Source organism: Melitaea cinxia, chromosome 30 (assembly GCF_905220565.1).
Source record: "Melitaea cinxia chromosome 30, ilMelCinx1.1, whole genome shotgun sequence".
Classification (NCBI taxonomy): Eukaryota; Metazoa; Arthropoda; class Insecta; order Lepidoptera; family Nymphalidae; genus Melitaea; species Melitaea cinxia.
In genome coordinates this window covers 7,576,276-7,628,554 of record NC_059423.1, presented here as the reverse complement: position 1 = coordinate 7,628,554, position 52,279 = coordinate 7,576,276, and the positions used below count along the sequence as shown (strand labels likewise).

General features: G+C 34.7%; 2 protein-coding genes and 1 long non-coding RNA gene across 3 annotated transcripts; 1 reads left to right on the top strand and 2 right to left on the bottom strand.

Moving 5' to 3' along the window:
- Positions 1–611: 611 nt before the first annotated feature.
- On the top strand, positions 612–19,682 carry LOC123668302. Its single transcript, XR_006745560.1, has 3 exons — positions 612–622; positions 18,340–18,344; positions 19,589–19,682. It is a non-coding gene; the product is annotated as an uncharacterized LOC123668302 (long non-coding RNA).
- LOC123668301 (ribosomal RNA processing protein 1 homolog) lies at positions 10,122–25,177 on the bottom strand. The gene is made up of 11 exons (XM_045602061.1): positions 24,861–25,177; positions 24,536–24,615; positions 18,322–18,471; positions 17,417–17,519; positions 16,661–16,752; positions 16,109–16,285; positions 15,749–15,849; positions 15,024–15,167; positions 13,985–14,148; positions 13,345–13,436; positions 10,122–11,346 (listed from the first exon to the last, which is right to left on the bottom strand). The coding sequence occupies exons 1-11, from the start codon at positions 25,060–25,062 to the stop codon at positions 10,525–10,527; spliced, it is 2,127 nt and encodes a 708-aa protein (XP_045458017.1). The 5' UTR covers positions 25,063–25,177; the 3' UTR covers positions 10,122–10,524.
- Positions 25,178–35,695: 10,518 nt separating this feature from the next.
- LOC123668149 (WASH complex subunit 2-like) lies at positions 35,696–51,355 on the bottom strand. The gene is made up of 11 exons (XM_045601941.1): positions 51,264–51,355; positions 50,219–50,306; positions 48,204–48,331; positions 46,741–46,829; positions 45,669–45,787; positions 44,898–45,011; positions 43,484–43,559; positions 40,678–40,883; positions 40,084–40,182; positions 36,795–39,732; positions 35,696–36,090 (listed from the first exon to the last, which is right to left on the bottom strand). Exons 1-11 carry the CDS (start codon positions 51,353–51,355, stop codon positions 35,996–35,998), a joined length of 4,044 nt encoding a protein of 1,347 aa, XP_045457897.1. The 3' UTR covers positions 35,696–35,995.
- Positions 51,356–52,279: the final 924 nt, after the last annotated feature.

The following is a 52,279-nucleotide window of genomic DNA, read 5'->3' as shown; positions in this document are numbered from 1 at the left end:
TAAGTTGTTTTGAAATGAAAACAACTCAAATTAAGTTGAAACTTAAGAGTGTATGCTACCTCAAATTGCTTATTTTCCACTCGGCAGGATGTCTATATCTTCCAAACTACTGAATATTTAAGTTTTAAATTTATGTATGGTAAAGTTCAGGACATAAACTATCTTTCATATGTTTCGAAAACACGATTCCATAAAATTTTCTCGATACAAAAAAATCGCAAAGTTACCTCTATTTTTGTATTAAAACCTTAATATCTCAGTAAATATAGAAGTTATGGATTTGAGATTAAGCATGGTAATTGAAATAAGTATGAAGAACATTTTATATGTTGCGTTTTTTAAAAAATAACTATTGGTAATGTTTGTGGGGAGAAAATACATATAATTCGCGCGATGAACAACCAAGCGCTCTCAATTCTCATGTGTTTTTAGTACGGGTGAAATCTGAATTCGAGCTGAGGTAGTGTAGCCCCTTAAGAATCATAATTTAAAAAAAATCCGATTTCGTGTGCAAAATTAGATAAAAAGTATTTTTTTGTTTTCCATTTCTTTTCTAAAAGCTTCTGTAATGAGTTCTTCCTCCCTGTCTCGTTTATAGACATTGTTTATAATTTTTTGATGTGTATAGATTGACTAGCTTATTATCCAGACTTTGTATATTACGTTCTATGCAAAGACATGCTTGTATTTATTTTAAAGCTTGTATTTTGGTGACTTTTCTTAATCATATTGTCTTTCAATTAATTTTAGGAAGCTGACACGAACGATATTGTCTAAAGTTTGTATTCAATTCATTTATGAACATATTTTAGTAATAATCATATTTTCCTTCCAGTTTATTTTATAAAGCTAACATTTGCACATTTTTTTTTAATATAAAATTCAGGTAATTACAAAAAATTAGCCATAAAGGTCGTGTCACACTGGTGGAGTATCGCACAAAGCGTAATATAAGGTAAATATATGTAGTAAAAGTAACGTTAAATACATTAATGTAATAAGCAATTGTATTAGCCCCATCGTTATATGTATGTATTAATATATGTTCGTCTCTGCGTAGGGTTGTTTAGCTTAAAAATTAACTGGTAAAATAAAGTAATGCCATTAATATTTAGAAGAAATGTCTATAATACTTTTATAGTATAAAAAACGTTATTTGTCAAAAAACTTTAGGTCTTTATAAATGTGTGACAAACACCTCTATGAATAATAACTTAATTGTATGATATAAACCTTACATACAAATTTATGTGTGATATATGTATCAATTAGAGCATACTTAATCGATTAGGCTTTATTATATATAGTACTATTAGCGTTTTAGTATCATCAAAAACATTTTATATCAAACTACTTATCGGTTTGAAATTCAGTATATTTTAAATCTTCAATTTAATTAATAAATGTCAAACAAAAGTATTTAAATTATATAAAAATATATCAATAATTTAGTGAAATTTCAAGTTGAAATCTGATTAATTTAAAATTGTTATGCCATCAATCACTACACAGAGATATCGACCAGTACAAATATACCCATTGTTGCCTTACGCATTATCAATATCGAAGCAATATTTTAAATTATTAAATAAACGCCTCACGCTCAACGCCCCGATACAGTACGATTAACTCCTGTATCCGGGATCCGGAAATGCAATACACAAGCACAACAAATATGTACAGCTAACAAATAAGTTGCCTGTATTGTTCGCATTTAATGTACGATAATAATCAAACAAGGAATTACAAGATAGAGCCATATTACCGAAATTACAATATTCTGCCATATTCCGAATTTTATATAGAATGATGATAGGATTAAAATTCCAATGGCATTTATAAAGGTATCAAAAATAAACATTTTGAGTGAAACTACAATTTTCTGCCATATTCCTTATTCGCTATAGAAAGCGGTCAAAAACAAATGTACATATATTTTCGTCCTTTTACAGATTATAATTTTTAGTTGGAACAAACCATTTTCGCTATTGTTTCAAAATGTACTCAAATTGCAATTTTCTGCCATTTTTCTTATTTTCTATATAGAAAGTGTCAGCTGTCGGAAATAAATTAAAAATCTGATTTTGTTTTTTGTTCGAATGAAGTTCTGAAATTTCAATCATTTTCTATTTAACAATTTTTGCTATTATTTCATAGCGTGTCCGCTATAAGGAACGTTAAAAAACTTCATAAATAAATTACTAACGTTAGTAATATCACAAAATAATGTCCGTCACATAGTAGTCCTAGGTTCGCTTTTGAAAAGTTCTAAAAAAAAAAAAAAAAATTATATTATATTAAGTTCGAACAATACTGTAGTTGTAAGCGACGCACACAAAATAACGGTCGTTATGGTGACTTATATATTTATATATATAATATAATTATATAATTAAATGATTATTATATCGCATTGGCACTGACAGACCGACAAAATGTAAGAACGGAAATTAACTAGAGAATTGTTTTTTGTAATAGTCATCTGTGGTTTACAATGTCTTCCTGTAAAATAATAATTCATTATAAATATTTTTTTAGCCGAAATAATTGAGAATACAAACTTTTAATTACGTAATTATGTAATTTTTACCTACTGAAAAATGTAAGTTTTTTTGAGTTAAGCTATGTTTATTAAAGATATGTTTCTTGTGACCGATTCCACCCATTGCTGATAAAACTATCTGATGGATAACTGCATTCAACAGATAAGTTTATGATATATTTTTCTATTATCGCCATCAAATTTTCTCATCTGTCTCATTTTTCTATTCGTTCACCTGTGAATCTTTTGTTATTTATTAGTTGAGATGGAACAGGTCCTAAGGGAATGTTTTTCTTTTGATAATGCCAATCAGTAACCTATAATCGATAAAACATTAATCGGTAAAACGGGCACTTAGTTATTCAAAACATGACATCTAACGGCCGTTTTCAATTATCACCAACATTAATCGGTAAAACGGGCACTTAGTTATTCAAAATACGACATCTAACGGCCGTTTCCAATTATATCCGGTTTTGCCCACTAGCGATAGTTTTCTGACACAATTTGTACGGAGCTTACATCAAAATTCTATCTCTAGTAGGCAAATATCGATCGTATATTGAAGCTGGCCGTTAGTCTTCTATGTCAAATATTGATACGTAAGTAATTTGATGTTATTTAATGTATATTTAGTGCTATTTTTCAAAATACCTTCAAGTTAGTTGTGCCAATTTTATTGATATCCATGAAATAAATGTGTACCTTAAAATAATATTGTTGGTTACATTTTACAAATGTGTTTAACATATATATACCTATTACCCAAAAAGGATAAATAATAGGGATTTTTATGTATGTTACTAACGTCAGACACACAATCTGTTTTAATGCTATGTGTATATAATATTTAAGTTTTATTGTGATTGTTTTTTTTAATATTAATGAAGTATCTGATTTTATTTTATATATTTTAATATTCAGTTTTAATTATTTTACTAAGTGACATTGTAAAATAATTTTTATAAAATATGTACCAAAAAAAAAAAACTGGCGGTAGCTTTTAAAAACTAACAGTGTTTTCGAAGATTCAATATTACAAACTTAATTGAATGAAATGATAGATCACCGCTTTCAAGTCTTCGATGAACTAAATGCCATTTTAATAAACCACAGATGCCATGTTAAAATATGTAAATATTCTATATGACAAGAAAAGAAGCGAGAGGAATTAAATCGAATCACATATATACATGTAATAGATATTATTTCTAAGCTGTATACAATACTTGAGTCAAACAGAACAGGAGTTCAGACGTTTAGATGTTTTGTGTATAGCTTGTGAATGGTGTGAATATATGGTTTTATTTAATGCCATTCACTTATACAGTCTCCAATTGCCAGTGACTGGCACGGGGATAAATTGTATTTATTTTTCAATAAAATATCATACACATAGGCTGTATGAGATATGTATGTATTAAATGGTTATAAAAAATATATATTGATGTTGAAATTTAATATAGGACAATTGTTTAAATTTAATAGATACGGAATTCGAGTGTCTGATAAGTTATCAGAAACTTTTATGCGAGGAACGCATTTAGTAATAACTGGCTCTCCGTTCTTGACAAATGTTTGTATGGGTCATACAAATTCATGTTTTGGTTTCGGCGTTGGTGTTTGAGTTATGTGTCCTAATCTCATAGAGAATTTCGTTTTACTGTGGTCTATTAAGTTTTATTAATACGATTAAAAAAATAGTTTTCAATATGACTTGTCTACGCCATCTTGTTTTATTGATGAAGTCAGTTTTTTGTACTTTTTTAGTTATTTTTTATTTGTATGTATATGATAACTGTATATTATCAATTTTTTTAATAGAAAATGAAATGTAACTGGAATGTTAGAAACTGCGTTCCTCTTGTATGTATGTATGTGTATGTACAGGTGTTAATTGTTTAAATCTAAAATATTGATGGGAAAGAGTAAGCAATAGATGTATTGCTGTTTCACGTGTTAATCTAGTGATGTCGTCGTCTCTACCGATTTAAAATGTTTTTTAAGCGTACAGTCGACCACTCTACTAAAGTTAAGTAGATGTCGAGTTTATATGATATTTGTATGATAATGTAGTTTGCTTAGACAGTTGATCGTGTTCGTCTGTACGTTGAGTTGTAAATAAAAGCTTGGCTAGGTTATGTTGGAAAAAAAAAATATTACAATATGTAGTTCGAACGGCTTTAAAAGATGCGACAGGCCGATATAAAACTATATGTGAAAATTACCTTAAATAGGTTTAATTGATGAATATAGATGATTAAACAACGCTTTAGAAAACTTCAATGTTGACGGAAACGTATCATAGGCTAAACGATTTGTTTCTCATTTCAATGCAATTCGATTGTAAGTATTTTTTTTTTGTTTTGGTTTTCTAAAGTTTTTTTTAAGCCATGTCGTGTAGTCTATGGCGTTTCTGTGGTATAGTTAAGTTGAGACCATGTAAATGATATAATACTTGTATATATAGTGACAAGCGCCTGTAGAGCCATTATATACACAGTTATAAATGTATTTGTTTTATTTTACTATCCCCCCCTTATGTAGTCTTCTTTATGTAACTAGCTTTTCCCGGCGGTCTTACCCGCGTTAATGTGAGGAAAAAATGTACTAAAATATCACAAAGTCTATAGGCTTACCATAAATGTGCTATCCAACACAAAAATAATTTTTCCATTCGAATCTGTAATTCCTGAGATTAGCGCGTTCAAATAAACAAATTCTCCAGCAGGTGTAATATTTTTATATTCAAATTATTTAGTGTAGGTTTACCAAAAATGAACAGAGAAAGAATGTTCTCAAACGAAAAAACTACTTCAATTTATATCGACAAGTAATACGTCGGTAGACGAAATAATTAAGTAAAGCGATAAAAGATTAAATTTAAATCGGAACTCATGTTAAAGACCAGCTTTCGATTAATAAAAGAATCGTCAAAATCGATACACCTAGTACGAGTTAATCAATGTCATATAACTAGCGGACCCGGCAAACATTGTCCTGCCCAAAAACAGCTACCAAATTTGGTTGCTTACATACAGATAGCAGCGCCACCTACCGGGTCCATTTGAGATAAAAACTACCCTATCTCCCAAGTTGGACCAAATTACAAAATTTGATAAAAATTGGTTCAGTAGTTTCGGAGTTCGTCGTTAACATACATAGTGATACGCAATTTTTATATATATAGACTAGCGACCCGCCCCGGCTTCGCACGAGTACAATGCTGATCTATACATATAATAAAATAGTAGGAAAGTCAAAACTGTACATTGAATATTTTTTTAAAAGAATACTTGGGGTGTGATCTGCAATCGATACCGAAGCCAAAAATATAGTTTTTAGAATTTTTGTCTGTTTGTCTGTATGTATGTCCGGGATAAACTCAAAAAGTACCGCATGGATTTACTTCAGTTTTGGCACAAATATTATTAAGAAGTCAGGTCAACATATAGGCTACATACTATCATGCTATCACCTACCGGGAACGAGCAGTTAACCTTTATTTCCTCAACGCATTATGTAACAACGTGTAATCTATCTAACGACGCATATTTGAATGTTGTTGTTATTATGTTAATAACCATGCTATATAAGCTAGCTTCACACTATAAAAATCACGCAATGTAAGTAACTAAGCCGATAACATAATTAAATGAATATAAGTAGACAAGACAATTTTAAAGCAGCGCCATCTATGAGATTTTTCTGTAGATATGAAATGTAAAGAAGAAACGGGTAAATGAATGTTATTTTAAAAGGTATAATCGTAGGTATTTTTGGTGCTGTATAGCATTCACGCAGACGACGTCGCGGGCAGCAGCTAGTACTAAATATAAAATAAATATAATATATGCGCAAAAACTTCTAAAACTATCAGTGTTCCTCTACTATATTATGCATGTATTATACATCCAAACCTCTGGAATCTTTCTATTTACTAAAGAAAACTGCATCAAAATCCGTTGCCTAGTTTAAAAGATCTAAGCATACAGACAGCGGGAAGCGACTTTGTTTTATACTACGTAGTGAAGGTAAAATATGTCCTAATGGTCTATTCTACCTCCTGTAGTCCTGCTGTTAAAGTTTTATCGTAACTTATTTGCAGAATAACCTTTACCCGCAACTGATGAAACAGGGACCATAATATTTATTAACTATTGTAATTTTACACGAAAATTATTTACGAAAATCTATTTACAACAACTAAGTACTAAAAAGTAAGGTACTTGGTAATTTAAAAGTAACGAAAGAACCAAAAAAAAAGAAGAAATCAAACTGAAAGGCTTCCTACACCACTAAGTATGAAAATAATTAATTAAAACTAACAATAGCATAAGAATACGAACCAATAGCAAGATTTAATGTCGATTCATTCCTTCCATTGAGTTGAATTGATTCAGTCGCAACCAATTTACTAACCACTATGGCGGATCGCGCACTACAGCGCCCTGTTTATATAGCACAGTGTTTCCCATAGTAGGCGATAACGCCCCCTTGTGGGCGCTGCAGTATTAAAAATGGTGAGAGCGCTAGAAAAAAAATGGTGGCGTTGTGTAGAGGCTTGGGCGATTTGTCATTTTATCTATAAATAAAAGGTGAGCCAATAAACCAAACTAGCCAATGGGACAACTAACGTTTTAAAGAGTACATACTATAGTTTTTAAATCTTTAGTATGTTATTATTAGTTGAATAATGAAGTTTTCCTACTTGGAAACATTAAAAATAAGCTTAAAATTATTTAAAAAAATAGGCTTCAAAATTGCAGGACTCTCGACTACAACTTGTGAACATCAACTAATATTCATTAAAAGATTGCTCAAAGGAGGCACTATAAAATAATTTCTTCTCTTAGTAGGCAGTAGACAAAATAAGTTTTGGAACCCCTGATCTAGCATGAGCAGGCGATCGAGCGATGCGGAGCAGAGGGGATGGACACGTAGGCATCTTAAGGAAAGAACGCTGACTCGCCGAGCTTTAAATGTTTCGCTGCTAATTACTTCTAACGACGATATCTCAAAAACTATTCATCTGATTGATATAGTGTAAAGGGCAATTTTAATCTGCATTAAATGCCTAAGCTAACTACTTAACATATTCATTTGGATAAGGATTAATACTGAACTATGGAAAATAGCTTTGAAAATAACGTAATAGTGATTTTAAAAATTTGAACATAAAAGTGGTTATTGTAAGTCAACGGTAAGAGATAGAGATATACTTTCACAGACTTTTTTGGAGAATTTTTATAGATTTTGAATTTTCTAGTACATTACTCAATTATATCTTTGCTAGTTTATGCGGGCGATTGCGTGGAAAGCTCCCAGTTGGTGAGATTTTTTTGCGACCTCTTCAACATTTATCGCCGTATTTCTGCAAATTTACATAAAAGCATAATGAATTATATACTTAAATCTTCCTCAAAAATCATTCTTTCTATTCTTGAAAACCGTATAAAAATCCGTTTGGTAGTTTTCGAATTTATCGCGTTCAGACAGACAGGGGGACAGAAAGACGCGGCCGGGGGACTTCTTCTTATCTATGCATATAATAAAATGGTAGGAAAGTCAAAACTGTACATTGAATTTTTTATTAAGAATACTTGAGGTGTGATCTACAATCGATACCGAAGCCAAAAATATAGTTTTTAGAATTATTGTCTGTATGAATGTCCGGGATAAACTCATAAAGTACTGCATGGATTTACTTCAAATTTGGCACGAATATTATTAAGAAGTCGGGTCAACATATAGGCTACATATTATCACGCTATCACCTACGGGGAACGAGCAGTGAACCTTTATTTCTTCAACGCATTCTGTAACAACGTGTAATCTAACGACGCATATTTGAATGTTGTTGTTATTATGTTAATAACCATGTCCATAAGCTAGCTTCACACTATAAATAAAGATATTCTGTAGTATATTTAGTATCAGCATTGCACCCGTGCAAAGCCGGGTCGGGTCGCTAGTAATATGTATAAGGATAATAAAACTACAGTCGAATTAAAAACCTCATTTTTTTTGTAGCTCTGGTCACCTTACTCACCACAGGAATACAGCACTGCTAAAAAGCTATTTAGCTGTGATCTTCTGTAAAGTCGAGGTCTTCCCCACTCGGGCTGCTCTAGATTTTGAGCAAGATCCTTCTGTGCCCTACATAAGTTAAGTTAGAAGACAAAAAATCAAAAACATGATATCTTTTACAACATTTCATTTATTGAAATCACAATGTAACAAACTGCGCTAAACGAAGCACCATTGTATCAACAAAAAGAACCAATTTTTTACAGAAATACGTAGAACAAGTCAAATTTATTATTATATCATTATGCAACAAATATAACAATTGATTGAAAACAATGTTTGTCAGCTCTGACCCGCTACTGGAGTTCACTCCCTTAAGATCACCGTAATATTTGTAATACAACATTCTCGCAACAGATGTCGCGCGGTTAAACGTAACTCAAAGAACAGACCACATAATGTCATTCCTACACGTTCTTGAAAGGGGAAACTGCCAATAATTTTAACATGTACACTAAACTCTATAAACACAATAATTCTTCACGGATATTATGTACAATCGAGGAGTGGAATTTATGGATAGGTTAGGGTTATTTTTTTTTTTTTTTGTATAACGAAACTGTCGTTAAACGTACTTTTTAAGTTAGATAGATTAGGGTTATTTTTTTTTTTTTTTTGTTAAACGAAACTGTCGTTAAACGTTGTACTTCTTAAGTTAGATAGGTTAGGGTTAAATTACACTCCTCGATTGTACATGATTACCTTCTTCACTAATTATTCAGGTTTAACATTTATATCTTACAACGGTCAAGAACTCGAAACCTTTGAAATGACAATAATACTATATAACTTTTAAATTAATTATTAATAATTAATAAAGCAATATAATTTTAAGAACTTAAATGATAAGACTGCTTTCATTGAAAAAATTAACTGTGCGTATATAAAATCTATGGGAAGGTGTGATGATGTTTATCTTGTAAATAAGTTACTGATAGGTTGTATCAGGTGGAAAGAAAACAAGTTCTAGGGCCTTCTACCGCGAACTTATCTAATGGAATTGTAATGTAATTTACAAAATTAAATTAAATTATTTAGAAAATTTCGTGTAATTAATAGTATAATATACATATATAATAGTACTAGCTGACCTGGCGAACTTCGTATCACCTTATTTTTTCCTGAAATATAATAATAACATAATATATCAAAATAAAATATAGCCTATCTTTTAAGTTGGATCGAACTGCACATGGTGTGCAAATTTTATTATAATCGGTTAAGTGGTTTAGGAGTCCATTGAGGACAAACATTGTGACACGAGATTTATATATATTAAGATATATAATCAATACAACATTGTATTACATATTTTAGATAACGTTTAAAACAAAAATTTTAATATTTTATTATGGAATACTAATATTTTAAATGTTCCATAGTCAATTAATGTAATTTGAATATTAAGAAAGGCTTTCCAGTTCCTACGTCTTGACTATTAGCAAAAAATTAGCCATTAGCGATAATCGCGCGATCTACAAGTCAATTGTTACTGTATTGTGTAAGATATTTAATAAATATAACAAAACATATAAGAAACACTTAAATTTCCTTAACATAAGTCTGCCGAGGCAGCAATGGTGATCACTTAAAAATTGTTAATTGACGATAATTGCATAAATATTTCTCGCGACAATTCCCAAGCAATATTTATGTTACCTAGTAGTACTAGCCATTGAATCTTCATTTATATGATGCCCATTAAGATAATTTGAAAACGTAGAGGGAAACATACTTGAAAGTAAAAATGTTCTGGATTATTGTTCAAGTCATTTACCTAATTTAAGAAATTGTTACTGCATTTCGATGCAATACACTAAAAATCCGTCACTAAGTATTAATCACTGATAAAAAATTCAATTTTTTTAAATTTATTTATTTAACCCAAGAAATTATTGTTTATTTTTCATTTTCAACTTCTTTTTGAAGAATGGATTGATTGGAGATGGGGTTGATGGCTTGAGATTTGGTTTAGTCGGTTGTTTGCTGCTATCAAACGGTATGTTCGGACTCTGTCTGACACTTTTGTAATACTCTACGGTGCCTTGCATACAATTATTTTTTAGTACAAATTTTACTTTTTTCGGAGTTTCCATAATTACTTTTTTCTTTGGACTCTGGTCCTTTTTTGCATTAGGGCTAACTTGTTTTTGATAGTTCTTAATTTTACTTACAACTAATGTAGGTTTCTGTTGAACCTTGTCTTTGCTTTTCGGTTCATTTTTATTTTCTTTTTTTTTATTTGCTTGTTTTACCTCTTTGACGGGTTTATTGTTTTGCGTCTGCGCGTCTTTTTCATTCTTCCTTAACACTTTATCTGTGTTATTTTTCTTGTTACTTTCATTATTAACCGCCAGAACTTTCGTCGTATTTTCATTTTGTTTCTTCAGTTTATCTTTTTTCAATTTCATTTTGTCATTTCCTTCAGAATTTTTATTAGCGATGGAATCTGGTTTTGTTTCAACATTTGGTTTTGGCTTATCGTTCTTTCGTTTATCTTTTTTGATATTTATTTGTTTTTCGTTACTTTTAATTTTAGTATTCTCAGCGATTAGTTCAGTTTTGTTTAATTTAGGTTTTTTACTTGGGACTGTAACATCTTCTTTCTGCTTCCTTTTTCTGTCTTTCTTCTTGGAAGTTTTATTTTCTTTATTCGATTCGTTCTTCTTGGCTTTGTCATCTGTTTCCGTTGTTTCTACTTGCCAACCTCCATTCTATAACAAAAATTATCATATTATCATTAATTGCATTCTGACTTTATTTTTACTTACACCATTTTATAATGATAATTTTAATGTTACATTACGAGCCATTTCACAATTTTACGCTCTGCAAGTTTAGGTAAATTTGGTCGCATCGCGCGAGTCGTACGAGCCGCGCGATCTTTGTGCTAGTAAGTATAGTGTGACAACCAAAAGACCATCTTGATCATTTTCTAATGCATGATAAAAATTAATAACTATGGTATAAAATGTTTTTTACATAATTTATTTGTTAAAAATTTCAAGTATGTTATATAACAACAGTCAATAAATTTAAAATAAAAATAAAAAATCAATTTTATGGAACATTTTTTTAAATGATTGTTTTTTAAGTTTACGAATGAATCGCATATTAATTCCATTTTATTATGTTCCAGAAAATTTGAGTGTGAACGTGAGTTGAATAGTTTTTAACCGACTTCCAAAAAAGGAGGAGGCTCTCAATTCGACTGTATTTTATTTTTATATGTATGTGTTTGAGTACGTGCGCGCCTGATGATCGCGTGGGGCGCGGGCGACGCGAGGCGGCGGGGAAGCGCCGGCGATTAATATTTTTTTTATTCGCGACGCCAAGCCGTCCAAGTTTTATATATTTTTTATAATTTAAACAACAATATATACGATACGAAGAAATACAGTCCATTTCATTAACCAGCATCGGGTACCAGTTTTCCATTACAGCACAGGGCACTGGCCCAAACAGTATGTGACATCAGAACTTTTGACCGGGTGGACCGATTTCGACAAAGTTTTTTTTTATCGAAAGGTGGTGTGTGTCATTTAGTCACACTTGAATTTATTTGAGTTCTAACTACTTTTCGAGTTATATCTAATAATGCGTTTTTACTTGACTATTTTTTCGTCGACCTACGTTGGATTACTTGTCGATGTAATTGAAGTCGGTGTTTTTCGTTTGCGAGCAAATACAATTATTTAACTCAATGACACCGACAAACATATTAATTAACAAATAACAAGACAAACAGATTGAAATTCCTATTTGTATTGATAATGTGAGAAAAGAAAATTAAATTATAAATTTCTTTACAGAAATTATCATTATATTATTTTACAGTCATTTTCGTAATATGTTTATTTTATTTATATTTTATTATGAAAGTATCAAATGCGTTTTATCCGCTATAACAACAGGCGCTTGGCGCGTGTGAGCGAAAGAGACGGCTGCGCAGAATTTGGCGTGGACCTTACCTCTAAAAGCGCTGATTTACTGGGCTTGATGCGTGGTAATATATACTATCTTTTTATTATTTAATATAAAATGTATTAAAAATGATTACATCTTTTAATTATTATTTTTTTGTATTCCTTAATGATGTAAGTTTAGTTTGATGAAGATAGTTCGTTAAAATTTCTTAGTTTTCTAAGAAAAATATCGCTTTTAAAATTGTACCTATTTGGAAAATATTCGTAACTTTAATTTTTTTTTTATCGACTAATAGAGATACAAATGGAATAAAAATCTGTGATAGTCCTCAACAAAATTATATTTCACATATTACGATATTTTTTTAAATGGTTTCAACGTAGAGGTTATTGAAAAGTAGGACTTCAAAGTATACATTGCGACCGTTTACCCAGGGAGGAGGCTGATGAAAAGGTTAATAATTTTATACACATAATATAAATCAAAATTCTGATCTGACTATCGACTACAACAAAGGTTGCTCTATTATATTTCAAGAATATAAATTACATTATTGCATCCAACACTGAGATTAACGACGTCAAAATATTACAATTTCGCCGATTGTTACCGATTTTTGTGAAATGGCTCATTCTGCATTTAACTTTTAAGACATAAGAGAAATCTGTACATCGCTCAAATAAAGATAGTTATACAAAAAAGCCATCAGACCATACTAAACTCGAAACAGACCCAAATTTTATAAAATACATTTTATACAACCAATGGAATATAAGTTAACTTACAGTGGCCTCAGTTTGCGCTGCTATCTCATCGACTAGACTGAGTCCAGCGCGACTCCGGGCTAAGAGTCGCTTGCGATGTTTACGACTTAGACCTGAAGAAAAAAAAATTATTTATATATTAATTACAAAGATGGCAAACAAGCATATGGCTCAGCTGATGGTAAGCGGTACCGTAGCTTAAAGACTCCTTACAATACCAGAAGCATCGGAATTGGGTTGCCGAACCTACCCTCAATTCCACTCAGGAGCTCCTAAACCACCATGAGGATCACAACACTGCTTGAAACCAGTATTATTTAGCGGTGATCTTCTGTAAGGTCGAGGTACTACCCCAGTCGGGTTGCTCCAGATTTTAAGCAATATTTTTACTCATCTGAAAGTCCTTCACATCAAATAGATTGATATTTATTTTTACTTTTTGTTTCTGACCTACTCTTATAAATCTATTTGTGTGTAATTTTCTGTCAGGTTGTGGTCCGTCCCCGATCGGGCTGCTGCAATTTTTTTCTGCTATGGCCTACCTCTAAAGTGTAATATGTGACGTCTCAGCCTATAACATCCCACTGCTGGGCATAGGCCTCTCTCTCCATGTAACAGAAGGATTGGAGCCTAATCCACCACATTAGATTATTTTCCTCACCTCTCAAAGCGAGTTCATCAGATTTGTTTATCAGAGTTTTCTCCAACTTGTGTAGTCGTGAAGCGGCCCGCATTGGTTCAAATCGATCTAGGTTCGGTTCCAAACCTTGCACGTCGGTCTCCGGAACCTTCAGGGGGTAGTTATTTTTGGCTAGCTCTTCGAATCTGTGAAATATAATTTTATTTATATCATCATTACAGCCTATACAGTCCACTGCTGGACATAGGCCTCCACAAGTTTACGCCAAAAATAACGTGAACTTATGTGTGACCGCAGTACGGGCTCTGTCGCACCGAAGACGCTGCTGCCCGTCTTCGGCCTGTGTATTTCAAAGCCAGCAGTTAGATGGTTATCCCGCCACCGGTCGGCTTTTTAAGTTCCAAGGTGGTAGCGGAACTGTGTTATCCCTTAGTCGCCTCTTACGACACCCACGGGAAGAGAGGGGCTGGCTATATTCTTTAGTACCGTAACCACACAGTTTATTTATATATTGGAATAATATTTATATATATAACGCACTTAAAAACACACAAAATATTAATATAAAGGCAGTTGGCAAGAGTAAACTGTAAAACAGATCTCAACTGTTTACCCATAGTCTACAGTTTACCCATGGGAGTGATTGATGGTGTTATTGCAAGGTACAGTAAAAAACTTAAGAATTTTCTTTTATTTTTTACCAATCTAGATTGAATCTTGTTTATTTGCCATTGTGTAATGCTGCAAGTTGTTCTAATTTTTAGACATTTGTATTGGCCATATAGATGTTTGTCGTGGTCTGGGCGTGTGTGCTTGTGTACTGTGTGTGTTTCCGGACTCCTGACACAGGAGTAAATCCTACTGGGGGGCCGTTAAGTATGAAACGTTTATTTATTATTATTTATAGATGTAGATGCTACCACTAGCGCCATCTCTTAACATACTTTTAAACAAGTTAAACAAAGTCATTCGTTCATGAACTTTAGGCTATTAAGCCCAAGAATAATAATTCATGATCTTGATTGATAAACGTTCTTTTAATTTAAAAGTAGTAACACACCTCTCTGCACAAATCCTAGCTCGAGTGTAAGCCTTGGAGCTGGCGCCGGCGAGCAGTCGCCGTAGTTCAGTGGCTAACAGAGCGGCCGGCACTGGCAGGGGTCGCAGGATCACGTGGACGCGACCCGCGCGAGGGTCTAGTGGGCTGCAAGAGAGGACTTATTTATAGCGCTATGTATATATAAGACTAGATCAATATCGTGGGTTTAAGTGGGTAAAGAACATTAAATAAATAAAAATTACAATTTGTAATCTACAGCAGTACAATTTTATCAGATTAATTTACCACATATGTATACACTTTATGATAACATGATCTAACTGAACATCTTTATATATATTTTATTTAAAAATTATATATATATATATATATATATATATATATATATATTCTGTGCGTATGTTTGTCACTGAACTTCTAAACAAATGTGGTTAAAATTTTGTACTTATATTTCTATGGGTTCATGGGTGGTTTGAAAACACAATTGGATTCTGTAGGTGGGGTTGCTATCTATATGTCAGCAATCAAATTTGGTAACTGTATTTCGGGCAGGACAACGTCTACTGGGTCCGATAGTCTTATCTGTATTTCTGCCAATTCAAAAACACATTCAAAAATATATATACATTATTAAAAATGAGAAAAAAATAAAGTTACAGAATTATAAGTGTGAAAATGTAAAATGCGTCACTATATAATGCATTGATAATTTTAAACTGACATACCCGTTCTCCGTATCTTCCATATCCTCGGGAGCCTGTTCCTCATCAGCTTCTTCATCCGAAGCCAATTCCAACGCATCCGGTCCTCCTGCTGGACACCCCATCTAATTTAATAGTACAAAATTATAGAAAACTCGAATTTCCTCATGGTTTCAGTAAGATTTATTGGTATCTATGGGTTTTACTGATTGCTGCACAACGCAATTCCACAAGCTCTCTACCTTACTCACCATAGGAACACAACACTGCTTGAAAACCGTTTATTTAACTAGGGTCTTCTGTAAGGTCAAGGTACTTCCCCAGTCCAGCTCCAGATTTTGGATATATTCAACTACTTCAATGAAAGTTTTCTCGAGATATTACCCGTTGCCAAGCTCTGGTCTTGCTGTCATATTCCAGACCGGGTTCACTCTGTCTAACAAGAGCCGTCAGCAACCTCCGAGCTGCAGTGCTGCGGTCATCCCTCGCCCCGCACACCAGGGATAGGAAGGGTTGCAGGAGACACACCAGACTTTCGTCTGGGATCACTCCCTTTGACACCTGGAATATGATCATAGAAATGTGTGATGATAATATTCGTTTTATGATAAGGTTGCTTTTTAGGTGCAATGGACTCAAGAGGGTTTTGACAAAAAAAAAAGATGGCTTGTTGTTGACCCTGCTTTCTGCACCGCGGATTGTGCACGAAGATATTAAAAATAAAAAATAAATCATCCATCTGTGTATCTGTCTATTTAATTATATCTCTCTAACAGATGGACCAGACTCAGATTCAGCAATTTAAAGGGTATCAGTTTTTTTCCAAAACAATGAAAAGGATGTTGTGACCGAGAGAATTACGATACTTAGTTATTTTAACTTGTGATAAATTTTATCAAAGACTTAGCAAAAACGATTATACAGTAAATAGCTTACCTTGGACAGTTCTTCCAAGTAACAGTCGATGATGTGCAGAACCATCGAGAGCGCGTTACGTGCGTACACGGGACTCTGTAGCGCCAACAAACCTTTGAAACATCATACAACTATTATCCATTTGCATCAAGAAAATACTTTTTGAAGTAGAACTTATTTAGCTACGCTTGACTTGGGGAGTGAGCTGGTGAATGCGTGACGAGAGGGTTACGAAAAGTGTGATCGGACGAGGGGAACGGAGCGAAAGAGAGATGCGAGTACAAATTTTCTATCTCTCTTTCTCCCATAGTCACTTAAGTTTCGTATATCTAAGACACAGTGCAGGCCTATTGTGCAGAAGTTGTACTTCAGTCGTGACGTCTAAAGCACACACCTCTCACTCAAAGGCCCCCCCCAAAAGGATTTACTTCTTTGTCGAGGGTCCAGAAACACAACACACAAGCGCAAACACACGGACAACAGCAAACATTTGTATAGCCAAAACAAATGTTTGTCATGTTCGACAATCTATCCCATGACTTTAAAATTATTTTCAAAATATATTTGTCCGCCACATTCCTTGAATAATTAATATGTAGGTAATTAAAATGTGTGTCTGAAGAATTTATTTCAACTGGGCTATGTTAACAAGGCGACTTTTTGACTTTCTTTCAAGTTCAGATAAAAAATTTACCATAATTTGTAAAATGACTATTCATGTGCTTGTGATTATTGATACTTAAATTGTGTTTTTTGTTAGTTAAATTTAGTTTTTACCGTCATCATTGCTCAACATATCAGAGAATAGTTTGCAACTTTCTAAGCTCCATTCACAGCGCAGTAGGCACCGGAAACTACCGCGGAGGTACCGACGGACGAGCTGTAAATAATTGATATACGTTGAAGAAGATATTTATATTAATATGTATATGTTGATGGATACAAGCGCCATAAATTAAATAAAACCATATACCTATAAGTATAAGTATTAAGTATAGATTTGAAAAATGTGCAACATTTTACAAACGGCTCATACGATTAGGTACTATACTGATACCTGTGAAGTGTTTTTGTGTAAACATGTTTTAATTACATTTTCCTGTTTCAAAGTGTATGTTTGTAAAGGTGAGTTAGCTTAAAAATGTATTATAAATACAATGTTAACAATAATTGAACTTTTGTTAAATATTTGTCAACCTACATGATTTAATAACGACATTTAAAAATCCATCAATCAATCAAACCACATATACGTACCATTCACAAGCTATACACAAAGCATCAGTCAAATACAAGTTGCTTAAGATCAGTTGTGAACCTATCTCGTGTCTAAACTACTGATTATGTTTGACTGATTATTTTTATACAGTTCATCTGTTTTTTTTTTTTTTTTAATTTTATTTTATTTGATGACAAAAATTACGAAAAGTTACAACTGTGGCTTCAATACGGATTATAAAAGGCCTTCCAAAAAACTTTCAAAATATCTTACATGCTGAATTAGATCTGTTAAAGTATTATCTATATAAATAAAAGTAGAGCAGTAAATCTATAGTAATATTAGAAAGTTGAAGAGTTAGTTTGTTTGAATGCACACCAGGAAGTACTGGTTCCAATTGAAAATTTGTGTTACAAATGAATGCGAGTGAAACAGGGGGCTGTTAATATTTATCAATACTCACCATAAGAAACTTATCTAGCCTGTGTTGGTCAATGCCATACCACTCCCTAGCCAAGACCTTGAAGCCAGCCTTGACCATCTTCATAGCACTCGCTACTTCATTGGTGGAGAATAGATCTAGAATACTCGCTATGTTGTCGCATAATTCCTCCTAAAAAGATAATAAATGACATCAGAAATTTTCTTTAGTTAAACATTAAAAAAGTATCAAAGACAGGATTAGAAATGAGACTATCCGTGAGAGAACGAAAGTAACCGACATAGCCCACAGAATTAGCAAGTTGAAGTGGCAGTGGGCTGGTCATCTGTGTCGCAGGACCGATGGCCGTTGGAGTAGACGGCTCCTAGAGTGGAGACCGCGTCTTGGCAAACGCAGTGTGGGACGTCCTCCGGCCCGTTGGACCGACGATCTAGGTAAGATTGCCGGTGTAGGCTGGATGGGGATTGCGGAAGACCGGGATGTGTGGCGCGAACTTGGGGAGGCCTATGTCCAGCAGTGGACAGGCTGAATGGATAGGCTGAAGTGTAAACATTAAAAAAGTGAGTGTGTGTGTGTGCGTCAGCTCGGACACATACGTAACGTAATATTTAAAAAACTATTGTGAACTGTCAGTTTATTTGGTGGTTATCCACTGGACTAGTATAATTATTGTGTCACTTTATTTCAATCTCATTCACTGTTCTTGGCACTTTATCAATACTCCTACTATCAATAAAATCGTCTGGTAGACTTTACTATTAGTGGGCCACCTTTACATACATATATTTGTAATGGCTATGGATTGTACCTGCTTTTTATTAATGCAATAAAGTTTTGAATAAATAAATGAAAAATATTAGACCGCGAGCGATTTTTTTTTTTTTTTACTTATATTTTAGAAAAATGTAAAGTTAGGCTTCTTCTTCTTCTTTTAAATTCTAGCTTCCTCTAGGATTTGCCAATATCCGAGTAATTGAATTTGTTCTGTTATTTTGAAATTGACTCTACTTAATGTGCTGGTTTTGTGAGATTACAAAATTATGTCAGAGAAAGAGAATAATTTAAAATCTGTTGATCCACTTAAAACAAGACACAAACAAATATATACAAACATATATGGGTTAGTATAAGACAAACAATTTACAGCCTAATATTATTTAGTGAGATAAATGAACATAGAATATCTACAAATGGAGTATGTACATATGACAGAACAGATTTAAGGTCAATAGGGCGCGGTATGTCAGAGGGGAGATAATCGTAAAGGGACGACAGATTCCTTGGACAGGTAAAGAAAATGTGATCAGGAGAGCCCTCGTCCAGTCCACACTCACAAAGTGAACTGTCTTTCACTCTAATTTTAGATAGGAAAACCGGAGTACATGAATAGCCGAGTCTGAGACGACAGATTGTGGAACAAACTGGTTTGTTTGCTTTTCTGTATTTGTAGAACCAAGGTTTGCTGGGTACTAATGGTTGTATTTCTGCATAATGCTTGCCCTTGTTTCTGCTAGAATGGATCCAAAGCTTATTCCATTCAGATGTTAAGTGAGCCTTGGCTAGTGGCATGAGGTCCTGACAGTGAACCCTAAATTGGCTAAGACCTCCGGACACAGTAGCCGCCTTAGCATGGGAATCTACACTTTCATTTCCTGTAATGCCACAATAGCTTGGTATCCAAGCAATAGCAACCTGAATATTCTTAGAATGACAAAAAAAAAGAATTTGTTTAATTTTGAAAATAAGAGAGAATTTGGATTTTGACCTAAATTGGTTAGACTGGATGGCTTCCAAAGAGCTTCTAGAATCTGAAAATATAATTGATTTATTAAGATTATGTGATTCAATAAATCTTAGTGCTTCGAAGATGGCCAAAACTTCTCCAGTAAAAACAGAAGCCACCGGTGGTAATTTAAAATTTAATATGACATTTACTCTCGGAATCCATACTGCCACTCCGACACATCCAATGTCAGATAGTTTTGAGGCGTCAGTGTAAATAAGAAGCCAGTCGCTAAATTTATTATTGACAATTGTACTGAATTGTGAGTTGGCTAAAGGAGGAACTTTATCAATAGGAAAATTGAGAATAATATTGAAAATATGAGTGAGGCAAAAGGAGTATCATAAAGGGGATTGCGGTTAAACTGAACAATCGGGCATGGAAGACTAACAAATTTTTTAAAAGATTTTACAAGACAAGGAGTGTCCTTATGGCACCAATAGGAAGAGGAGGAAGTAAGTCGAGTAAGTGTATGAAGTTTGTCAATAATAGGATGAGAGGAGGATTGCAATGCCTTATAGAGAAACCTATCTGATAGGTACTGCCGGCGTAAATGAAGGCGGGGATCGACACACTCCACTTGAAGTGCGTTAATTGGAGAAGATGCCATAGCACCAATTATGACCCGAAGTGATTTAGCTTGTATTTTATCTAGCAGTTTTAATGATAATTTACTACAGGGTTCAAGAAGAAAAGATCCGTAATCGAAGTGATTACGAATTAGGGCATTATACAAAAGTTTCTGGGAGTATGGATGGGAACCCCACCAGACCCCAGACAAAGATCTAATGATATTAAGGTTTTTTTCCGTCTTCTTATGGGCATGATGAATATGTGGGATGCCAGTCATTTTAGAGTCGAGATAAACTCCTAGAAATTTTACATTATTTTTAACTGATAGAACACGGTTATTGGAAGTAATAGCAATGTCAGGGACAGATCTTGCACGGGAAAATATGACCACACTACTCTTTTCTATCGAAATTGAAAGCCCATGTCTGTCTAACCATTCGTTAAGGTAGATAATGGCCGAATTAAGGCGGTTCGAACCTTCTGTAATATCTTTTCAGGAAGCATACAACGACAAATCGTCCGCATATTGTAAAACTCTACAGAAACAACTGACTGAAAGGTCCAGTTCATAAGTGTAATTGTTATAGAGGAGAGGGCTAAGAACCGAACCTTGGGGAAGACCTTTCCAAATTAATCTAGGAGGGAGGGAATAATTTTGATAGTTAACTATGAGGGAACGGGGAGACAAATAATTATAGATAAAGTTCACTATCTTCACAGGGACACTCAGCTGTAGCATTTTCTGCCTGAGCACCGGAAGTAGGACATTATCATATGCGGACGATATGTCAAGGAATACTCCTACTACATTCTCGTTCTTCGAGAAAGAGATGCTGATATCTGTGACAAAGATACTAAGGCTATCCATTGTACTAAAACCTTTCCGAAAACCGTATTGAGTCTTTGCTAGTATACCCTTATTCTCCATTATCCACTCTAATCTATTTTTGATGAGGTGTTCCAGAATTTTGGCCAGTGTAGAAGATAGCGCAATAGGGCGATAGGAAGAAGGGTCTTTACCATCTTTACCCGGTTTTAATATAGGGATAATAATCTGGGTTCTCCATTCGTCTGGAGGGGTCTCGGATTGAAATATTTCATTTAGGAATGTCAGGCAGACTCTTTGAGCAGACTCACCACTATTTATAATGAAAGAGTACGGGATACAATCCACCCCTGGCGAAGAGTCCTTCAAGGTACCCAGTACCAGCCGAAACTCTTCCACAGTAAAGGGGCCATCAAAATCACTACAGGCTGTTGATGGGGGACTTAGGTAAATACTACAGTTTTCTAAAGAGGGTACATATAGAGGTGCCAACCTTTGTGCGAAGGCATCTATCCAAGTTGATGAATCATTAGAAGGGAGGCTATCACTTACTCTAAAGGAGCCACGAAATTTTTTAATATTCTTCCAAATTAAAGAGGGGGGCGAGGAAGGAGATATACTTTCACAAAAAATTTGCCAGCCTTTCTTCTTCTTCTGTGAAAATATATTGGCAACTTCTGCTGCAACTCTCTTATAGGCCAAATAGTTTTCTGTGGTCATGGATAAAGAGTACAAGCGCTCAGCACGTTTGCGGCGCTTGCATGCATCTGTACATTCGGCATCCCACCATGGAGGAGAGGAAATTCGAAAATTGGAAGATTTTTTGATGGGTATTGTTTTTTCTGCAGTTCTTAAAAGGGCATTTTTAAAAAGAGGGTACAGTGAATGAACATTGCTAGGGTTTATTAAGGGGATATACGATACTTCTTCATCTGAAGTTACAGCAAATTGGGTCCAGTTAGCCTTATTCAGTTTAAATTTTTGTCTCGGTTGATAATTTATTATAAAGGGTCTACGTGAGCAAGTAAAAGTGATGACTATAGGGAAATGATCACTACCACAGGAGTTAGGGAGAATTGTCCAGGAGAGTTGGGATGAGAGGGAAGAGGAGGCAAGTGATATATCCACTGCACTTTTAGGATTTTGTAATGGTGGAACCCGACGAGTGGGTGAACCCCAAGAAATATGGTGCAAATTAAAGTCCCCCAAAACAATAATGGGAGAAGGTACCGAGGACAAAATTGTTGAAAATTGAGTAAGAAGGGTAGGGCTAGGCCTAGAAATATATACACTTACAAAAGAGACATTTAATACACGCACCGCTACAACATTAATCTCATCACTATGGGATGATGAAGTAGGAATTAAGGAATATACACATTTACTGGACACCAGAATGGCTGATCCAGCTTTTCCATCATCCCTGTCATCCCGGAGAATTGAGAAGCCTGGCACTCTAAAATGAGAACCAGGACTCAACCACGTCTCCTGGATGGCAACAATAAATGGATTATGTTTTTTTAATAAGTAAATTAATTCTTGTTTTTTATTTCGGGCACTACGACAGTTCCATTGAATGATCCGGTTGGGCATTTTGAGTTAACAGAGAAGTCAGCTGAGTTAAGTTTTTGACAGTATCGTACGGTAAGCCGGTATCACTGAACCGGGAAATCATGTTAACGAGAAGAGAAATTAATTGTTCTATTAGATTGTCGTTCGGTGAGATTGTGTTTTGTGGGATAGCACACCCATTATGTGAGGTTGAAGGGGATTCGATAATTGCCTGGTGGGCTTGATGATCATAACCAGGGCTTGTAGGCAATAAGGGACGTCGCTGTGTAATTACAGTTTTTTTATAGGAAGATGTTGTAGGAGATGGTTGTCTTATAACACTAGTAGATGGTGAAGTGGGAGAATTGGTTCTGGTTGAGTCGGCAAATGAGCGTCTGACCTGCGAGAATCTAGCAGACGCTTCAAGGTAAGAAATGCTTAATAGATTTTTGTCTAGAATGTTCAGGGCAGGATGAGTCATTGGCCTTATGATGACCAGAACAGAACAGACAAGAGGGGGTTTGCACTGAGCAATTTTCTCCATCATGCATTCCAGAACATTTGTAGCACCTAGCTTTAGACCTGCATTGTGCCTTTACGTGTCCAAAATGGCAGCATTTATTGCATTGAATAATAGGTAAAATGTAAGTTTCAACGGGTAATGATGTAAAATAACAAAATACACGGGGAGGAAGTTTCTGCCCCGTAAATGTGAAAACAACAGACTGTGTAGGGATCCATACAGGGGCATTATTCTCATTAAATGATTTCCGGCTCATTCTTCGTGCTCTAACTACTTTTCCATAACCATTTGGGATTTCTAAATTTTCTACTAACTCCTCCATGGACCATTCAACGGGCACCTCTCTAACAACTCCCATACGAGAAACGCTGTAGGAGGGGACCAAAGCTATGTAACCCGCAGTACTGATTGCTGGTAAGTCCAAAAAGGAATTGGCGTGGTCAGCTGACTTAAACTCAATAGAGATGCGATTACGACCTATCCTCTTAATACCATCCATAACCACGTTTTTTATATTATTTTTAAACAAAAAATGTCCAAACTGTATGGGTCGGAGTGTCATCCCACTATTAGGTTCTAATTCACTTTTTGAAACATGGACAACAAAAGGGGCGGAATCATTTGCAGAATAGTGTAACTTTTCATTATTAAAATCCGGGTGAATGTACGTAGCTTGCATAGAAGGTGATGTTAAAGTAGAAGTCACAGCTTTTTTGGACTGAGATATATTTGTATCTGTTAAATTATCAATATTCGGACACCTTTTTCTATTACTTAATGGGATCGTTAAATTTTCAGGATCATAACCTCCACCAGGATCTGGCGGTTCGACATCCACAGATATTGATTACAACAGATATTGTTGATAAACTATAATTACACAATAACAATACAAAACACTTGTAACTAACACTCGACCATAAAGTAGAGTCCAAAAAGTTAGGCTTAATATCAAAACATTTTACAATAGCATACGAACCTGAATTAAAGGTTTATCCGACATCCAAACAGCGTAGAACAAACCCTTCCATACTCGTATAAAACTCTCTTCACTTAACTCTGAAATAAATTAAAAAAAAAATACTGCCTTTGATACTTAACTTTCACGTTTAAAGTAATACTATTAATAGATCACAATATAAATCGCATGTATATTTTTTAATTCAATTTTATTTATATTTAACGTATAGAACGAGTAATATAAATGACAACAATATTTAACTTTGAGGTTATGATTGACCAACCCGTTTTGTGATTTAATCGTATTGAAAACAATTAAATAACTATATTATATTGAATCATACCACATCCTTTCTCAAACAATTTCAACAGCCACTTTTTAAATGTTTTCAGTACACGATCGCGTGCTTTTTTATCGTTTCCCGAAAGTTTACGCGCAAATTGAAATTCTTGGGCTACGAGAAGTACTTTTTCTTTTTTTGGCTTCGTTATAGGCTTCTTTTTAATTTTTTGCTTTTTTGGCTGCTTTTTCTCGGGTATTTTCATGTTTGTTTGATATATTTTAACTATATACTATATTATATACTTGTTCACAAAAAAACAGGAATCAGTGATAACCACGGGATAGCCACGCTTGACACTTATCATTTGACAAATGTAGTTGTTGTTGTTGTTTTAAAATTTATCCCCAATAGGGAAAGGCAAAGGACTATAATCCATACAGCCTAGTCTGAGTTTGTAAGTTTCGTTCTGATATATCAAAAGGCCGGAGCCAAGTCTGAAGTAACTTTATTGTTCTTCTGATTCGATGACTGGTAGAGTAAGGCCGAAACCAAGTCTGAAATTTCATATTTTCGTCTACTCTTCTTTGTCTATAAGTGATAGGCGAGGTCGAAACCAAGTCTGTAATAGGCCGAAGCCTGAAATATCAAAATAAAATTTCACATCCGATGAATGAAGGTCCTGATCCTGTTTCAAATATCATTGATAGTATTGCAAATAAATTCAAATATACTAGTATAGTTATCCAAATTAGTCAATAAATCTTGTGTATTGCGCGGGACATTTTTTGGTCCAGAAGTTGATAACAAGTTGGCTATAAATAAGAGGCGTTCCAGATTAAAAGCGGAGCATTCAAAAAATATGTGATCTAAAGACTGTGTAGAGTTGTTGGTGCAATGTGGGCAAACGGGCGATGAGATGATACGCATACGATTCAAATGTGCATTAAATCTGCAATGTCCAAATCTCAAGCGGCATAGTATTGTATAATATTTTCTGCTTCTATGTTGATGCGATTTAGTAAACCAAGGACTTTTTCCAATATCTTGATTTATCTGAGCATACCAAGATCCTTTTCTTAACAAGGTTTGTCGCCAAAGATCACGCCAATCAGATAGGATTTTTGATTTAATAGCAACTAATAGATCAGTGTATGGTACGGCAACATTCTCATCAACAGGGCTGCCGCTGTCACTGTCAACAATTGAACGTGCCAGAAAGTCCACATGTTCATTTCCCCTTACTCCTATATGTGAAGGTGTCCACAATAATTTGATGTTGTAGTTTCTTCTGGATAGTTGATAAAGGAGATGTCTTATTTCTAAAATGATGAAGTTTGTATTAGCACTGAATTGATAATTATCTAAAGCCTTTAGAACGCTCATACTGTCAGTAATGATCAGCCAATATTGATTAGTTTGTTTTTTAATGAATTCTAGGGCAGCAGTAATTGCTAGAGCTTCAGCTGTAAATATTGATATCTCCTTTTTCAATCTGACGCCTTGGCCAAACTTCAGATGAGGTACATAATAGGCCATGGAAACATATCATTTTTTGATCCATCTGTGTAAACTTGTTTGAACTTATCAGAGTATTGTGCTATGAGGTTGTAAACTTCCTGGCGCTCTTTTAGCTTATGGTCAATAATAATATCGATTTGATTAATAAGACAGTCAAACTCCTTTTCGTAACACATCCAATTGCTAGAACTGTGTATTTTGTGTTGGTTATTTAGATTTAACATGAATGAATATTCGAAGAGAATAAATGGGTTATTAGAAGTTAATGGAGCATTTACAGGATATTTACTATGTAAGTAATTAAGCTTTTTAATTAGAGGATGATTACTAATGGAAAACAGTTTTAGCAAAAAACAGTATTTCAAATATTTAAATCTAAGGTGTAAAGGGGAAATGTTGCACTCGACCTGTAACGAATTAATTGGGGTTGTTTTCATGGCGCCAGTGATAAGTCTCAGGCTGTGATTTTGAATAATATTTAATTTGTTAACCAACTTGTCATTAGCAGAAAAACATAGAAATCCATATTCAAAATGACTGCGTACAAGAGATTTATATAGGGTAAGAAGGATTTTTGGATCACAACCCCAATATGTTTTTGCAAGAGACTTTAAAATATTAAGAGCCTTAAGAGCTCTATCAACTATGTGGTCTACATATTTGTTCCATGATAAGTTATTCATGAATATAACACCTAAAAATTTAACTTCATTTGTGATAAGAAGAGATATATTATTATAGTTTATTTTAATTCTTTCAGACCCTACTTTATTAAAAACTATGACTTTAGACTTTTCAAAGCTAATGTCCAATGCAAGATAATTAAAATAAGAATTTAATTTAACTAAAGCTTCGTTTAACTTAAGATTTAGGGTAGTTATATTATTACTAGAACAATAGACTACCAAATCATCAGCAAACTGTAAATTGTATATATGAGAGCCTAGAATTAAGTTTAATCTATGTATATAAAGTGTGAAAATCAATGGACTCAAAATGCTACCTTGACATGTACCTTTATGAGAAAGCCTTGGACCAATAAGTCTATTATTATACTTAACAAATACCTTCCTACTGTGCAAAAAATTAAAAATCCATTGTATAACTTTTACAGGTAAACCAATCGCAGCTAATTCCGTGGATAGAATATGATGGTTAACATTATTAAAGGCTCCAACTACATCGAAGAAAACTCCAGCGAGAGCTTGCTTTGATTGTATAGCATTATAAATATCAAGATGTAAGTGAGCAATGCTCTCCCTTGAAGACCTGCCTCTTCTAAAACCAAACTGATTAGAAGGTAAAATATGATTAGACTCTATGAAATGTTCCAATCTTTGTTTTAAAAGTTGTTCAAATATTTTTCCCATGCAAGAAGTCAATGCTATAGGTCTATATGAATCAAAGTTAAACTTGTCCTTGTTGGGTTTTAAGATAGGTACTAAACAATCAACCTTCCAATCCATAGGAATAAGATTATGCTCCCAAAGAAGATTCAGGATATTTAATAAAATTAGTTTAGATTGAGAAGACAGGTGTTTAAGCATTTTATATGAAATGTAGTCAAGGCCTGGTGTAGAGTCTTTTCTGGATGAAATAGCAGAATTTAATTCGACAATGGTAAAAGATTTTATAATAAAATTTTGATTAGGAAGAATATGGCAGAAAGAATTAAGATTAAAGGCTGGCTCTACAGTATCTGGAGTATATTTTTTGAGAAAATCAAAGATCCAAGAATAGTCAGAGTTGTTATGGGAAGGTGGAAAATAGCTTTTGTTAAATTTTCGCATATACGTCCAAATGACTGATATAGGAGTCGATCTGTTAAATTGTTCACAAAGTTTTATCCAACTGTTTCTTCTCTCATTTCTGATAATATATTTTTTGGTGGCTTGTAGTCTTTTAAAATTAATGTAATTAGCCTCAGTGGGATCAGATTTAAAAGTCAAATAAGCGTTTTTGCTATTTAATACGGCTTTGGTGCAATTGAAATTCCACCAAGGAAGAAGTTTTTTTTTTTTATTTAAGTTAGAAGGAGAGCATGAAGATAAAGCTGTATTAACCAAAGAGTGCTTAGAAATAGAAGATGATTTCCACAGTGCTGAGTGTAAAATATCTGTAAATTTTGTGTAGTTATGAAGGGGGTCTTGTGTATCAAGAGAAAATTCAGTGAGCAATAGTTGGACATTTAAATTATAAATGTTCCAATCAACGTTGTTCAGGTTAGGGAAGCAGGGTAGTGAGCTACTATTGGGAATAGGAGTGGCATTGTAATGATTGTTATTAAGTAAAATTTTTGTGATTACAGGAAAGTGGTAGCTGCCTAAGGGATCGTCATGTACTGACCAGTCACACTCTAGAGCCAATGAAGGTGATACTATGGTTAAGTCAAGAGCATTCTGTCTCCATATGTGCGAACCAACAGTGGTCATACTTCCGTCATTAAGTATAACCAAATTATTGTTATTGATAGACTCTAAAATATCTTTGCCTCGACAATTAGAAGTAGAACAGCCCCAGGCTGAGTTTAGGCCATTAAAATCTCCTGCTAGGAAGATTGGTTCTGGTAAACTTTTAATTAACCTGTCTAGTTTAGATTTAGAAAAAGCAGGATTGCAATTAGTTGGACTGTAAAAGCTTATGATAGTAAGTTCTTTGTTGCTAGAGTATTTTATACGAACAACAACATTTTGAATGGAGTCATCATAAAAAGTATCAATTTTAGAATAAGAAATAGAGCTATGTATTAATATGGCTACGCCATTGTGGGTGTTTCCTGAATCAAGACGAATTACATTGTAATGACGTATCTTAAATTTTTGACAAGGCTTTAACCAAGTCTCACAAATTAACGCAATGTGAATATTTTTGTCCAAAAGGAAATAATTAAAAATATGTTGATTGTGTAGAATACTCTGAGCATTCCATTGCACAATATTTAAAGTATCCATAAAGTACAAATTATTTATTAGTAACCTTTTTTAATGTATCTTGCAGGACATTTTTAATATTTTGGGAAGAGATAGGTATTTCATTATTTTTGTTTAGTGTTATAAGTTTTACTAAAGCTTCTGTAATAGATTTGAGTATTATTTCGGAATTTAAAAGAGATAAGAACTGATCAGTTTTGTTTAATGATGGAAAGTGAGAGCTGTTTAAAACATCAACAAAGCTTTTTTTCTGAAATTTATCTCTGTTAAGCTGGATTTTTTCTTTTTTAACAGGGCATGCAGGGGATATGGCAATGTGATTGCCAGAGCAGTGACAGCAACTGGCTGCAGTATAAGGAGTCTGACAATCTTTAAAATTGTGACCTTCGCCACAAATGCTGCATCTTTGTGAATTTTTACAGAATTTTGCAATATGACCATATCTTAAACACTTTAGACACTGCTTTACTGGCGGGATGTACTGCCGTACTTCGAACCGCCAGCTGTTGAGGTCCACACTATCTGGTAAATTGGGACAGGAAAAGGTTATAGAAATTGTTTTTGTGGGGATTAATTTTATTTCTCCATTTTCTCTTACACGTCGCATAAATCTACGTATGGATATAATATTTTTCGTGCTAGTTAGAGCTGAATATATTTCTTTATTGGATAATTCTATAGGCACATGAGAAATTACCCCAGTGACCTCTGTAGCGGCAGCCGGAAGGGAAGCTTTAAGTTTGTACCCATCAAGATATTTTTTGTTGCCTAAGACCGCGTTAGCAAAAGCAGGTCTATCAAAGATAACTCCAACTTTACTTTTATTAATGCGTTTTAGTTGTTTCACGCCTTTATTATATTTTTTTATGCTATTAGCGAGTGTCATCATGTCTCTTGTTCCGATTGGCTTGTCAGCCTCTGTACTCTCCAGGAATACAATATAGTCAAAATTACCCCCGTTCTCAGGGTAGTGCCGCACGTAATCGGCTACCCGAAACGGGGCATACCTTTCGGCGTCTGTTAGCTCAACAGATTTTATGGACTCGGAGTCGGAGCTCAACGAGTCGTCCTCAGCGTTACCTTCCTCCTTCTTTTTCCTTTTCTTACTTCTCCCCATCTCTTGATTAATTTATAAGTATTTATTTATAAAAAACTCCAGTGAATGAATTATAAAATTAATAAAATATTTTTGAAAAAAAAAGACCGCCTTTTCACTTCAAAGTTCCCGCGCTTTTTTTCCTAGTATCTTGACAAATGTAGTCATTGAATGATTGTTTTTTTTTTTATTTATTTATTAAGAGCTGGATTCGAGTTCTTCGCTCTATTGAAAGATGGACACTAAGAATGTTGCTATTGCCAACAAAAATTCAAACGATAATTTTCAACACGAAGTGATCTCTAAGTCCTAAGCTTCTTGAAAACAAAAAAAAAAATTATTAGGTGCTTCTATTTAGAATTGGAAGTATATTTAAATTATAATTTATTGCTTTTACATAACACAAACGCAGAAACTATATATCAAGCCTTTTTGAAGGCCTACAAAACTTATGAGATCGTAACATATACGCTTCAACCTGTAATATCCCACTACTGGGCATAGACCTCTTTCCCCGTGTAGGAGAAGGATCAGAGCTTAATCCACCACGCTGCTCCAATGCGGGTTGGCGGATATATTCCCTACTATATACTATGAGTAACGATCGCAATCAGATGCACATGATAACAACCGGGACCGACGGCTTAACGTGCTCTCCGAGGCACGGTGGGGAGACCCCCAAGGACTGCACAAACACCCAGACCACTGCAAACACCTGTATGGCCAATACAAATCTTTGTCGTGTGCGGGGATCGAACTCGCAACCGCCAGTGCAACAGGTACAATCCATGGCTGTAACCGTTGCGCCAACGCGGCGTCATCGTATATGCGTACAAATAAATAATCTGGGGTTGAATTCAACTCCGCGGTATACAAATAATTAATAAAGTTAGCGACAAAATATTACTGATTTGGGAGAGAACAAGAATGTAATTTTGTTTTGAAACTTTTCAATATTTTTATTAACTAGTTATGATTTCAATTTTCATTCATTCCAAATAACTGTCTGGAGATGATCTCAAGCTAATATGTACAATTATAGTTTAGGGTAGATTGCTTAGTGGCAAAACTTGCTAGCGATGTCGGCCAAGAAAAATAAAATGTTACTTACTGGGTGAGGGGTGGCTAGTTTTTGTGTCATGATATTTGTTATGGAAGTCGCTGAAAGGGTGAAAAAGGAAAAGGGAGGCTAATCGATAAAATTCTGCGTGTTTTATGAACACCTGATGATATGAGTACTGCGGTATTAAGCAAAAAGAAAATAAGTACCTATGTATATCAAAACAAACTTTTAGAATGGACAATTAATAAGAAAACAACTCAAGTGATTTGTTAGAAAATTTTAATTTATTTAATGTTCAATAATTATGTTGGTGACTGAAGTCCTTTTTGCCATGTGACATTTTTTTTAATTATAAATAGGTGCGAAGGTATAATATTTAAAGTTTCATTTATGACTTAACTATAAATTGACTTATCTCCTTTATCCATGATAACAAAGTTTATCATTGTGTTAAAAAAAACAAAAACACACTGAATAAAAACTATTTTATTGGTAAAATATAAACTTAACAAATCACTATACTTAGGCACTTAGTTATTATATTTCAATAAGTGAATAACCAACACAAAATATAACAAATATTTTTTTTTTCATAGTGTAGCAAAATTTATAACATTTAATTACACAAGTTACTAAAAATACACCATATTTATATCGTACACGAAAGTCATTAAAAACTATTAAAAAATAACAAATTTAAAATGTCTATACTAATGTTATGTTTGTTCTTATTTTCCCACTCAATAATTATTCAGTATTCTGTAATTTCATTTTGAGATCAATACATTAGTAGATTACTGGATGTGTCATAATCTATTAATAAAAATAAAAAATTGGTTTGTTTGTTTAAATGTGATAGTTTGATCCCGATTTGATCTTAAATATCTTGATATTAAAAGGCCTGGTAAGATAACAGGCGGAAAAATGTCACTTTATGATGTATAAAAATGGGGAAATCTCGCTTATAACCTAGTCACAAATAAAATATAAATTTTGATTCTAATACAATGTTTCTATTTATAAATGTATAAATAATATATTACACATGCTTGCATAACAAGTGACATAATAAATACTAAAGTCAATTCCTACTTAGATCAATTTCTCCCTTATAAAACTAAAATAAAATTTATTTGATGAATTAACATTTGAAAAAAAAAAATGTATATGTGTAAAGTAATGTGACGTTGTCCTGCCCAGAAAACAGCTACCAAATTTGATTACTTACATATCGATAGAAGCGCCACCTTCCGGGTCCAATTGAGATAAAAAAAACCCTATGTCACAAGTTGGACCAAATTATAGATACTTACAAAATTTGATAGAAATTGGTTCAATAGTTACGGAGTTTATCGCTAACATACATCGTGACACGAAACTTTTATATAAAGATAGATTATAGGGAGAGTGCAATACCGGTAGGACTTTAATCAAGCAATTACTTTTAATCATTATGTACAATTGATATTTTTTAACAAATATAACAAAAAGTATTCTATGTAACAATAAATTAGTGCCATAATTATATATATTTACAAGTTTAAATAAAGGAATGTTTAGTTTCTCTCATTGCACGTTATAATTTCATTAATTTAGGACCAATTTCACTGACTACTTGTAAATGTTTAAGAGAATTATCTGAGACCACTTTATCTAATAGATAAAAGTTTTGCAGACTGTAAAACAAATTCTAGTTTATCTCGAGCAAAGTTACTGCAATTTGATACATTGTTAGCAAGTGAAGCAGGCCCTCGACATTTAGTACAGCTTATAATAATTATATTCTAGGAACACGTCTGTTTTTATATTTATTTTATATTTGATTTTGTCCATAAGTTTTGTATATATGTAAATTTTATTTTCATTTTATTTAGGAAACAAACAGTTCAACAATACAGCACATTTATAAATTCATACAGCTAATACGCAAACCAACAAAGTTTCCAACCGTAAAAAATTCATAAATGAGCAATGAAAAATAATTATATATAAGAAAATGCAACCCAGAGTTTTGGGCACAAATGTTACCAAAAGGTATTTTGTTACACTGAATTAATTACAATACAATAAGCTCATATTTAACATTTTAATATTTTTGTATTTACATTGAATATATGGCTGTATGGCTTTACGTTTTGTCGATTCGATATAATTTTTTTTATCGCTACTCGTCGTGGTGATTGAGAAAACAAAGTAGAAATTGTTCGATGAAGTCGAGAAGGCAAACTCAATAAAAAAAGACCATTTTCAATATTCTTTTAAGTCCTTGATTTTCAAACATATTTTTTTCAGATGCCGATGATCTGGTGGCTAAAGTTTGATTTAATTAAACTAGAAATCTGCGTCATTGAATTTCCTACGTCATTAGTTTTATTTAAAAAAATAAGACCCAACTGAACTCGACAGCACCCAAAAAATTATTGTAATGAAACGATTAATAATGTAACAAGATAAACCTTTCCTAAGCCCTTTCTAATTGTAAGTTAAATTAAAAATTATAAGAAAGGATACTGTATTTTGCAATACATAACCAGTTGTAAGCCCTTTATCCACGCATCAGCTGAATGACAGTAGTAAGGACAATATAGAACAAAATTAAATTAAGTCACTGAAAATAATGAAAAGAATGAATGAAATTGTTTGACTTTGGTTGGTCCGTTGGCTCAGATGAAAATTTAATATATTTTATCCGTTTGGATGAGGATTGCGGAAAACCGGAATGTCTGGAGCGAACTTGGGGAGGCCTATGTCCAGCAGTGGACTGCAATATGCTGAACTGACTGACTGACTGACTGATTGACTGACTGACTAACTGTTGGCTCAAAAGTGCTCTTGGAGCCTATTTGAATAAAGCTGTTTTTGATTTTGATTTTTGAAAACGAAATTAAATATATACTTATATGCAAGTATATTTATTACAAAAAAAAATTTATCTAATAGGTCGAGGAAAACGTGTTTGCGTATTTTCGAGTAAAAAGTTGCAATAAAATCTCTTTGGTTGTATTGTTTGCAACTGGCTGATTTTGACACCACGAAAAGGTGACATTTTAGTTACCTTCATGGTAATAATTAAATTAAAAAGTAAAAATAATTTCCCGCCAATTTTCGTTTGATTCTGCCTGCGAAAATGGGTGATATATTCAATGAAGAGATTCGTGAACATTTTAAAGATTAAAAAGAGAAACATGCGAGTCAAGTCACGAAAAAGATTTGTTACGTTTAAGGACCAAATGCAGTGTCAGTAAGGGTAGCACATTATTTGGTTTAAGCGTTTTCAATTAGGTAATTTTGATGTCAAAGATGCATTTCGCTCTGGTCACCCAATGACGAATAAACGTGACGACATTTTGAAAAAAATGTAGCTAGATCGATATTTGAGTAGTTAAGATATAGCTGAAGATTTGAGAATTGACCATAAAACAGTTTTGACCCATTTGAAAAAAAAAACCGATATATGGGTGGCACATGAACTCACTGAAAAAAACCCAATGGACCGTGTACTCATTTGCGATTCTCTCGTAAGACATACTATCAAACTATTTTTGAAGATATTGACAACTCGTGACGAAAAGTGGATCATTTACGATGAGAATGTATGAAAGAGAACGTAACCAAAGATCGGTAAGGCTGCACAGTTGTCTACCTAAGGAACTGTGGCCGTCTGTGTGTTAAGAAAAAAAAAGAATGAAACGAATGATTGGCTGATTTATTTAACGAATGAACGAGTCACAGAAGTAGATGAATTAAAGAAAGTTGAAACGAATAGTAGATCAAAGGTATACTTCTCGAATGTTTTTGTTCAAGTCCTGCTCAGTCATAATTTTTTAAAACATATTTTATTTTGGCTATAGCCTATTCCCATTGTTCTGCAACACTGTCTCTCGGTTTGCCACGTCCCTTGACATATTATTGACAAGTTTGAACGTTGTGTCTATAACAACCCTTTGAAGGAAAACATTACGACAAACGTTCTATTTTACCACATACTGGCTTTGAAATATACTGGCCGAAGAGGCGGCAAAGGCTGCCCTGCGCTCACCAAACCGCCTGCCCAGCGTGGTGACTATGGGCAAAACACACGAGTTCACGCCATTTTTGGCGCGAACTTGTGGATGCCTATGTCCAGTAGTGGACTGCTGGCGATAGGCTGAAGTGATGATGATGACTGATTAATAAAATAAAGCGACATTTGTTAACTATCTTGATCAATGTAATTTTAATAATGAAATGAAAAATTTAACGATTTTCGTTATTATTTACAATTTTATACCTACATTAATAATTTCAATTTTACAGCCACATTTATTTTGAAGTAATACATAATTACATCGAATTATTCCATTCTCAACACAATTCTAAGCCTTGTACAATATTTATATATAGTAATTTATTTCATTTTTGTAAATTTTTATCAACTAATTGAAATGAAAATAGATTTTTCTTTAAATCCAAATTTACATTAAATTTAATAATTATTAAATTCCTTGATACCTACAAAAAAGCCTAAAAAGACTATCCTTTTCTTACCATCTTCTACCTCTTTCTTACCTCTCCTTCTAATTCTTTTTTTTTTACATCTAATGAAGCATTAGCTCTCATCGTCCCCTAGCATCGACAGAGGATCTTCAAATACAGGTTCTGTAGCTTTCGTTGGTTGATTTTGTCCTGTTGATGGTTTAGTTTCTAAAATATAATATTAAATATTTTTACAAGACTTGGAGTTATTTAATAATTTCAAGTGCCGCATGCATGTGATAAACGAATCACCAAAATCGGTTCATCCAGTAAAAAGTTATGAGGAATATATATACACAGAAAATAAAGTCGAATTGAGAACCTCCTCCTTTTTTTAAACTTAGTTAAAAAGAAAAATAACTTCGCAATACACGGATCTGTTATATTTTAAGGGAAGCCAGTGTTTTTGATTAAAACTCCCGGAGAGAGAAAGTAACTCCGACTTAACAAAATATTTCATTCAATTCACTCAAAATCTTAAATTATACATCAAAACCTTTTCTAGGAATCATTCTATTTCTTGGTAAAAACTACTTCTAAATCCATTCAGTAATTTTAGAGTTTACACGCGCACAGACAGACACGGTGGGTGACTTTGTTTTATAACAAACGCAGGGAGATTTACCAGCGCATTGTTGAGCTCTGGTATTCTTACTCACCACAGGAACACAACACTGCTTGAAAGCAGTATTATTTAGCTGTGGTCTTCTGTAAGGTGGAGGTACTTCCCCGGTCGGGCTACTTCAGGTTTTGAGCAGGATATATCCTGATGCCCTGCCTTCGATGGAACTTATATATTTACTTGCATTTTCATTTCAAAGATTACAATTAGAACCCTGAATAATCTTGAAAAAACTACTTAGAAAACTCACCTGAAACTTTAGTTGTTTTACTCAAAAACAGATCATCATCGCTTTCATCGTCGAATAAAGAAACTCTTACTTTCTCTTTTTTCTGTTCAACTTTCTTCTCCTTCTTACTGAACAACTCTTCGTCACTGTCCGAGTCAAATAAACTCTCTTTAGTCTTATGTACCGGTTTCTTACTAAATAGTTCTTCATCGCTTAAATCATCGAATAATGGTTTTCTATCTTTTGTATTGACTTTTATATCTTTATCTTTTGATGAATCTTTTTTATGATTAGTTTCTTTTGTGACTTCGGTACTAATATTACTTGGTTTATCATTTTTATGTATAGTTTCCGCTGTGTTAGAAAATATGTCTTCATCATTTAGAATGTATACAACTTTTGATTTGACTTCTGGTTTTTGTTTTGGTTCTGCTATTGAAACAGATGTAGTTTTATTTACATTTGTATTATCTATGATATTTTGACTATCAATATTTTTGTTATCTTTATTTCTGTCTACAGGCGAATCAGTTCCATATTCTGTGGCTTTAGTTTTAAGTTCATCAAAAGAACCAGAATTATCTGTCGAATCTGATCCAAAGTCAATTCCAGATTTCCTAACAGCCTCTAATCTAGCGCGTCTCGTTGACGGACGTCTTTTGACTTGTATTTTAGCCCTTCCTTTAGACAGTTTATTGTCCAACACTTCGGAATCTGGATCTCCTTCAAAACTGACTGTTTTCACCATTTTTGTATCAGTATTAGGACCATCTTTAATAGCATCGTTATGAGTGGATACTGTTTGTCCATCTGTTTCTTCATTATTCTTAGATTTTTTAGGCGAAGCTCCCGGTAGTAACGTGTTGACGTTAATATTCAAACTCATCGGTTTCAGTTTTCCTATAGATTTCTTAGAACTCTCTTCTTCTGATATTTGTGTATCTCTATTTTCTTCAGGTTCGTTCTCTTCAATATTTTGTATTATTTGTTCTACTTTAGATTCTGTTTTACTATTATCTTCACTTTGAGTATCATCTTGTTCATCTTCTAGAAGTTGCGTTATACTAACTTCTTGCTTTACATCAGTTTCTTCCAGTAGTTTGGTTATATCTACCGCTTCGAAAGGTTTATTTACAAGAATACTAGAATCTTTATTTTCGATTTTGTCATTTATTTCATTATTTATTGGCGGTATTTCACTAAATAGATCATCGTTATCTTTTTCATTAGTTATATTTGTAGCTTTCAGCGGTTTCTGTGAAAAATCGACGTCAATATCTGGCGGTTCATCATGAAATATGCTGAATCTATCAGTGCTGTAGTCTAAATCTGGCTTTTCATCACTGATCACATCATTTTTCTTGAAAAATAGCGCTTCATCGTCAGAATCATCTTCGAATAGAGCGTTTACGTTTTTATTTCTTTTGGATTCGTTTGGTTTTTCAAAAGCGGGTGGTATATCGTTGAATATGTCACTGAATATATCTGGTTCTTTCAATTCTGGTATTAATGGTTCAGAAATTAGAGATTCTTTTTGTGTATTATCTTCTTTATCTTTAATTATATCTACATTAAGTTCAACTCTAGCATCTTTGTTTTCAGAAGTATTTATTTCTTTTTCATGTAACTCTTCTTTATTTTCTTCTGATATTATTTCGTCTCGTTTATTCTTTTTTATTATATAGACATCTAAATTTTCACCATTATTTATAGTTTCTTTTTTATGTAATTGTTCTTTATTTTCTTCTGACATTATTTCGTCTTCTTTAAGAGTTTTCTTTAGAATATTAGCATCTAAGCTTCCATCTTTACTAGAAGACGGTATTACTTGAGTAGTCTCTATGACATCGCTAATTGTAATTTCTTTTTCTGTAGTTAGATTATCTTCTGAATTAATAATTTCATTGATACTATTACTTGAAAGATTTTTATTCTTTTCTACATTAGTATCAACAATATTATTAATTTTGTCTTTTTCTACAGGTTCGTGAGAATTTTTGCTTTCAGTACTTAGTGGTATTTTGAGAATAGATTTGACATTTTGTTCAGTATTTATACCGAAGAGGTCTTCATCGTCATCATCATCAAATAAATTCGGACTTTGAAATTGTTTTGATACAGTATTAAGTTTATTTGTAATATTTTTATTTACATTAGAATTACGATTTGAAAATAAATTATCACTCGGTATATTTGTTTCTGCTTTGGGAACAACACTCACAGCATCTTTTTCTTTTATTAATTCAGTTTTTTTAATCTTTATATCGGAAAACAAATCGTCATCGCTATCATCATCAAATATACTTTTAACTTTTTTATTTACAGTTTCTTTACTAACTTCTTCAGAATTTAATGTATTGTGTTTATTGGCTTCTAAAGTTCTTACTGTACTTGCATTAGCTTTTGAAATAGTGTTATCATCACTAGCCGCTAAGTCTTTGACATTATCACTAAACAAATCATCATCACTGTCAAATATGCTCTTTTCATCATTTTTATCTTTCGGTTTATCTATCTCAACATTCACTTTTTTGTCTTTCGGTGTTGCTGTCTCAACTACGTCCGCAAAAAGATCATCGTCGTCAAATATAGATTTTGTATTATTATCGTTTTTAGGTTTCGTAACGTTTGTGGTAAAGATATCATCTATATCATCAAATATGTTATCACTGAACAAATCTATTTTACTATCTTTAGGTTTATTATTAATTTTATCAACAGGTTTTACGCTATCTATTTTTTTGCTTGTATCTTTTTTCTTGACAGTCGGTTTAGTGAAGAGGTCTTCAATTATTTTCTTTTCGTTTTTATCTTTTTCCGGTCGTTTTACCGGTTTTGTTTGTTCATCACTAGCATCGTCCTCTGTAGACGATTTCCTCTGGTGACGTTTCAAGATGGCGGCGCCGATGTTCTCCGCACCTTTATTAGATCCGAATAAGGATATACCGCCTATTGGCTTCTGTAATAACATATAAATTAAATTGAATACATATTTAAAATTCACATCGATAAATATTAATACGATTTCGTTGTATTAACTAGAGAACTACCAGACGCTGTCCCTATATCTCTATAAAGTTAGTAAACTTAAAAAAAAAGAAAACAATAATTGGTTGTATTGGTAAAGCCATTTTCGAGTTTGACACATTTAGGGCTTTATTTTTATTCACATATTAAATTAAACAAATATATATATTTTGGACTAAACACTCAAAATATCTTAGAAAGAAATTGTTCACGAGTTTTACGACCTAAAATTCATAAATACCTTTAAATACATATAAAAATATAAAGCTGTTAAACGACTAACCTTTATATTAGTATCAGTGGAGGCTGTTTGTTCGTCTGTTTGTTTATTGGAACTTGACACATCGTCAAACAGTGGTGAATTGTCTCTGTTATCGTTACCCTGTTGACATAATACATGATATAACTTTTAATAAATGTGTTTGAATTGTATGTATATTTATTTATTTACGTATAATTTCATATTCTAATGTCATTTATGTAATTTTTTTATTAGCTTTGTGGCTACGGTACTAAAGAATATAGCCATCCCCTCTCTTCCCGTGGGTGTCGTAAGAGGCGACTAAGCGATAACACAGTTTCACTACCACCTTGGAACTTAAAAAGCCGACCGATGGTAGGATAACCATCCAACTGCTGGCTTTGAAATACACAGGTCGGAGACGGGCAGCAGCGTCTTCGGTGCGACAAAGCCAGCCTTGCGGTCACCAACCCGCCTGCCCAGCGTGGTGACTATGGGCAACACACATGAGTTCACGCCATTTTTCTCTTATTATTACTATTATTATATTATAAATTGTAATGGGTTGATCATCTAAGTAATTTCTGTTATTCTTCTTATCTCTCTCTCTCTCCAATAAACAAATATAATCCTCACCTGATCGTAATCTGGTACAATGTTACCGATGTCCTTTGAAACACCAAACAATTCATCAACAATATTGTTGGAGAAATTTGACTTTTGAGAGTCCCTGTAACTGTTTTGATGCGGTTTCTTGTGTAGTTCGGCAAATATATCATCGTCTGAGTATTTGTCGGAATCGTAGGCGTCCAGCGGTGGAGGCTCGGTGGGGAATATTGCAGCTGAAAATAATTTATTTATAAGACGAATTAGGAAAAATGATTTCAACTCAAGAAGTAATATTACTAATACTAAATATTCATAAAATACCATTGACGACCAGATATTTCTCCTATCTTTAGTAGAATATAAAATCTATATGTAAACAAATAAATTAAATTAGAGTTTCTTTAGTACAATATAAAAGTTATATATAATTATACAAACAAATAAAATTGGAGTGTCTGTTTGTAATATTAAAATAGCCGCTTTTCACTAATAGCATATGGATGTATATACGGTACATTTACCAAAAAAACATTTTTTACAATTCTTGTCTGTCTGTTTGTCTGATTGTTCCGGCTAATCTCTGAAACGTCTGGACCGATTTTGACGAGACTTTCACTGGCAGATAGCTGATGTAATAAGGCGTAACTTAGGCTACTTTTATTTTAGATTTTTTTTTGTAATTGAGAACTGAACAACATTTTTTTTTAATTCCACGCGCACGAAGTCGCGGGCGCAGTTAGTTATATTATATTTTTTGTCTATCTGTTTTTGGTCGTGCATCAGGATAAAACCATTTAAAATTACTTTCTTAATTTTATTGAAATTTAGCCTAACCTAACTGCGGTCATTAGACCCATGATCAGCTATGGAGCTGTGGTGTGGTGGCGTAAAACACTCCTCACCACAGTGCAATCCAAGCTACAAAGCTGGCAGAGGTTGGTGTGCATGGCAATCACGGGCAGCATGAGAACCACACCAACAACAGCAATGGAGGCCATGCTAAATATTCTGCCACTTCACCTATTTATCCAACAAGAAGCTGCAACTACTGCAGTAAGACTAAAGACTCACAAACTACTGTGTTCAACAGGCACACCACACATAAAGATTCTGGAAGACATAGCCAAAGACATTCCGTTCATGGAAGCACCAAATGACGGAATACAGATCAAATATATTTTTGATAAAAAATACAAAATACAGCTGGAAGAAGACTCACGTGTAGCCTTAAATGGGCAAGACCTGAGTATCTTCACGGATGGCTCTAAAACGAAAACAGGGTCAGGTAGCGGTATTTTCTCCGAAGACCTAAATATTAATATATCACTACCCATTGGCACCTACAACTCAGTGTTCCAAGCAGAGTGCTTGGGTATACTTGAGGCAGCCAGAACAATCGGGAGAAGGAACGTAAAGGATTCCCACATCCGTATATTATCATACAGATATGAGTGTCTATGATGTCATATCAGACAGCATGTCAGTATTACAGGCACTAGATAGCAACTCAAGCACTTCAGGTCTAATCTATGAATGCCATAACACCCTGATGCAGGTAGGTGAAAATAATGACATCACACTGCAATGGATCAAAGGTCACAACAACACACGCGATAACGACAGGGCAGATGAGCTAGCAGGAAGGGGGTCAAGTACGACGGCCATAGGAGCCGAACCGATTATACCGTTACCTTCTTGCTGGCTCAAAGGCCAAATTCGACAACGCATGAAATGCATACACATTACACTATGGTCCGAAGTTGAGGACTGTAGGCAAGCCAAGTTGGCGCTGCCAGAAATTGATGCCAAATTGTCAAGAATTCTAATAAATCTGGACAGACCCCAACTGAGACTAATAACTGCGGCACTGACTGGACACGGTCCGTATAACAAACACCTATTTAATATGGGCATAGCCGACAGTCCCCTATGCAGAGCTTGCATGGGAACAGAGGAAACGGCTACGCATGTACTTCTCTACTGTCCAGGTGTAGCGGCATACCGGGCACAACATCTTGGCACCCTGAAGACACTTCCGGAGATCTTCAAGAAGCCGAAAAGACTTCTAAAGTTTCTGGAGGAGCTTGGATGGCAAGAGTGAATCGGATCACTCCCACACACGCAAAATAGGCGCAAAGTCGTCGAGTTGCGGAAACCAGCCCGTGTTAACCATACCATACCATACCATAGCCTAACCTAAGTAAATCCATCCTGAGGTAAGAGATATCCAGTGGGGTATTTTAAGATTCAGCACCCCGGGCCATTTTAATTTTTCGGCTGATTTTGTTTGAAGTGAAACTTTATATGAATCGTTTTAATTTGAAATTCGATAAACAAAAATGCGACATGATAAAGAAAGAAAAACATATCTATCTCACTCTAGTAGGTCACTTTTCACAGAATTTTCATTTCTGCCTTTATTATAGTTAGCAATAAGGCCACCTTTTGAACATTTTTCTAGTAATTATTGTTAATGTTACTTATTTATAGTTTTATAATTATCGTTAAAAATGAATCCTCAGAAAAGGCTTAAATGTCTAAAAATCAAATCTCTTGAGCATTCCATTCTCAAAGAGACTTGAAGCACTAAGTTGGTCCAATTTAAGTTAGAAAATAATTCTCCTGCTATAAGTTACTCTCGCTATCAGGCGGGTACAATAACAATTAGGACTAACAGTATACAGGTTGGGACCACCCAGACGAAAAAAAATTACAAATAAAAATATCTGCCTTGAGCAAGAGTCAAACTCTACACCAGAACGCTAATACGTACATATGAAACTTAAAATATTTCATTGTTATTATTATACATAGTGCTTTGTTGTTTTCATACCTGGCAAGGGTTTGTCCATCCCGTAGACTTTCTTGATGGGTTCCGGAGGTAACATTGTCTGAGGTTCAGTGGGTACCTGTAGACATATAATAAATTTGTAACAATAATAGTCCATAAAATACGTCACTAGCAATTTTGATATTTTGGACACCCATGTCCTCATTGTCATAACTCATCATGGTAAGCAATCTTCTGCATATTTCCGAAAGTTTTTTATGGATGACCCCTTTGAAATGGCAGAAAGATAATAATTTATATAGATTCACATTTGTATATAGGTATTATATTTCTTCTGTTTGTTTGTTTGTCACTGAACTCCCGACTTACTGGACTGATTTGGTTAAAATTTTGTACGTATATTTCTACGGGTTTATGGATGGTTTGAAAACACAATTGGACCCGGTAGGTGGCGCTGCTATCGAAAAGTGAGTAATCTTTGGTAGCTGTATTCCGGGCAGGACAATCTCTACCGGGTCCACTAGTATCTTTATAGAAAGAAATGAAGTAAATTACCTACATCTGATTTTAAGATTATTATTTAAACAGTAATAATTCTTAATAACAATTTTGATTTGTGTGAAAAGTAAAGTTTTTATTATGTTTACTTTAGTTTTATTTAATATTTTTACTTCTGTTCAAAATCTGCAGCAGCCCGACCAGGGAAGTACCTCGATATTACAGAAGATCACAGCTTAATAATACTGCTATGACCAGAGCTATTAGACGCCGCGTTGGCGCAACGGTCACAGCCATGGATTGCACCTGTTGCTCTGGCGGTTGCGGGTTCGATCCCCACACATGGCAAATATTTGTATTAGCCATACAGGTGTTTGCCGTGATCTGGGTGTTTGTGCAGTCCTTGTGGATCTCCCCACCGTGTCTCGGGAAGCACTTTAAGCCGTCGGTCCCGGTTGTTACCATGTACATCTGATAGCGACCGTTACTCATATAGTAGGGAATATATCCGCAACCCGCTTTGGAGCAGCGTGGTGGAGTAAGCTCTGATCCTTCTCCTACATGGGGAAAGAAGCCTATGCCCAGTAGTGGAATATTACAGGCTGAAGTGAAGCGACCAGAGCTATCTAGACACTCCTGGTATGGCACACGTCTAGTCGTATAACTATGCCTGATAAGCGTATCCATTTACCATCAAAATCGTAACGTGAATTTGTTTGCCACCACGCCGGTATAAATAAAGATAAGATCTATGTAAGTAGCATATCTCCTTTTACCTGAGGTTGCTAGAAGAGATTGCTTAAAGCGATAAGACCGCCTTTGCATGCTGTCTTTGTAACTACTTTTTGTTTAATTTTATTTCTGTACTGTTGTTTTTTTTTCCTTTTTTTTACTACGTAAAAGTGTTTGATTATATTTATGCAAGAAGTAATAAATGAAGAAATAGCACACACTGTACCTTGTGCGCGGCGGCCAGTCGCCTCGCCAGCTCCGCTGCCACCTCTGCTGGCGACGCGGCCGGCTGGCCCGCTCGAGGTAGAACTTCCGACTCCGTTGACGATGATGACGATATCTACAATTAATTTTTTGTACTTAACACGATTATTTGCACTTTTGAATAATTGGAGATTCAGCCTGTAACATCCCACTGCTGGGCGTAGACCTCTTGTGGAGATTAGATGCTAAAAAGAAAAAAGGGTTATTTGATATTTAAGGGCTTTTTATATCATATATTCGCCAGCCCGCATTGGAGCAGTGTGGTGGATTAAGCTCTGGTCCTACTCTTACATGGGGGAAGAGGCCTTTATTTTAATTAACTCAGTCGGTAAAAAAGCGTACAGGTCACCTGATGGTAAGCACCTGCAACACCAGATGCATCGCAAGCGCGATGCCGACCCTACCGTCAATCTCCCCTCAGGAGCTTTTGTCACTTTACTCACCAATAGGAACAACAGGGCCCAGCAGTGGGTTATAACAGGCTGAAGCGTATCAAATAACCTTTTATCAACGGTGAGGAGAGTGTGTAGTCAGTCACAAAGAAATAGACTCGCGAGAGCTTCAAACATTAACACTATATGCCTTACATGTTTTTAATAACGGAAAAATATTAATTATTTGATAAAGTATCAAATTTGAATAAGCGCACTAGCTTTCGGATCAACGACTTGTATGAATAAAATCTCAATATATTAACACAGGTTTTGTTCTAAACTACATAAAATTTACTCACTGTTCTCGGTGCGTGTTTGTCTGTCACCTCTACGGCTACCTCGGGCTCTGAGTCCGAGTATTGCTCAGCGTCTTGCTTGGATAGTGAGCTGTCACTGTCACTGTCTTCTGGTAGGAGACCTGGAAGATTACATACAGTATGTGTCTGTTTGTTTTGGGGATTTATGTATGTGTTTTAAAGGGGAGTTTTGTATGTTACATAAATATTTTGTACCAAATCCACAACCCTGAAGACCGGCTCGACCTGCAAGCACAGTCCTATTGAGTGTTGACGATCGTGAAGTTGTATAGCCTATAGCCTTCCTTGATATTTGCTGCTTAACACTCAGGACCTGGTTCACCGGTTCCGGTTATGGATAACGCTATTTGACGGATGACGATATCCAGTAAAAGTTTATGTTACATTATTTTTTTTACTATCGAATTAAACTAAATTTAGGAGAAAATTTTGAAGTGAAAACACATTTTTTCGTATGAAGTAAGTTGGGCTGATCCGTCACGCTCTGAGGTGAAAGGCTTGATCGGGTGAACTCGGGACTTATTGCGTTATTGCTTGACTGCGATTGGCAATGAAGTTTTCACTTCTGCCGTGCGATCTTAAACACACGCTCCATTTAATAATCGCTAATATCAATCAAAATATTGTTTTTATTAATTGAGGAGATACAGGTCTTAATACCCTATCTAACTCTTGCTGTTAAAGTTTATTCGTAACTTATTTACAGGATTATCTGTATCCACGACTGGTAAAACAGACCTTAAATATATTTTTTTAATTTCATTAATACTAATTCGATCTAGTAGTTTCTGATGTTAGCTTTGTAATCTAATATATAACATTCTCGTGTCATGGTGTTAAACATTGAACTCCTCCGAAACGGCTCGACCGATTTTAATAAAATTTTGTGTGCATATCGGGTAGGTCTGAGAATCGGCCAACATCTATTTTTCATACCCCTAAGTTATAAGGGGGGGGGGGGGATTAAGCGGGTTAATAACATATATGGCAAAGAAACGTTTGCGGGGTCAGCTAGTATTAGTATAAATGTAAAGCGTGACAATTGTTAACTAACCAGCATGCCATTTATTCTTCCAAGCTTGAGACCCAATGATGTGAGGCAGGGGACGGTGCGCGTACACGTCTTTGGGTTTCAGGACCATACTGAAATATAAATAGTACAATTTACCAAAACACTTAATGACGATTCAGCCTGTAACATCCCACAGCTGGGCATTGGCCTCATTCTCCACGTAAGAGAAGGATTGGAGCTTAATCCACAACGCTGTGCCAATGCGGGTTGACGGATATGTTCCCTACTATGAGTAACGATCGCTATCAGGTATTTATGATAAAAACCGGGACCGACGGCTTAGTGTGCTCTCTGAGGCACGGTGGGGAGACCCACAAGGATTGGCATTCAAACAGGAAAGAAAGATTTCTACAAATACAAATATCCATCCCGGGCGGGAATCGAACGTCGGTGTTTTAGGCGACTACTTGCACCACTACCAGAGCGGTTGGTAACACTTATTAGCAACTTTAAATCAAATGAAACCACACATACATACCATTCACAAGCTATACACTAAGCATCAGTCAAATACAAGTCGTTGAGTTCAGTTGTGAACCTCTCTCGTGTCCAAACTCCTGCTTCTGTTGGACTCATGTCTTGTATACAGCTTAGTTGAGCTTAGAAATGGTATGGAGTGTGTGGTTAATTTAAACATTCTTCTGAAATCAGTCTCCTTCTAAAGGTATGTAGCATGTGTTTTGTATTTATTAGTCTGTGGTTCAATTTGATTTGTATTTGATATTAGCGAAATCATATGTTCATTTTTAAACCGACTTCAAAAAAGGAGGAGATTACTCAATTCGACCGTATATATATTTATGTATGTTCGGGGATAACTTCGTCGTTTATGAACCGATTTTAATAATTCTTTTTTTTATTGATAGGGAGATATCCCAAGTGTGGTACCACGATAAGGAAACCAGGATCTGATGATGGAATCCCAGATAAATCGAGGGAAACCCTCGAGAATCGTAGTGGCGACTAGTGTGTTTGTTAATTTTTTTCGTCTACTTAACTTGTATTACTTGTCGATGTAATTGAAGTCGGTTATTTCGTTTACGAGTCAACACAATTATACACTATTGAAAGCTATCAAGTAATATCAACTGAGGTAGGGCACAGTAGGAAATTTCCTTCCTCCACTTCCTTTCCTGCTCAAAATAGTGAGCAGCCCGACTGGGGAAGTACCTCGACCTTACAGAAGGTCACAGCTAAATAATACTGCTTTCAAGCAGTGTTGTGTTCCTGTTGGTGAGTAAGGTGACCAGAGTCCTGGGGGATTGGGTCGGCAACGCGCTTGCGATGCTGCTAGTATTGCAGACGTCTATAAGCTACGGTAATCGCTTACCATCAGGTGAGTCGTACGCTTGTTTGCCGACCTAGTGATATATTTTTTTAAAAAACCCGAATGAATTAATAGTGTTTATAATAAAAATAAATGCTTATCAAATATCCAAGTCTACCTGCTATCTTCATCATCAGAGCTATCGCTGTCCACGATGAGAACGGGCTCATGCATCATCTCCAGTTGTTGGAGACAGCGCTTGACCTTCTGGAGGTCACTCTCTGGTACAACTTGGGGTATGTCTTGCTGAAAAAAGTATTATTTAATAATAAATATAATTTTAATTAATATGTAAAGAAAATACAGCGGTATTTCTATAAATTCTGTTATCTATGCCTTTAAGTTTTTTTTTTTAAATGGAGATGTCAAATTGGACGTTTCTGAAAATTATCATTTGGTTATTTCAAAAGTAAAATAGTTTAGAAAATAAATAAGGAACTGCGAAGGGGGGAATAGTAAAATTATCTCGTCATTTCTTTATTTTCAGCCAGGTCGGCAAACAAGCGTACGGCTCACCTGATGGTAAGCGATTACCGTAGCTTATAGACGCCTGCAACACCAGAAGCATCGCAAGCGCGTTGCCGACCCAATCCCCAATCCCCCCAGGAGCTCTGGTCACCTTACTCACCAACAGAAACACAATACTGCTTGAAAACAGTATTATTTTGCTGTGATCTTCTGTAAGGTCGAGGTACTACCCCAGTCGGGCCGCTCCATATTTTGAGCAGGAAATTCCTGCTGTGCCCTACCAAAATTTTAGATTACTTTTGAAGTTATACTTCTTTTAGCACGTTAGAGAAAAATTGTGAGCGCAAATTTTAACAATACGCTATTTAACTGAGGTAGGGCACAGCAGGAATTTCCTGCTCAAAATATGGAGCAGCCCGACTGGGGTAGTACCTCGACCTTACAGAAGATCACAGCAAAATAATACTGTTTTCAAGCAGTATTGTGTTCCTGTTGGTGAGTAAGGTGACCAGAACTCCTGGGAGGATTGGGGATAGGGTCGGCAACGCGCTTGCGATGCTTCTGGTGTTGCAGGCGTCTATAAGCTACGGTAATCGCTTACCATCAGGTGAGCCGTGCGCTTGTTTGCCGACCTAGTGACATAAAAAAAAAAAAATACGCGGGCAAACCGTCACGAAAAAACCGGACACCCTGAAGTTAGCTAGTCAACGAAGAAGAAGTTAGGAACGTGAAGTTAGCTTTTTTTTTGGTATCGCAGGGGAACCCATTTACGGGTGATATCCAGGACGTCCGGGTAGGCAGTCCTAGACCGTATGTCGGTAGTTGGGAGTGCAATACCGGCCAAACCCCTGCGGGAGCCTTCAGCCACTTTAATTGGTGGGTCCCGGATTTGCAGGCAACAGGATCCAACGACAGGCTGGCCACAAGTATAACTTCTTACGTGCGTACATAAACGTACATACACACTTTTTAATATCATGATTTAGTAATATAATTTTAACAATAAAAACTTTATTTTCAGAGCAACAAAAGATGGTTTTATGCAGTCCACAATATAATCTTATAAGCATAATTGTTTTATTATCAAACAAAAAAACCGACATCAATTTTTTTTTTGTTTAAAAATAATTATCAAAGTTACATTTATATATTATATTACTAGCGACCCGCCCCGGCTTCGCTCGGGTGCAATGCCGATACTAAATATACTACAGAATGTCTTTATTTATAGTGTGAAGCTAGCTTATAGCATGGTTATTAACATAATAACAACATTCAAATATGCGTCGTTAGATTACACGTTGTTACAGAATGCGTCGAGGAAATAAAGGTTTACTGCTCGTTCCCGGTAGGTGATAGCATGTTAATATGTAGCCTATATGTTGACCCGACTTCTTAGTAATATTCGTGCCAAATTTGTAGTAAATCCATGCGGTACTTTTTGAGTTTATCCCGGACATACATACAGACAAACAGACAAAAATTCTAAAAACTATATTTTTTGCTTCGGTATCGATTGTAGATCACACCCCAAGTATTCTTTTAAAAAATATATTCAATGTTCAGTTTTGACTTTCCTACCATTTTATTATATGTATAGATTATTTTATAATAGAAGCTTGCATTAAAGAATGGGCTATAAAGCTTCACGCTATGGAAACTTACCTTCCGAGTAGTTTCGTCACTTTTGATGTCAACGTCGTCATCATAGACTCTACTTTCGATGAACTGACTATTGCTTAGAGCCATGAACCTGGAAAAGATATTTATTTTCTTAGTTTGTAAACTACAGATTGCATACATAAGTATGATGATTGATGAATCAGCCTGTATCATCCCACTGCTGGGCATAGGCCTCTTTTCAAAGTAGGAGAAGGATCGAACCTTAATCCACCACGCTGCTTCAATGCGGGTTGGCGGATATGTTCCCTACTATGAGTAACGATCGCTATCAGGTGTATATGGCAACAACCGGAACCGACAGCTTAACGTGCTCTCCAAAGTATAGTGGGGAGACCTACAAGGACAGACATCAAGACCGTAAACAGACATTTGTAAAAGTACATTTGGTGATGCGGAGGAATATGGTTTGTGAAGTTCTGCATCCACCCTCACAAAGGGAGGATCCTCCAACCAGACGGGTGTTGTGTCTGGCGGGCTAACGCCCCGACAGTTGTCGTCGGGATCTTGTATATATACTTAATCACTTTGAAAACTCTGATAGCGCGATGTAGCATACGTCAGTTTTCTCTAATTACGTAGTTTGTAGTCGTTCGTATTTCGCGCGATAGATGTCGCCACATACAAATCAAAAACAATCCATCCCGAGCGGGAATTGAACCCCCGACCGCAGGCGTTTACCCTAAACGGCTGTTTTGCCTAACATGCATACGCGCCGCAAAACCAGAGTGTTCAGGTACAAGTTAGAAACATTAAATTCAATCAGATACAATACATATATATATACCATTATATATACCATTTCTAAGCCATATTAGGTCTTTCACTCTTAACTGCGTTCCTTCAAATGGAGGGTTCTGTAGGTGTGATAAATCACGTTTTTCCGCATGATACCTTTCGTGAGCGTGTAAGCACGGCTATAATCTATTAAATGAATGTTTGTCTGTATGTCCTTTATAGAATCGTAAACTATGCATTTGATCATGTCATGATCTTTAGCAAAGTGTTGTGCGTGAGCCCAGATACTTACTTATTATTAACATTTTGTAGATCAATGCTGGCGGTGTCCAGTGCATCCACCATAGCGTCTAACTTCAGGTTAGCCTCTTGACATTTTGTCATTATTGACTGGAGGAATAAAATTAATAATTATCAATACAGATCATTTGAATACATAACAACAATTAAATGAAAACAAATATCAGATAAATGAACATTTTTAAGCACTAAAAATTTACTAAAATTTAGTCATGGTAACAACCGATTTAAAATTACAGTTAGTGTCGTAGTAGTAGTAGTAGTACTTTCCCCATGTAAAACACAGTTTATATATTATTTACAAAAGAGTAACTGCCGAGTTCCTTACTGATCCTTCTCTGCAGAATCTACATTCCGAATTGGTGGAAGCTTTATTTTTAAAAATAAATGATCTTTTGAAAATTTTAATTTTCGAAATGAGAATTTGAAAGTGCTTTTTGAAGCCTATTTGAATAATGTTGTTTTTGATTTTAATTTGAATACAAAACATACAACACAAGCAATCAATCAATCATAGCTTGTTAATTTTTTTTAATGCTGTAATCTTAAGAACTACTATTTAGAATTGAAAAATTATTGTGAGTAGTCTAGAAGAGATCACTATCTAGTGATAAGACCGCCCTTTGCATGCGATGTAATATTATTTTTTCCCTTTAAGCTTTATTCTTATATAATTGTTATATATTACTGTGTGCAATAAAGTTATTTATTGTTATTATTATTATTAGTAGAGGGGATAGATAGTAGTAGTTGGTCATTACCAAGAAAGACTATGGGTTTTACTGGTATAATATGTTATTATGAATTTTCCTCAAATTAAAACAGGTGAAACCACAGGTTACAGCTAGTGATGTCACAAAATTTAAGCCTATATTAACACATTCTTACATGATGGATCTGCTGCAACATTCCGAGTAGTTGCTTGTCTCCAGCCAGTGTCCAGTTCGGAGCTGCCTTACGGAGGGATGCCATATCACCCTCCATCTTTGTTAGTACCTGTAATATAAT

Coding starts and splice junctions, on each gene's coding strand:
- LOC123668301 (XM_045602061.1), bottom strand. CDS start 25,062: ATGAAAATACCCGAGAAAAAGCAGCCAAAAAAGCAAAAAATTAAAAAG. Junction 24,616..24,860: donor ATTGTTTGAGAAAGGATGTG/GTATGATTCAAT, acceptor AATTTATTTCAG/AGTTAAGTGAAGAGAGTTTT. Junction 17,520..18,321: donor GGCTAGATAAGTTTCTTATG/GTGAGTATTGAT, acceptor AATTATTTACAG/CTCGTCCGTCGGTACCTCCG.
- LOC123668149 (XM_045601941.1), bottom strand. CDS start 51,355: ATGACAAAATGTCAAGAGGCTAACCTGAAGTTAGACGCTATGGTGGAT. Junction 43,560..44,897: donor GACTGGCCGCCGCGCACAAG/GTACAGTGTGTG, acceptor ATATGTCTACAG/GTACCCACTGAACCTCAGAC. Junction 39,733..40,083: donor CCACTGATACTAATATAAAG/GTTAGTCGTTTA, acceptor ATGTTATTACAG/AAGCCAATAGGCGGTATATC.